This window comes from Acipenser ruthenus, chromosome 6 (assembly GCF_902713425.1).
Source record: "Acipenser ruthenus chromosome 6, fAciRut3.2 maternal haplotype, whole genome shotgun sequence".
Classification (NCBI taxonomy): domain Eukaryota; kingdom Metazoa; phylum Chordata; class Actinopteri; order Acipenseriformes; family Acipenseridae; genus Acipenser; species Acipenser ruthenus.
Window position 1 is genome coordinate 35,782,330 of NC_081194.1, and position 72,089 is coordinate 35,854,418.

At 41.7% G+C, this 72,089-nt stretch overlaps 1 protein-coding gene across 2 annotated transcripts; it reads left to right on the top strand.

The window, feature by feature from the left end:
• Nucleotides 1-5,026: 5,026 nt before the first annotated feature.
• On the top strand, nt 5,027-51,278 carry cenpo (centromere protein O). 2 transcript variants are annotated; one of them, XM_034019133.3, is made up of 8 exons: nt 5,027-5,179; nt 5,476-5,531; nt 16,839-16,939; nt 18,074-18,237; nt 41,883-42,024; nt 45,506-45,768; nt 49,169-49,331; nt 50,088-51,275. In XM_034019133.3, exons 3-8 carry the CDS (start codon nt 16,909-16,911, stop codon nt 50,216-50,218), a joined length of 894 nt encoding a protein of 297 aa, XP_033875024.2. In that variant the 5' UTR covers nt 5,027-5,179; nt 5,476-5,531; nt 16,839-16,908; the 3' UTR covers nt 50,219-51,275. The 2 variants fall into 2 exon arrangements, with proteins under 2 accessions (XP_033875024.2, XP_058881336.1); XM_059025353.1 differs by lacking the exon at nt 49,169-49,331 and having other exon boundaries at nt 50,088-51,278.
• Nucleotides 51,279-72,089: the final 20,811 nt, after the last annotated feature.

The window sequence follows — 72,089 nt, forward strand, 5'->3', positions numbered from 1 at the left end:
TATTTTACACAGCTGGATGTACAAGCACGTGTAAAACAGAACGATCAGCCGTTGTGGAAGTGCCACTACCCTTCCTGTCATGTATTTGTAGTTTTTACAGAAGTTTTACCTCGTTTAAGGGCCATGTGTGTAGTTTTAAAGATTGCAGTTTCAAGTCAATTTTGATCTTAAGAAAACAAATTGTTACTGTTAACCGGTAAATAAAACTAAAGTATAAAGTTGTTGTTGTATTTATTAATTTATAGAAATAAAATAAGACATATGTTGACCCAGCCATGCAGAAAGACCGGTTTGGGTCTCTCTTGGCAATGCTGGAGCGACCTGTAAGCTTATGCAAAAGTAAACAAACACAAACACAGTTTTCAGAAGTACAGACTGAAGGATTATTAACTGAAGAAAACAGTCTTTAGGCACATATATAAACACTTTGAAATCAGGCATTTATGCTGAAATGCACAAATCATGAATGTCTATTTAAGTTAATTTAGTTTAAAGCTTAAACACATCAACAAAAAAATGCTACAAACATTGACTATCAGCGGTCGTATTTTAGACAATTTCCAACTTTGTTACAACGTATTTACTTAAAACGAAAAACAGTTTTAAAATAAAATGTGACAAACTTAGGCTGGGTCTATTCTTGTGTGAGCATGGCAAACTAAGAGACAATTGTACAAGTGACAGGCCCCCCTCATGGGCAAGGGGCAGGGGATTACAATGGCCTGTGGTGATAGGCTATAGGCAGTAAGTGACTGGTGTGTTTTAGTTTGAGACGCTGTTCAAGAGTTTGTTGTAATTCATTTAGGTAGAATGAGAACAGTTTCAAAGAAGGGAATGGTAAACAATTTATAAATTAATTAAAACAAGAATTGGTTGTGTTGGGGTTAAATAAATAAATAAATAAATAATTGTATAGATAGCCCCTCTCAATAAATACATAGAACACTTCTCGTTACACAGTATGTCACTCCCGTTTTAGAGTTTTTTATACATAGGACTGTTATGTATTTACAAAAAACTGCACGAAAAACTATTCCGGATAGCCTGTTAAAAAGTGCTCAGAATAGCGGGGTGTCTGTATAAAGAAAATAAATGTCAAATTGGTTCAAAGAATTGGTTAACAGACCAGTACGCTTACGAAATGACATTCGAAATGCGTGTAGAAAAGGAGAAGCCATACTAATGGGGGATTTCTACTTCCCCCGTATAAAATGGGAGAACCTGGTGGGGAGCACAAAGGACAAAATTGAAATGGTGGAAATGACAAATGACTGCTTCCTAACGCAATTTGTCAAGGCACTGACTAGAGGGGAGGCATGCCTTGATTTAGTCTTTTCAAATAATGAAGACAGAATAACTAAAACAGAGGTCAGAGAGCCATTGGCAAACTCAGACCACAACATGGTCTCATTTGAAGTATTTTTTAAAACCCCAAAAGTAATAACTAAAGCTAAGGTTTACAATTTTAGAAAAGCAAACTATGAAGGTATGAAACAGAAACTAACAGAAGTAGATTGGCGTAAAATAGAGAAAACATCTACAGAAAAAGCATGGCTGTTTTTTAAAAATGTAGTACTAGATGCCCAAAACAATTACATCCCAAAAGTAGACAAATCTAAATCTATAACAAAATGGCCAAAATGGTTTAATAGATCAATTAAAAAAAATATTCAGCAAAAAAAGGCACTTTACAGAGTGTTTAAAAGGGACCAAAAACAAAGTACTTGGAACTGCAAACACAAGTCAAAAAGGAAGTTAGAAAGGCCAAGAGAGAGATAGAAATCAATATTGCTAAGGGGGCTAAAACCAATTCCAAAATGTTTTTCCAATATTATAACAGCAAGAGAACATTCAAAGAGGAGGTTAAATGTCTAAGAGACACAAATGGCAAAATCATAGATGAAGAAAAAAAAAATAGCAAATATATTAAATGATTACTTTTCACAGGTTTTTACAAAGGAGGACACGGACAACATGCCCCACATGTTGACCTGTTCCTATCCAATTTTAAATAACTTTAGCATAACAGAGGCAGAAGTGTTAAAGGGACTAGGAGCTCTTAAAATAAACAAATCCCCTGGGCCGGATGAGATCCTCCCAATAGTACTCAAAGAAATGAAAGAAGTTATTTACAAACCGCTAACCAAAATCATACAACAGTCTCTTGACACAGGGGTTGGACCGACAGACTGGAAAATAGCAAACGTAATACCGATCCACAAAAAGGGAGACAAAACCAAACCAGGTAACTACAGACCAATAAGCCTGACTTCTATTATATGTAAACTTATGGAAACTATAATAAGATCCAAAATGGAAAATTACCTATATGGTAACAATATCCTGGGAGACAGTCAGCATGGTTTTAGGACAGGGAGATCGTGTCTAACTAACCTACTTGACTTTTTTGAGGATGCAACATTAAAAATGGATAATTGCAAAGCATACGACATGGTTTATTTAGATTTCCAGAAAGCTTTTGACAAAGTCCCGCATGAAAGATTAATTCTCAAACTGAACGCAGTAGGGATTCAAGGAAATGCATGCACATGGATTAGGGAGTGGTTAACATGTAGAAAACAGAAAGTACTGATTAGAGGAGAAACCTCAAAATGGAGCGAGGTAACCAGTCGTGTACCACAGGGATCAGTATTAGGTCCTCTGCTATTCCGAATCTACATTAATAATTTAGATTCTGGTATAGTAAGCAAACTTGTTAAATTTGCAGATGACACAAAAATAGGAGGAGTGGCAAACACTGTTGCAACAGCAAAGGTCATTCAAAAGACACAGACACATGGCAAATGACATTTAATAGAGAAGAGTGTAAGGTACTGCACGCAGGCAATAAAAATGTGCATTATAAATACCATATGGGAGATACTGAAATTGAAGAAGGGAACTCTGAAAAAGACCTAGGAGTTTATGTTGACCCAGAAATGTCTTCATCTAGACAATGTGGGGAAGCTATAAAAAGGCCAACAAGATGCTCGGATATATTGTGAGAAGTGTTGAATTTAAATCAAGGGAAGTAATGTTAAAACTTTACAATGCATTAGTAAGATCTCACCTAGAATATTGTGTTCAGTTCTGGTCACCTTGTTACAAAAAGGATATTGCTGCTCTAGAAAGAGTGCAAAGAAGAGCAACCAGAATTATCCCGGGTTTAAAAGGCATGTCGTATGCAGACAGGCTAAAAGAATTGAATCTATTCAGTCTTGAACAAAGAAGACTACACGGCGATCTGATTCAAGCATTCAAAATCCTAAAAGGTATAGACAATGTTGACCTAGGGGACTTTTTTGACCTGAAAAAAGAAACAAGGACCAGGGGTCACAAATGGAGATTAGATAAAGGGGCATTCAGAACAGAAAATAGGAGGCACTTTTTTACACAGAGAATTGTGAGGGTCTGGAACCAACTCCCCAGTAATGTTGTTGAAGCTGACACCCTGGGATCCTTCAAGAAGCTGCTTGATGAGATTCTGGGATCAATACGCTACTAACAACCAAACAAGCAAGATGGACTGAATGGCCTCCTCTCGTTTGTAAACTTTCTTATGTTCTTATGTTCTTATATGCATTTATCCTGGCCCAAAACTGATTTTGATAGAAAAACAGCAGGCAAACATGGCACAGATAGCGCATTCCAGCTTCTTATTCACATAGAAATGTAACACAAATTGAACAAGTAACTGAGGTATGTCAAGGGTGAAATGTCTTTGGGCCACTTATTTTAATACACTTATTTAATACTGTTGATTTTCACAGAAGGGGAACGTCTGTATGTCATCCATGGGTATTTATCCGGCCCAAAACAGATTTTAATACAAAAACAGCGGGCAAACATGGCACATTTCAGCTTCTTATTCGCATACAGCAAATGTAACACAAATTGAATAAGTAACTGGGGTATTTTGGGTGCTAAATCGCTCTGGGCCACTGATTGCAATGTTGATTCTCACAGAGGGGGAACCCCTCTATGTTACCAAACAAATGGATATTGTTTAGGAGCTGCCCCTCCATAAATATCCACAGAGTAATTTTCAGCCCAACGTGATTTTAACCCCTTAAATACACTGTTACTTATTCAAGCATGTGTGCCAGCCGTTATGACCCTGAAATCAGTGTTGGGCTGAGCAAAACAGAAATGAATATTGTTGAGGAGCTGCCCCTCTATAAATATCCACGGAGGAATTAGCAGCCCAACGTGAGTTAACCCCTTAAATACAAAGCAACGGCGAATAAGAAACAAGCGAAAAAGAAACAGGTGAATAAGAAGCCAACTTCAGCCTCATGGTTACACTAAGCTGTCTGTCACTGACAACTGCGATGGACAGCGTGAGCACAGCACTTTTGCTGCAAGCCAAAGTTTCTTCTTCTTCTTCAAAAAAACATATCCCTGTTACCTGTTCTGGGGAATTTAAAGCTTTGCTCTCTGCTAGTTCAGTTACCTATGCAAATGCAAGTTGATATATGGCATGAAACATTTCGCCAAGGCAAGTACAAATATGTCAAACGCACTGAGAGTGCACTGTCAAAATGCTCTTCTGGGCTCCAGGCAAGAGCGCCACTGTTAGCCCCGTTCATTTGTGACATCATTGTCCTATCCTTTTTTTTCCTTGCACCTTTCTGGGATAAATACAGTATGTAAGCCAGTTTCACATCGTCCACTCTAGTAGGTGGCACTACAGTCCAACTGAACAGCATCATTCTACAAGAAGGCAGACAAGCCCTCTAGGACTATGTCACAAGTGGGCGGAGTTAGTAAACAGTGGAGCATTTCTGGAGCCCGTAGAGCACTTTACAGTGCACTCGCAATGCTCTTAATGTATTTGCGCTTGCGCTGGTAAAATGTTTCTTGACATAATCAAGCATTAATTCGCATAAATAATAATCAGTCACTTTATAGTAACGATATTTTGTATTGTTATTAAAAAAAATACCGGTATATCCTGGCGCTGCAACACAGCATCGCCGCAATGTATTCAGTACTGAGTGGGCTCCAAAAATGGCGCCTGTAATGGAGTACCGAACTGAATCACGGGATTGACTGTCCTATCCTTCTTTATATAGTCCTAGCAAGCCCCCCGGAAGCGGAAATTACAATTTTATTGCTAAACTTAAAAGTACCGTTTATTTTTGCAGTAGCACAATGTAAATATTTGTAAATTAACGTGGTAAGTTGTGTTGAGTGTTTGCCGTAGTTTGTAGCCTCTTCTCGCTATGCATAGTTATCCTTTTTTTGTATGCCATACTAAGAAATGGCGCCTATGTCGTCTTTCTGTATAACAATGAGTCACTCAAAGTGTATTTATATCTTTAGAAAATATTTTTATTTAAATTATTTTTTCCAGTTACTTTAAAATAACTTGCTTGTTTTGTGTGTGTGTGTGTGTTTTTTTAATCGATTTATGTATTTATTTATTTTTTTATGGGTGTAGTCTGTTCATGCGCGCTGTTTTTAAATTTTCAGGAAGGAATACACTATAACTTACGTTGAGTCGGACTACTGTACCAACAAAAGCAACGGTAAGGCACTTCATTTTGATATTACTGTTTTATTACCAGGCAGAAGTTGTTTTGATATTGGACATTCGCAGTGATTCTGAACTGCAGGCAGTAGGGAATAATACATACATTAGCATACATCATGTATTACATGCCAAAGTCCCACATGGCCGGGACCGTCCCGATGCATTGAAGCAGCGTTCCCTCTAAGCTTTTAAGAAAGCTTGCCGTTTTGACTGAGAAAGGGTAAATTATCAGTGAGAAACCTTCGGCTAATATATATATATATATATATATATATATATATATATATATATATATATATATATAAGACTGAGAAAAAGGAAAACTGCTGTGTACCAAAATGATCAATAAGAAAAAAAAGCATATTTCAGGTACTTAAAAAGGTAGAATAATTGATTACAAATCAATTATCAGGACGTTTTGGACTACAAGTCCTTCATCGGCTGAATACAAAAAAACATTCTTATACAATTCTGAAACAATATTCCAACACAAGTATCTCAACAATTTTACAATTTACTTTAAATTTAAATAAGACATTTATTGTGGCTCTGATTTTGAATCATCCTTTGATCTTTTGCAGCCCTGTCGGTTGTTGTCGTAGATGTAGACTGCATGCTTAACTGGTGGCCTGCATAACATTGCTTTATACGGCTGTATAAAACACTGGCGTCTGCACTTCAATTGTAACCATTTTTAGGGCTACTAATTGTTCCATTCGTTCCAACCAAATTCCGTTTTTCAAAAATGGCCAATTCCATTTGTTCCCATTTTGTTTATCAACGTGTTAATAATTAAATATGGCATTTGAACATAAATATAATGTTGGTAGTTAAAATAAGTACATTTAATAAATATTACCACAATTCTTTATTTATTTATTTATTTTCTTTATTTATTTATTTTCAATCAGACTCTTGTAATAGTAAGTAAAGCACCTGAAGACACTTCAAATCTGTCATAATGTTTATATACATCACTTGGCTCATTGCTGGCATTAAAAATTTTAGGAAAACCTAAGAATTATATTACAACAGTTCAGAAAACCAAATGTCCAGCACAGTTGTGAGAATCACATACAGTCTTCCACTAACACAGTAGTTCAGTCTACAAATAAAGGTGAAAAGACCTGTTTAGACCTTATTTACAATAACAGTAACAAATATGAACCAGTTTAATAGCAGTTCAGCAATGTCATGTGAGAGTAGGGCTGGGACGATAGTGTTTTCTTTACTATCGGTGCTTCGTTTTTTCACAACGCAAAAGAAACAGTGTGAATAATAAGTACATATTTTCATCAGATTTTATCATGAAAAGTAAACGTTTCTTCAGATTAACTTAACACTACACATTTCTAATTCTTTATGTCTAGTCACACTGTCGGCGAGGTTCCCCACAAAAAGTTAATAAAACATTAAAAATATTAAGCTTGCCTTAAAATGACAGCAACCGGATTAGAGGAAAAAAAACTCCAACAGGGAGCACAAGAATAACTATTTACAAGTCCAACGTAACAAAGTCTGTGCTCTCTCCAGAGCTTATTTTCTGTTTTTATTCAGAAATATACAGCATCCACATTCTCTGGTTTCAAAGAAGAACAGAGTTTGTTCACAAGCATCCCTGCTTTGCTGAACACACACTCGCTCGGGATCGATGTTGCAGGGATACTTAACATGCTCTTTGCCAAGGCTGCTAGTTTGGGAAAGCGTGTCTGGTTATTTTTCTACCAAATCAGGGGATCTTCGCTGATGTTTAATGGAGTTTCAGAAGCATAAATCGTCATCTCCTTGTTGGATTAAGGTTTCCTTGGAAGTAGTGTGTGTTTGTTGCTGTCCACGTAGTAACAATTCCATTGCTTGTTCGGTCTTCGTTTTCTTTTTAACAGATAAGTCCTCTGTGCTGCACTCAGTTGTACAGGCGTGATTTCCTTCATTTTCGAGGTTGTCCTCCACCAGCCTCACTAGTTTGGAAGACAGTGCTTCAGACACGCAGGCTTTGGCCTGTTCGGATAGGAAATCCAGATGGCGAGATCGTGGGGTCAAGAAATGATACAAAAAGAAACGGCATAACCTCATTACTTGGGTCATTAAGCTGATGTAAACACAATCGCTGAGACAAATTATGCACTGGCTTATCTCTCAAACTGTGTAACTGGAATTAGCAAATCAGTTGAGTTTGAAGAAGACGGTGTCTCCTCTTCATCAGGAACTTTAGTCAGTCTATGTTTTATCACTGTTGCAAGTGGGTACAAAGAACTAGCTGTAATGTTTTTCTCTGCACTCATAAGTACTGTAGCCAGTTCGAATGGCTGTAGTAGATGTAATACCTCAGCCATTAGCTACCACTGCTCAGTCTTGAAATCTAAAGTAGCTGCGTCAGACTTTTTGGTCAAATCTGGGTTTGATAAAACTGCAATAACTGGCCATTTTAATTCAAGGCAGTGATCAAACACATAATAAACCGTGTTCCACCTTGTTTGTACGTCCTGTATTAACTTGAGTGGTGCTTTTTCTGTTCAGCATTTCTGTTTGTTTCCTATTTAAAGTGCTTGTTGCCATCTCACTCTTTTTAAAATGTGCAACCAGTATCCTTGCTGCTGCCACGAACATATGGACTTGTTGTACGTCGTCCAAGCTTTTCTGAATGCAGAGATTTATATTGTGCCCTGCACTGCTCACACTTGCCACGCTACCAAAAAGTAACACAGCACGCTCGCTTGCAGAAAGCAAAGATATTGCTCTGCACACGTTGGCTGCGTTGTCATGAACACAAGCTATTACTTTTGTAGCCACTTCAGACACTGTGTTTATGATTGATCGCTTCTGCTAAATTCACAGCTGTGTGCTTCTCATGTAATTTTCGTGTCGCTAATACTTTTGACTCGAGTTCCCAGTTTTGCTTAAGTAATGGCAGGTGACTGTTAAAAACGCTTTTTGTGTCATGCTTGACCATACATCGGTAGTGATGGACATTGAATTACACTCCTAACTTCAATCCTGTCTAAGCTTTTCCTTTGCACGTTCGTGATCCAGAGTAATGATTTTGGAGATTGTCTTTCGACGGAGCGTTTTCATAGCCCGGAGCAAGATTCACCATCAGATTTTTAAACGCAGCTCCCTCTACTATATTAACAGGTCTGATATCTTGTGTGACAACATCCACTATCAGGCCTGTTATTTATTTTGCTCTAATGCTTTTTGGATCAACTTTATTTCCAAAATAAGCCGTCACTGAAGGTGTTGCTTCCTTTTGTTTTTTACTTGTGTTCCTGATGTCATATTTTGTCGGGTGCTGTCTGTAGTAGGGAAAGCCCCTACCAAGTGCGAAATGACTGATGACTCCACTCGATAGCAGTTCAAGAAGTTTATTACAATGTGCGCAAGGGAAGAGCAGAAATGACAACAGTTCACTCACTCTCTCTCTTAATAATTGACAAGGTAGCTCAATATTTATACACTACTAGCGTAGCAACAATAGGCAGATTAACACGTCAGCATGGTTATAGAACTTTCTCGAAGATGAAGATTCCTTTATAAGGGTTTGTTTTTAGGCAGTTTTGCCACAAAGTAGACATAACGGCGCCCTAGCCATATCCCTTTTTATCTCTTGAGAAACACATTTCAAGCAATTTCACTAGAACATACTGGAACATTTCATGGTCACATTTCATAGTTAAACATCATGTAGCCCTTCTTAACCTGTTAAATGTTAAACCACATATTAGTTACCTCTTCAGTCCCTCCTTTGGACCTTCAAGCAATCCTGGCCGAGATGGTCCAAGTGTCAAGGCAGAGGTTACTAGCACATGCCTCTACACTGCATCGTTCTGGGAAAGTGGCTCATATTGGGTCACTGGTACCATTGACCAGATGCGTGAGCAAATAGATTCGGTCATCAGCCCATGGAGGAGGCGTTTCTGCTTTTTCAATAGGCATTTAAAATAACATAGCAGCAGTACAGAAATCAATAAAGCAAGCATGGATAATACTGAGGACAAATGTCCTACCATATTCACTTGAAATGTATTTGCTTGGGATTGTAAGTCGCCCTGGATAAGGGCGTCTGCTAAGAAATAAATAATAATAATAATAATAATAATAATAATAATAATAATAATTCCACCAATCAGCCCCATCTACACCAGCTACCTCTCCTGTTAACCCGCATAGAATACCCCAACCGCAAGAGCGGGCGTTTGATAGTATGAGGTGACCGGTATTGCCAGCCAATGACGCTTGCACTCGATCCACAACTATCGGGTACTAATACCTGCCAACTGTGTCTCAACATGCTCTAATGCCAGCAGCACGCCTGTATGATTGATCGTCTTCATCCAGACCTCTGCCTCCTGAGATGTTTATTGGCGGGGTCAGATGCAAGCTCACGTGTCCCACAGTCACCATCCCACGTGGTTCAAAACACGCGGTGGGAGACATCGGGCACACCTTACAGTCACCACCCACTATCATGCTTGCCACAGGTCGTGATGCACCATGTCCCATTCTGCATCTGAGCGCCGTGCTCGTACCCTATCTTCGGGTGCACAGTGGCATCCATTATTTGTGCTGACAGGTTTCTGCTACCGGCATGGTCACATAATATGGCATTTCCTAATTCAATACACTCAGCTGACCTTAGGTACATAGTGGCATTAGTACCCAGCTAATTTGCGGGACAATGACCCGTGCTCCAATCACTACCCCAATACTATTTTCTCTCATCCCTGTGCTGTGTTGATCCTGACTGGTGGTTCTATGGAGCAACCAAAATGAAACATACACCATTAATATAACGCTCTGTCTGAACGACAATATTGTCTTGGAATTGGCGACTCACAGGGTACCCTGTTCGTGCCAATCTCTGCATCACCTCTCTTTTCAATGCCCTCCCTAGCATTCCCTCGTGTAAATCTCTAATAGCTACTATAACATCTCTGGTTAGTGCGGCTTGCATTCTATAACACCACTCTTCCCTTGTTGTTAAATTCAAATCTTCAGATATAGCGTGTGATATAACACGTAGCACATTTACAGCGATATCAACAGTTTTCCCTGTCATTTGTTCTGCCGTGGCCAGCTTTTGAATAGCATCTCCCGTTCTCAAAAACGGTCCATGGCTTTCTTGTTGCTGTTCGATACTACTTACAGAATTCAGGCCAGAATTTACAGCTCCAAACCACCCTGCCATGTCATCAAAGAATCCCTCTTCTGTCTACCACTGGCATTATGCTGATAATTCTTTATCTCTTGCACTATGGTTTTATTTAATATTTCAACCAGCAGGTTGAACTCCCCACATCTTTTAGCATATTGAGTTACTACACTAGAATATCTACTCTAACTAATGTTTGAAGCCAGTTAATCCCAGTATACAGGGGTTTCACCCTCCCCACCGGCACCAACCTGCCTGGAGGAGAGGGTGACAAAGGGGGACACTGGGCGGTTGGAAAGCGCAACTTCATGCCCCCTATATATCCGTAGGTTTCCCACGTATAATCACAGACAGTCATCACCCTTGCGCTTGTAATATTTACACATTCCCACCCACTGGTGTTCCCGAAATTGCAGCCCCATCGCCCACAATTAAGTTATATACAGACTGTATCGGCTGATCCGTTAGTATGCTCCAGTTCTCCCCATACCAATTGGTGCATCCGACCCCATAGCAGCCATCGCGGGACCGGTTGCATATAGCGTGGTATGTGACATTGTCTGCCTCTCCCTTACATTTGGGGCATTGCTCGTCTCGGGCTGCCTTCATAGTGATGTTACCCCGTAGCAGGCACACAGGCTGCCATGCTTCTTCTATGTCACACTCAAGAGGTAGTGGCCTTTGTTGCCACCCATCGCTGTCACTCTCCCTAAGGACCCACGCACAGTTGCTCCATGGAACTCCAACGAGCCCCTTCCTAGGGCACGGCTGTTCCCAGATCCAGGCATGCTGGAATGGATCAGGTTCTGGAATGATATGATACCTGCAACACATATCATGTTAGTTATCACCTTCCTCTCCACCTGTAAGAGAAGGCGTTAGTCTCAGGGTATTGCGTTTCAGCAAACTCAAAGTTTGATGTGTCTACTCGGATGTAATGTTTAGTTTGTGACCAGTGAACCCATTTTACCTCGTGAGGGAGTTTCACTGCCACACTGGTATGTGTTGCCATCAGCACGACGTAGGGGCCATGCCATTGCGCTTGCATACCACCAGCTTTAGGTCATTATCATTATTTCGTCCCCTGGCTCTGGTCTGGGGGTGTCATTTCCCTTTTGTTGATTTTGCACATCGGTGATTGCTGGTTTTGCGCTTGCGCATATAATGTTTTCAAATGTTTGGACATGCCAATAATGTAATCCTGTAATTTGGAGTTTGCCAGTAGCAAGTTTGAGTCCTGCCCAGTCTAAATGTCAGTGGGGAGTCTCATACGTCTCCCAGTCATTAACTCATATGGTGTCAGTCCTGTTGCTCGAGAGGGGGTTGCTCTAATGCGTAACAACACTACGGCGAAATGCGCTGCCCACTCAGAACCCTTTCAGTCATCATTTTACCTAGTGCTTGCTTAATTGTTCGGTTCAATTCTTTCCACCATCCCTGATGACTGCGGGTGGTAAGGGATGTGGAACCTCTGTTTTACTCCCATCAGTTTACACACCTCCTTCATGATCTTTCCTATAAAATGTGTACCCTGGTCGGAGTCAAATTCCAATGGGGTTCCCCACAACGGAATCAACTTCTCCACCAACAATCGTGCTACGACCGTGGCTGCAGTGGTTTTACACGGGTATGCCTCTACCCATTTGCTGAACTTGTCAATAATCACCAAGCAGTACTTATACCCTCTAGAGGGCGGTAATGGCCCTATAAAGACAATCTGCACTTTCTGCCATGGCTCCATAGCCGGGATATCATGGCCCATTCTAGTCTTAATTGGTTTTCTCATGTTGTGCTGTGCACATATTAAGCACTGCTGGCTGTGCTTAGCCACATCCCTGCCCACCCCTTTCCACCACCAGTCCTTCTGTACCAGGGCCAAAGTTGCATCTTGCCCCGGATGGCTCAGGGAGTGGGCAGCGGTCATTATTGGTCGTCTTAGACCCTCAGGGGCCACTATGGCTCCCTTGTGCTGCCATATACCGTCTCCTTCTAGGACACATTTTTGTTTTATCAAACAATCCACACCTTTCTGGGTATTAAACACGGCTTGAGCTGCTCTCACATCAATATCTGGTATAACCTCATTCACGGCCACCTTCCTAATGCTGCTCACGGGGAGTAATGCAGCTGCTTTTGCTAATCTGTCCTCCTCCTGCATTATCTATGGACAGCTGGTCTGTTCCTCCTGTATGTGCCTTCACCTTTGCTACTGCTAAGGGATACTTACGACCGACTGCCAGTTCCCAAATAGCCTTAATCAATTGTACATGCTTTACATTCTCTCCAGTAGAGGTTAAAAATCCTCTGCGGGCCCAGGACCCCATGTAATCATGCACTATTCCAAAAGCATACCGACTATCCGTATATACAGTCAGTGGTTGCTCTGTCTCCCTGTGAATGTGTGGGTTGCAGTGCATAGTGAAAGGGTGATGCAGGTGCTCCAGACAAGGATAAACACAAAGTTCACGGTTCAAGTTCTTTATTTTCCTTGACCAGAGTTTAAATAATAAAGCTGGCTCTACCCAGCAATGGGTATTGCCAGAGGCAGATTAAGATTTATTGGGTCCCTGCGCACAAATAACATTTAGGCCCCCAACACCCCCCAGAAAACACGAATATATCAAAACACATGAATACATAGACTTAATGTTTACACTGCATTAATAATAAAGCAATTGCATAGTAATACACTATGCCTAAATTAACTGCTCAAATATATGCCTTCAGAAACTGATTTAGATTAATGGGATCGCGGAAAAAACAAACAAACATGAAAACGAAATGACGTTAGAGTTTTAGCAACCTTGTAGACTCCTATTTACTGAGAATTATTATATATTATATTATTTTTGACTTCAGGTTCTCCCGATTCATCGGCAAACTGTTTTCGTTTTCGTGTACGAGTCAGATCACATTGATATTTTTGTGAAACACTCTTGCATGTGTTTTTAGCAGCATTTTCAAAATTTTGGAATGGATCTCGTAGGGAAGCCACAAATGATTCAAGTGATTGCATTAACTGAACTGTCTTCAGGTCGATGTCACTTTTCTGTAATTGCAAGCTGGTCATTTTAAACCGCTGAAGAACAGTGTCCCAAAATTGTGCCACAAAGGCTGTTTTGCTCTTGAGGGAAGCAGCTTCCAGTTGTGTGTCATGTGATTGGTTCGTATCTTTTGACTGGTTTTCCAGGGCTTGCCGAATTGTGCCATAGTTCTGACAGAGCTATTGTAGAATCTGCGCGGCTGCTCCATCATGTGTTTGAGAGACTTGAGTGCCAATGAGCTTCCATCATTATGCAAAACCTGTTTCCAGTGATATGTAGACGCTGAGCAGAAGGCATACAGCGACTGCACAAACCAGAAAAAATGTATTGCATTTGGACAGCTCTTATTAATACTGTTAACTCCCACTAAATTTAAAGAATGGGCAGCACAAGGAACGTAGTGAATCAGTGGGTTTAGTCGATTTAGATGGGCCTGCAGACCGTAGTATCTTCTTGACATATTGCTGGCATTGTCATAGGATTGTCCACGGCAATTAGATATGTCCAAATCCAAGTTGTTTATCATTGCAAGTACACATTCAGCAAGGCTTGCTCCTCTGTTGGCTCAAATCCAATAAATCGCTCTACAATTTGCCCCTCTGAATTGACAAATTTGAATATGAAAGTCAGCTGATCAACATGCGATAAATCTGGTGTTGAATCCACAATAACTGAAAAATATTTGGCTTGTTGAATTTCTACAGCTCTTGTTTTTTTATTTTCTGCCCCATGAATTCTTCATAAGTAGTTGATGACAGATAAAAAGTATTGCCTTTTACCCTTCTGTCCAAATTTTGCTATGTGATCTGCCAAAAAGGGATCAAACTGAGCAATTAGCTCCAAAATCCCCAAATAGTTGCCATTATGTGGTGAACCTAGCAGCTCATCGTGGCCACGGAAAGCCAGTCCACGCTCACTTAAGAACTTAATAACTGCTACAACACGCTTAAGGACATCTCTCCAGTACTGACACTCTGCCTGAAACTGCCGAGATAAAGCTGCATCAACTGTACCTGTTGTCTTTGCATGCAAGCATACAATTTCAGTGTTCCAAGCTTTTCTCGTGTTCAGAAATGCCTTCAGGGTGTTTCCAATCACTGAATCCTTTGATAGAGGTGTGTGTTTTGGATGAAAGAAGTTTGCAGGCAAAGCAATAAACATTTCCAGAGGATGGTGAGTAAATAAGCCAGTCCCGCGTAACAGATTCACCATTGTGCAGCCGACAAGAGAACACATCTTCAGACAGTATACGCGTCCTTTAAGGTTTTTATTTTAACAAGCAGCTGAACCCTTAGCAATCCAAAAACTCTTGAAACTTTCCTTAATGTAATCCCACAATGCAGGATCGCTGCTAAATTTGTCTGCTTGTATTGCGTTTACCTCATCATCATCATCACCAGCATCACTCGGTCCCGACTCCGACTCTGGCTCCAGCTCGCATGCTTCCCGCAGGTCTCGATCTGTAGCTTCCTATAGTTGAAGCAGGCCAGGGCCTATATTTCCAGCAGCCGTGTCTGCCGAACTCGAAACCGCGTCCTCTTCGTCTGTTGTTTCTTGTTTCTCTCTCTCTCTCTCTCCTTGAAGAATTGGTCAATTGTTGGTATATTGTGTAATAAAGCAACTCCTTTAACCTCCTTTGCTTGCTTCAGCTTTCTCTAGCGCTCCCGCTTAAGTATCGCCTATCCATGATAACGTGTATTTTACTAAGTCAGTGAATTCTAATGGAAACTGTGCATCTATGACGAGTCACGCAACGTCATTTGCATATTGGAACGCAAGTCACAGCCGCAAATGCAGGCTTGATCTGACTGTCAGTGGAAGTTACACTTACCCGTTCTGTTTTGCTTGAATATGGAGTCCATGGATCTGGTATAGAAAATTTTCACCGCAAAGAGATTTTTCCCGGGGGCCCCTGGGCCTGTGCGTTAATCTGCCCCTGGGTATTGCCAGCGCCAAAACAAGGGGTTGCAGTCCCGAAATAATAATTACAAAACCACAGACACAACACAAACACAGACACGTCTCCGGATAGTGCATGCTCTTAGTGCAGGTGCGGTGCTGGAAACAGTGATGCTAGTTAAGTGCAGGTGCGGTGAAGTCCGGGGGAATCACTGGCCCCAGGCTGCAGCTCCCAGATCCATGCTGAATCAGTCTGATGAAGACAAAACACACACATTTGCAAATAAAACAAAACACTTAACTCAGGTTCCTAACAGTCCTCGTTTCCTCCCATCAACCACAACAAAGGAACCGATTACGACGTCACGTCCCCCTGAAGTACCCTCAGCCCCGTCCCCTCCAATAGCTAGTTCAGTCACGTCTCCTCCAATTCATGAATGAAACTTTGCTTACCGTACTAAGGCGGTGACTCCTGGTACCGTGACGCCATCCCTTTCCTGAATGGCCGGCTTCCGACTGCCCCTGGAATGAACTGCCCAACCATTCAGTACGGGGTACGCAATTCCTGCTGTACAGTGCTCTCACAGGTCAAGAGGGAGATTGTTTGTTGATTCAGGTAAATGTCAAACCACATGTTAGTTGTAATGTTTTATTAACTTTTTGTGGGGAACCTCGCTGACAGTGTGACTAGACATAAATAATTAGAAATGTGTAATAAATAAATGAAATATGTATCAAATTTATGTGTTATTTGTTCACGGTCCCTTTTATCTAATATTAGGTTTTGGTTGAAGATCTGATAACATTCAGTGTCAAAAATATGCAAAAATGCAGTAAATCAGACAGGGGGCAAATACTTTTTCACGGCACTGTATATGTACTTCTTATTTTACACGTTTCTTTTGCGTTATGAAAAAACGATGCATCGATAGTAAAAAATCACCATTGTCCCAGCCCTACAACACAGTGTACGAAAACTTTGGTAGGATCTACAGTCTCTGAACTAATCTTCGAGGGGAGCTTGTTTTTCAAACATATTTAATACAATCCGCTAGTAGTAAGGAAATTTTAAATTACAGAATTGAATTATTATTCTCTGTATATCTAGCTATAGTAATATGGAAAAAAAAAAAACTACCTGTACCATGTGCAGTATCAATGCTTGTGATGCAATTTAAAACTCACTTGGTCACTTCTCCATGTTTCCTAGGTTTTCTATCTTGGACTTCTCATCCCAGTCCCAGGAAGGATTGGTATCCCAGCCCTAGAGCCACTGCAGAATGGAGGAAGCAAAAGCCTTCCTGAAAGAAGGTTGCATTTCCATGTTTTCTTGCATACAGGTTAATCTTGTGTTGAAGTCCACCTGCCTTGGAACAGATTAATTCAACTTCATATCTAAAGTGAATGTAGAATGAGATCATATTCATTCCCCTGTTGTGTGTTCCCATAGCAGTTTTATGGGAAAAAAGTCAGGATTTTCTGGCATTGAACCAATACGATTTTAACCAACAACATACCTGCATATGTATTTGTCACTTTAACATTATTATGCTGTATACAATTGTAAAATAACTAGAAGTGGACATTCATTAGCTGAAACTATTGTTGGTATTAGAATTTAGGTGGTGGCCTACTTGAGTTCCGGTTAGCGATTGATTTGACCTAAAGAAGGTTAACCCTTAGCGGTCCATTTATTCAGCGCGTCAGGTCCAATTTATTTTCACACGCACAGTTTATTTTAGACGCGCTGTTTACATTTTTTTTCAGAGTAAAACAGGTTTAAAAGGCACTGCATATCAACAGGACACTCAGTACTGCATCTCCAGCCCCGCCCCACCCCTTGTTCGCTGTATTTTTTACATACCTCTACATAGTAGTGCATACCGATAAATCATCTCCTGATTTTATCACCAAACTCCTCAATAATGTGATCCAAGTCATTATTTTATTACTATAACGTCTAAAAAAAAAAAAAAAAAAGCTCTGCAAATGTCTGATATTCTTTGAGCTCTGGATGCAGAAGCAGCTATCTTGTTTGTTTATGTCCATGTTATCTATGTGGTGTCGGGGCTATGTGTATTCATGAGATACGGTCCTTGTTGTGTGTTTTTTTTTTTTTTTGGCTTCTACTATACACTCTTTCTATACCACACATAATTGGAGTCTAGTTCATGTTTACATATTTATGAATAATATTTGGCTCATAATTAATTGCACTAATGAATGCTATATCTTGGGAACAGTTTGCAAGGACAAATCCAAGTAGATCACAAGTTTTCACAACAGTTATTAAGGGCCAGCTTTGTTATGTCTGATTTATATTGTATAGGGGCAATATATTTTGTCTTGTAATGTATTCTCAAATCTAGAAATTAATTCAAGCAGTGTTAGGGAAGGGACTAGTTGGTAATGTCTTTACCTAAAGTGTATCTGTGCTCTCCCCAGATGTGCTATCTCACTTGGAGATGCTGGAGGCACGGTCTCGCAGTTTGGCTCTCCAACAGCAGGAGGGGCTGCTGCAACAGGAAAGGCTGGCTGAGCTGAGAGAGACAGTGGAGGTGCTGCAAGTGAGCCGAGACCAGCTCAGAGCCAAGATTGCCACTGGCAGGGTAAGGGGACCCCATCAACATTGCATATTATTTTTAACTTGTATTTGTATCACACATATCACACAGTTATTAATGATGTGACTGTAGTTTGTAACAGTTGGGTAAGATAATTTGGGACTTTCATGTAGAAGTTAGTGTCAGAAAGTTGTTTAGATGCTTCTTCTATATATAGATCCTTTTTCCAAACTACTACAGCTCCTCCTTTGTCAGCAGGTTTTATTTTGATGTCATTACGTTTCTGTATATTCTGTAAGGCGTGATATTCATCTGTTGTCAAGTTTAAACGATTAGTGTGTTGTTGAAAATTAATTTGACTTATTTCTTGTTCACATTTATCAATGAAAAAATCTAAGGCTTGAAAAGCTCCGGAGGCTGGTGTCCAAGTAGAGTGCTTTTGTTTGTATATATGGAAAATATATAAGGAATCAGAAGCTGTGTTGGAGGATTGTGAAGCACCTAATTCATTTGTATCTGTGTCTGCATGAAAATGGGCATGTAAACGCATGCGGCGAAAGAAATGCTGTGTGTCATTGGTGACTGCAAATGTGTCAGTGGATTTCTTTATAGGTACAAATGTGAGACCTTTGGATAAAACAGAGTGTTCAGCAGTAGTAAGTGTCAAATGTTCTGGGATTGTAACAACAGTTTTATGTGGTCTTTGCTGTATTATATTTTGATAATTAATGGTAGTCTTTGATGTATTATAGTCTTCCTTGAGCTAAATCCATTTTTTTGCTTTATTTATTTTCATGAAATCATAGATATCTGCATTTAAATTGTAAATAAGGCAACAAGCTTGGTAGTATAACACTATGTAACACCATTTTTGTTCCTGGGTAGTAAGTGTTATTTCCTAATTGCTTATGCCTCAAAACTATAGAAAATGTCTATTATTCCCCACAAACTTTGCTTTTGTGACCAGGACAGTGATATTTTGAAATTTACCTATTTCCAATGAGAAAACGGGCGAATTTGTGTCTTTTCGTTCACATAAAGTCCGAAAAAAACAACATATGAATCCAAATTAACATGTATTTATACTAAAGTAATACAAAAATGACTACAAAAGATTTAGAAGTGAGTAGTTTTTCGAGATTTACGATTATACTGTAAATCACTTTCACGAATCAGCCCCCAAATGTAGTCTCCCATCATGTTCTCGTTATACTGTCCTTCATTGACAGCTCATCCAGGAGCCTCAAAGCCGTGCAAGTACCCGTCTCTTCCCCTGGCTCACTCGGTGCACCTCAAAGAGGATTACAACAGCATCAAGACCTTGCTGGACGCCTTGAAGTATGATGAGTACGGCTGGAACCCCCGGAAGGTGCTGATGCCACCACTGCACATCAAATTGGGCCTTATGAAACAATTTGTCAGAGCTCTAGATAAGGAGTCGGCAGCCTTCAAGTACCTTCAAGACTTCTTCCCTAAGCTGTCTGAGGCAATGGTCAAAGCCGGTGTCTTCGTCGGACCACAGATAAAGAAGATCCTGGGGTGCAATGAATTCCCCAAGAAGCTCACTAGTAAGGAGAAAGCGGCTTGGAACAGCTTCGTTGCAGTGGTTCGGGGCTTCCTGGGCAATCACAAGGCCGAAAACTATGTGGAGCTGGTTGAGACTCTGGTGAAGAACTACGGCACAATGGGCTGTAGGCTGTCCCTCAAAGTCCATATCCTTGCTGCTCATCTTGATAAATTCAAGGAGAACATGGGAGCGTACTCGGAGGAGCAAGGCGAGCGCTTCCACCAGGATATACTGGACTTTGAACGCCGCTACCAAGGACAGTATAACAAGAACATGATGGGAGACTACATTTGGGGGCTGATTCGTGAAAGTGATTTACAGTATAATCGTAAATCTCGAAAAACTACTCACTTCTAAATCTTTTGTAGTCATTTTTGTATTACTTTAGTATAAATACATGTTAATTTGGATTCATATGTTGTTTTTTTCTGACTTTATGTGAACGAAAAGACACAAATTCGCCCGTTTTCTCATTGGAAATAGGTAAATTTCAAAATATCACTGTCCTGGTCACAAAAGCAAAGTTTGTGGGGAATAATAGACATTTTCTATACTTTTGAGGCATAAGCAATAAGGAAATAACACTTACTACCCAGGAACCAAAAAAAAAAAAAAAAATGTTACACAGTGTTATTATTTAACACATCTTTTAAGCATGTCTTGGAAGTTATCATATCATGGTCAAGTTTTTGTATTTTATATTGATCATTTTTTAAATGACCACACTATAGAAGACATCACAATTTGTGGGATGGTTCAATGCTATGGAACTAATGCTGTCAGGAAACAAAAGGAATGTGAACTTATTTTCAAAGTAGGCACTTTGGAGCCATTTGGAATGAACATTCTATTCTGAGGTCGTCGTCGTCATCATCATCATCATCATCATCATCAACATCAACATTCTGGAATTTTGTTTAAAAGACTAGTTGTTTGTTTTTTATCAACTTCTTAAAGCACAGTTTTTTTGTATTCAGCTGATGAATACAGTCCTGATAATTGATTTGTAATCAATTATTCTACCTTTTAAGTACCTGAAATATCCTTTTCTTTTTTCTTATTGATCATTTTGGTACACAGCAGTTTTCCTTTTTCTTATACTATATATATATATATATATATATATATATATATATATATATATATATATATATATATAAAAACACGGATTAGCCAAAATTGAGTTTACCGTATGGGAAATCCCTGCGCTATTAGTTGAACTCGAAAAAAAGCAATAATTCAAATACAATATAATGCCCTGTGGCAAAGTGGATGGTAAGGGGAACAGGTGTAGCGGTGATGCGATGCAGGAGTGACAGACAGACAACGATAATTCGGTGAACAAGTGTTTATTGTGCTGTTTCCAGGTCTGGCGACCGTCAAATAATAAATCCCCGGCAGTACACAACAATGTGTAAAGCACGGGGAGCGTGAATAATCCCACACAGTCCTGAACAGAAAAACAAATGCACGGTCACCAGTCCTGGGTGAACTCAGTCGTGCAGGTGCTCTGTGCAGTGGTGCTCCGGATAGTGCTTTTGTGGCGACAGCTCCGGAGGTGTGCTTTAACTGTCTAGTAGTGCGACAAAAGACAGACAATTATAGACAGACAGAAATAACACACAACACGTAACACTTATTCCTTCTTTTATATTTCTGAGAGCTCCCCTCTCAGTCCTTCTCTCCTCCTGTTTAACCCAAACGAAGGAAAAGAAAAGCGTTACCCTGGCCCCTATATGTAATCCCGCATGATATCTAGGTAAACGGTTGCAGCTGCCTTATTACTTGCAGCTGCCCCTTGTTTACCTGTCGGATCAATACGGTCTTACAACAGAGTCTCGCTTCCTTCCAGGCTGACCCACTTTCCGGTCCCGGAAACGAACTGTCAGGCCAGCCCTTCCAGATACTTCTCCTCCCGTTCTTTAGCGCCCTCACAGGTCGGGAGGAAGATTTATCACCAGAACTCATTGTATTTCTGTCACATGCCCCAACAAAGGTCAAAATATATACTGTACATAATTAACGTTATTCAGAGGCAAAGAGGGCTGGTTTAAAAAAGTCACTGATCTTGCTCTGAGTCTTTTAGTTGTCATAACTGCTTTTCAGACTGCCAGGCTAAGAGTCTTAAGTCTGCTTTCTGCTCGCTTGTCACTGGTAACTACAATGCAGTACTCTCTGTTGGCTTGCACTATACTTTTAACTGCTATTTGGCATCCTTTGTTTTGTAGTTGTTTTTTTTTTTCACTTTAACATGTTACATAGTGTAACGTCTTGCTGTAAGTCACATGCAGGGACCATGCCCCTCTGCCCCTGCTGCTATGCTGTTTGTACCTGCATTCTGAGTAATATAATGGCCTTTAATACATTTTGAAAACTAACGAATATCCGATCCAATATTTAAACTGAGTGAATATCCGAACATGAAAGTCCTGTGTTTATCCCAGCACTAGTTATATTTATGTAATTCCCAAATATTTGGATTTTAAATTGGAGTGAAAAAAATTCAAATGCATTAGCCATACATTAATTAAAACTAATTGGTGGGGGTGTCGGAATTGATTGTTCGCAAATGCACTTTATCTATATCTATGAAAAGTTAACTGCTTTGATGTCATTTGGCTCTATTATGAATATATTGTGTTATGTTTTAAACAACATTCTACGATAATGTTCATTATGGTAATTGTTTGTTTATTAGTTTTAATCTCCACATTTTTGTAAAATTACACTTTAAAAGATGCAACGTGTTTCAGTAAATTCAAACTCTGCATCCCGCGCAGAGGGAGAACACAAACGTGAAAAAGTAATTTAGTGGGGTTGGCATTGTAGGGGAGATGAAGGAAGGTTAAATTATTTCATTTTTGGAAGACCTAGGGATGACACTGACCTTTTGCTTTATTTATTTAAATGAAAGGACTTTCTTGCTTTGTGTCCTATGAAAAATGAAGAAATCTTTGGGTACATTGAGAAGTGTCTTACATGGAACTGCCCGTGATTGGCAGGAGATAGCCAGAACATTCCAGTTGGGAAGAGTTTGAGACATGCTTTATGGCTGCTTTCTTGTCTGAAGATTACGAAGATGAATTAGAAGAAAGAATCCGAACAAGGGTGCAACATGAAATTCTTTTACTTATCAAGCTCTTTGTAAGAGATGGAAACCAACTATTTCTGAAAGTGTAGTAGTCAAATTGCTTTTGAAAAACATGAATCCCTATCTCACTAATCCGTTGCGTGGACAGATGAGAACAGTGGAATAGTTAGTCAGATCAGGTCACCAGCTTGAAAAAGATCAAGAACATCAACAAGCATTTGAACAAAAGATACTAGGTAAAATCCAAAACAATGTCGGAAAAGCTCCAATAAATGAAAAAAAAGCTTCAATGGACTGCAGAATGACAACAAGCCTTTCAAACACTGAAGGACCAACTAACATCTTCTCCCATACTGGGACAACCGAACCCTCTGTTTCCGTTTGTGGTGTATTCTTCTGGATTGGGGGCCATATTGGCACAATGGTCTCCATCTTTAGCATCTGAAGAAGTTCTAGCTTACGCTAGTCGAACTTTAACTGGATTCAAAAACTATTCCACCACTGAACGCGAGTGCCTAGCTGTGGTTTGGGCTCTTGAATAATGGCGACATTACTTAGAAGGAAAGCCATTTGCTGTTGTGACTGATCATTTTGCATTGTTGTGGGTATTTAACACCACTAAGGCTGACTCTCGACTTATTTGCTTTCACTATAAAATACCAAAAGGGTAAATTTTAATTTGTGCTCCAGATGCTTTGCCAAGAGCTGCTTCAATTTTTTCTGACAGTGCTTCTGTAGTATATACTTGTTGGCAGCAGGCCCAAGAAGAAGTTTGTGCCTTTCCCCATCTGGCAATCGCAGAAAGAGGATCCAGAAATACAACAGGTGTGTCACAGTCTTTTAAATATGGAAGAGAAATTGATTCTGAACATGGCTTTGAGACTATTGTAGATAAAGTATACCACAAAGTAGAACATCCAATCCAATGTTCTCATTACAAAAAACTGAGTAACTAAAACTGCCATTTTACATTGGATGGAGGGAAGAGTTTTTTCTTTTTTATTTTTTGTATCCTTTCTTAGTATGCCTAGTGTAAATAATATATTGATAACCCTATGCACAATCTGAAAGTGTGCTACCGGTTTTGTGTCTGCCTTAACACTAGAATCGCCGTGGTTATACTCCTAAGTAAAACCGCCATTGGCACTTAAGACGGTTACATTTTAAACAACATCAATATTAAAATGAAAGACAAACTATCGGATACAACTCAAGTTTTATTCAAGCACATCATATTAAACATCTGCACAGCTGAAAATGCTGTATTTAAATGAACAATTAAACATTAAAAGGGTTTATTTTCTAACTTCCCACATATAAAGAACTACTTCAAAAAATGAAAAACTATAATAAAATACACATTTCAAAAGAAACTAGTGTCTAAACAGGTATATGTACATACAAAACTGTAAAAATGAAATAATGTTAATTTTAAAACAAAAGTATTGTATGTTTTGTCTCTTGTCGGTGTAATAATTGATCTTTTCCCAAAATCATTCTGCTGTGGTCTGGTCTGCCCCATTTTTGTTTTTATGAATTTTATTCTTACAAATAGCAAAGTGTTTTAATACTGTACGTTTAAACAAATGCATATAGTTTACTACAGGACAAATACGTTTTGTATCATTAAGTGGAACGAAACAGTTTGCGTCTATCAAAATAAAGGCACAAATTGTTGACTGATGAGAGCTATCCAGGGATCGTATGCCAGTCTGGAAGTCTGGAAAAAGTATGGAAAAATGCCAAACTGATTTCCAGGGCTTGAAAATGCTTGAAAAACCATGTCTCCGTTATGAAAGTCTTGAAAAAGTCTGGAATTTTACTAGTGTCACGGGAGAATGAAAATAATTACGCAATTATTTTTTATTATTAATAATAATTGATCTTGAAAGCGGGTCAGCAGCTCTAGCGGCAACTGTCTAGGCAATTTACTAGTAGCAACTATATTGCTTGCAACCAAGTCCCACGAGGATTGCCGCGTGTAACACCCCTGACAACATCCTGACAACTCAAGGAATCCTATCCAGTCAGTTCACTGGTATTTGTCAAATGACTCTGTCTGCTCCAGTGAAACGAAGGGTAAAATGGACACTGACAGCCAAAATATATACATTTATGTTGAAGGCTATGATTTTTCAAATAAAGTTACAGACTGGAATTACAAGCTACTGTACTCTGCTCACCAAGATTCACATTTTGTTATCTTGTTACCTTTATTAAATCGTTATTGTTATTTCTCAACCCAGGAAAAAAAACCGAATACGATAGTTCTTAAAAAAGAAAGCACGCTTTCTGTAGCCCCTATGGTGTGTATAAACTTAGCATGTTAACATCACTTTTTCATTTCTTTAATGTGATTAATAAAATGTACCTGTCATAACTGTATGGTGCTTGCTTGTAACTTAGTGTAGATATACTATTTACATCCTTGCTATATGGCCTTCATTATACGATTTAAATACTGATTTAAAAATATATATATATATATATATATATATATATATATATATATATATATATATATATATATATATATATCAAACTGCTGCTGATGTTGGCTCGTACAGCTCTGTGCAGCCGACACGACAAAGCAACATTGATGTTTTTTTTTTTTTTTTTTTTTTTTTTTTTTTTTTAAAGGAACTAAGAGAACCACGATTAAATTAACATTTGCAATTGAAACAAAACAAACTTTTGATGCACTTTTTTTTTGGTGGGGGGGTGTACTATGTTCTTCAACTAATAGGATATAGCCTGAATACTGGCTGCAGCACGCCACAAATAGGTACTGTACTTGCAATTCTACTTTTATTCACAATTTCATTGCTATTATTATTATTATTATTAGTGGTATTAGTGATAAATACTGTAATAATAAAGAAAATTAAAGAATAAAAACAGTACTAATCTTAATAATTTAGCTAATGCCTTTATCCAAGGTGACTTCCTTAACTTTCTCAAGCAGCTTACATTGTTAGTTTTGGATTGTCCTTTTACTATAGCAAACAAAAGGCTCTGGACCCAAACAGGGTTGTTATAGCGAGGGTGTGCTGTATTTAGTATTTGACTTGTATGTTTAATATACAACACTTGCACATTTTAATATATAATGCGTGCACATTTGATATTTCATTTTTCACCTCCCATAGTGTTCAACATTTAACAGATGGTGTAAAGAAGTTTGGTTCAGAATCCAATATCATCCCTTACAAAAAAAGTAATATACTGCAAGTATATTTCTGCCAAAATGTTCTGGTTTTCGTATAGTATTTGTACCATTATAGTATCCTATTTTGGCACAAGTATACTTGCAGTATACAACTTTTTATATTCTCTTTGTAAATAATGCAACGTAGTTCTCAAATATTGGACATTTCTTAGATTGTATCTTACTTCTCTTTTGCATACCTGCATTGTCTCTTGTTAGATATGCACCTCCAGATTCTGACAAATACTTTTAGAAAACCAGGTGCTATAATGCCCTACGGCTGCCTGCCTATGTGGATGACTATCGAAAAACTAGTAGAAACTAACTAAAACACAAGTCTGGGGAAAAACAAATGGAAGTCTGGAAAAAGTATGGAAAGTATGGAATTTTGATGTTGAAAAAGTGTGTGAACCCTGGCTATCAGTTAGGTGTTACAACTGGTGTTTTTTTTTTGTTTTGTTTTTGTGTACAGTTGTATAAGACTGAATGTTAAAGAAGAAAAAATTGGCAACATTGGTGTTTTTTGTAACTGAACTGTATCCCATTAAGACCGCCCACACAGCATTTCACAGGCTGCACAAAATGTCAGTTTATGCTCTATGCTCTGAAGAAGACCTATGGATCAAACTTGTTAGCTATGTTTGCTGTGAAGTTTTAAAGAAATGAAATAAAGATTATTGCTTTTATTGAGAATTGTGGGTATGGACTTGATTTTAACGGGAGTTGCTGTCTTTTCTGGAGGAGATTTTTGTATGCAATTGTCTCGACCAAGCACCCCGTGCTTGAAAGATTTTTCAAACACTTTTGTAGCGCCGACATTCACACTGTTATGTATATGTGTAATATATATATATATATATATATATATATATATATATATATATATATATATATAAAATGTACTGTTCCCATGGTGTTATATTGTAAAAAAGGGTAGTTGCATAATAGAAGAGTGTTAACTTTTAATGGAAGGAAAGGTGGTTTCTTTAAACTGTCTTTTATTATCACAGCACGATAGTGCTGTTATAGTAAGAGTGACAGACAGTTTCCTGTTTAAACACGATTTTGTCTGTTTTCTCGGCCGTTTCAAAACTGATCGGGATGCCTTTTGCAACACTCGGTGTCCGTTTATTGGTATAGATTGAAAATCCGTTCGGTACTTTTTAAAGTTACAGTGGCATAAAAATGAGTTTTTACAAGTTATTCAGACAATTTTTTGCGCTCAAATAACTAAAAAACGGCTGTGAGTTTAAATACCTCCTTTGGTAGGCTGATAACTCGTGCCTTTGTGGAACCAACAAAAGCACATGCGTGGTTAGTTTTTTCATAACTATGAAAATACGTATGCGCACTTCGGTCAAATGTTAGAACATTCGCCCATTGATTCTCTTGTTAACTTATGTCTGAGCCGAGCTAGGAGTGATCCAGAGTGTATAACGATAGGTTGCGGATGCAACCCCGGTTCCCTGAAAGAGAAAAGAACCATCAAGGTATGGGATATTGCGGTCAGGCAGTAGGGATTGGCTGAGCTTTATAGCAAAGCTGCCGATAGGCCTCTGCCCGAGCTGCCGTGTAAGCCCGCCCCCCTGGGAGCCCACTACACGCAGCGCGCAGAGACTCTCTTCCTCTTTTGCTCTTGAGGCCGTGAAGGGTTCCGGAGTGACCTCGTGGCTTGATGGTTATTTTCTCTTTCAGGGAACCGGGGTTGCATCCGCAACCTATCGTTCCCTTTCAAGTCGAAAATAACCATCAAGGTATGGGAACAGTGTACCCAAGCCGTCGCGAGGGAGGATTCTCGGCAGTAGGACAGACTTACGTCATAACGCAATTGCGTAGGCAATACATCTACGCATATGCGGAGCTGCGCCTCAGCATCTATGCTCGCAATGACACCTGTCCTAAGGTAGAATAGTCAACACCGTGTTGTCAACCACTCTATTTGTCCGCAACCTGAGGCATCACAGAGTGTAACACAAATGCTCCAAATGACGGAGCAGAGGATTCCAGTACATTCAACCGGTAGAACCTCGTAAAAGTACGCGGTGTAACCCAACTGGCTGCAGCGCAAATGTCAGACACCGGCACCCCTCTAAAGAGGGCCCAGAATGTTGCCATACCCCTAGTGGAATGTGCCTTCAACTGCCCTGGTGGTGGAAGGCCCATAGAATCATATGCTAACTTAATAGCATCCACTATCCAATGGGAAAGGCGTTGCTTAGACAATGGCTGACCCAAAGTCTTAGAACCATGGCATATGAACAGCTGTTCTGTTTGCCTCACAGTCCTTGTGCGGTCAATATAACACCTCAATGCCCGCACAGGGCAGAGCATGTGTAACCGCTCTTCCTCTGGGGAAGAAAAAGGAGGAGAATGGAACGCCATCAACTCGACTGGTTGGTTCATATGAAACGGGGATATGACCTTGGGTAAAAAGGCCGGATTTGGACGCATGGAGACCTTAGAACCGTCTCCTGCAAAACGAGTACATGATGAATGCACCGAAAGTGCATGTAACTCGCCCACGCGTTTTGCTGATACCACTGATAGCAAAAACGCAGTCTTCATAGACACGAGTTTCATATCCACGCTGTGGAGAGGCTCGAACAGTGCCTTGGTAACGGCTTCTAAAACCACATCAAGGCTCCATGACGGTAAACTGGTCGTCCTTGGAGGCCGCAAGCGTCTTGCGCCTTTCAGGAACTGAGATGCCAGAAAATGGCAACCTGGTGATAACCCGTCAATGCGTACATGGCAAGCCGATATAGCGGCTAAATACACTTTAAGTGTAGAGGGAGATTTCCCCTCATCTAACAGCTTCTGCAGAAACTGTAATATCACTGCCATAAGGCAGGAGACCGGGTCATGGCCCTCAGCCAGACACCAACTTTGAAACAATTGCCGTTTATACGCATACTGCGACCTAGTAGAGGGCGCTCTCGCACTCTGAATGGTCGATATAACCGCCGTCAAAAGCCCTAAGGCTGACAGGCGCTCCCGCTCAGGGGCCAAGCCCATAACTGCATGAGTTTGGGGTTTGGGTGCCATAGCCCTCCTTGGGCTTGGGACAACAGGTCCTCTCGCAGAGGGAGCTCCCTCAGGCGACGGTGCAACAACTACACCAGACTCGGGAACCATATTCTCTGAGGCCACCGAGGAGCTATCAGAATCACTGTCGCTTGCTCTACCCTTACCTTCTCCAAGAAGGCGGGGAGCATCGGAATCGGTGGAAATGTATACAGGAGCCCTAGCGGCCATTCGTGAGCCAGTGCATCGACTCAACTGTCGGGGGCTGTCGAGGTCCTTCACCGAGAACCATAGGGTCAGTGCATGGTCTCTCGTGAAGCGAAGAGATCGACTTGCACTATGCCGAACCATTCCCAAATGCGCTCTACCACCCAAGGGTGAAGACGCCATTCGCCTGCAAGAGGACCTCCTCTGGACAGGAGATCTGCTGCGTAATTGACTCTGCCCGGTAGGTGAACCGCACGCAGACAGGCTAAACGCGGTTGTGCCCAAAGCAACAGCCGTGTTACCATCCGGTGAAGACCGGGGGACCGCAAGCCGCCCTGGCGGTTGATGTATGCCACAACTGTGGTGTTGTCTGACCGCACTAACACATGCTTGCCTAGAAGCACTGGCAAGAAGTGCCGAAGCGCGAGTTCCAGAGCATTGATGTGGGCTGACCTCCAGGGTCCTGACCACACTCCACGGGTCCCTGTCCCGTTCCAGACTGTTCCCCAACCTTGGTTGGAAGTGTCGGTCGTGATGACTTCCCTCCGGAAAATGGGACCCAAGCGTACACCCTGGCGGATGTTCGACGGAACTTTCCACCAGCGCAGTGCTTCCCAGCAGGTTCGGGATACCCTCAACCTGCGGTGTTTGTCTATCCGCGGATGCAGCGCGAAGGCATTGAACCAGGCCTGCAGAGGTCTCTGGTGTAGAAGGGCTTTCGAGGCGGCAGCCATCAACCCCAGCATGCGCTGACACAGCTCCATGCTGACTGTTTCTCTCAACCTGAATAGGGAGAGACACCGCTCCAGCGAGGCAACTCTTTGTGTCGACAGGGTCGCTTCCATGGACACTGAGTCCAGATGCAGACCCAAGAATTCGGTCTGTTGGCTCGGCACGAGGCGGCTCTTTTCTGAATTGACCTTCAGACCTAGCTGCTGAAGATGGTCCGTAATCATCACTGTGTGCTGTGCCAACCTCTCCTTCGACTGCACGCAGACGAGCCAGTCGTCCAGATAATTCAGCAGTCGGACGCCTTGAGCCCGCAAGGGAGCTAGAATGGCATCCATACATTTCGAAAAGGTTCGAGGAGCTAGTGACAGGCCGAATGGCAGGACACAAAACTCGTATACCCTGCTGTGAAATGCGAAACGCAGATACTTCCTGTGACCCGGGCAGATGGGAACGTGAAAGTACGCATCTGTCAGGTCCACAGTGGTGAACCAGTCTCCGTGTCGGACTGACTGGATGATGTGCCTGTGCGTAAGCATCGTGAACGATAACACCCGCAGGTATTTGATCAGTACTCGCAGATCTAAAATAGGGCGGAGCCCGTCGCTCTTTTTGGGCACTAGGAAGTATTTGGAAGAACCCCTGGTCGATCAGAGCAGGGTCTACTTGTTGAATGGCACGCTTCTTGAGCAATGCCTGTATTTCCACATTCAGAGCTGAGGACTGAACCGAGTCCTTCACTGCAGTTACGACCACTCCCCGGAAGGGGGAGGCTTTAGCCGGAACTGAAGGGTGTACCCGGTGGATATAGTCTTGCACACCCAGATGTCGTTGGTGCATTGTTGCCAGAACTGGAGCTGTAGGACAGTGTAGGGGTGGGTTAACAGCTGCCTGAAGATTTCAGGGCTGTTTCGGTTGCGCTCGTTCGCGAGGGGCCTGGCCAGAGCCACGAGGGCGTGGCCTGCCACCTCCTCTAGGGCGCCACCCTCCGCGCTGCGGTCTTGCAAATGGAGGTTGACCGCGCGCTTAGGCTGGAAGGGCTTATGCGGCCACATCTTCGCCATCTGCTGAGATGCCTCCCGGGCTTTAGCAGAGCGTTGTAGCATCTCCTCAACCGCTGGGCCAAACGTGTGCACCGGTCAGGGTTTCCCCTGGGTTCTAAATTTTTGTAGTCACTAGTGACTAATACTTTTTAAAAACATTAGTCACTCCAGATATTCAGTAGTCACTACTCGCGCACAGCTCAAGTCTTCAAGGGTGTTATGAATCTTCAAGGGTGTTTTTTTTATGTTATACCTTAAATCACTGTATTGACCAAAACAATTATTTAATTAAACCATTTTAATAATGCTCTATAGTTTAAATAAATTGGTAATTTACAGCTGTAAAGTTTTAGGACATTAAATCTCAAGAACCAGATTTTTTTGCCCTGAAAAGCTACATACAGACACATAATGCATTATGAATTACTTATACCATGTATGTCTTTTTACAATAAAAAGAAAAAAAACCTTGTTAGAATATTATATACAACCCATGGAAACAGAGTTTTGCAATAAGGCTGAAATTTTGCTGCTTGTTTTCTTTTTCTTTTATCTGATGCATGTGAGCTCAGTTTTTTTTTTTCTGCTGTTCCGAATCCAAGTCTTCATTTTCTACAACTTGTTGTTCTGTTTGTTCTATTTCATTCTTGCTGAAAAAACGAGTGGATTTTCTTCTGCGACATTTTACAGTATTGGCTAACAGTTTTGTTTTTTAATTCGCGCGCACAAGTTTACCGCAGTCATGTATTTATATTGATGATAAAGTTATAGAAAAGAAGGCAAAGAAAAGTTCACTATCCACGCATCTCTACAGCTGACCTCAATACGAAAACATATTACTGGCATTTTTAAATTATTGGTGACTAAAACGTACAGTACTGATGCTAATTAAAAAATAATAATAAAACGCTTACCTAGTATCAGTGTGATGGATGTCCCTGCTTGTTACCACACAAATCACTGATGATGGCAGGGAAACTGGAGAGAGCTTCAGTCGCAAGACATTTTTGGCGTTTTTAATCTTGATGGTATTTTGTCTTAATCGCCCTTTGCTAGTAATGTACTGGTATTGAGCAAACAATCCACATTTTTTCACTGGATTGAAAGCTAAAAACTCTTACTACGCTCACACCAGACGTAACGGCATGTCAAACTAGACCGCATAACAATACTGCGGTTTCTGACTGGCCATACATTCTGTATTTTGAAATGAACCAATAATACTTAAGTTACAATAAACTTTAAATCGAGTCACTGAAACAAATAAATATCGACTTGCAGGCATGAACGCACACAGGAAATAAAATGAGTTAAAGACTAGGCTTTTAGTTTTTTAAATCCCAGACAGACTGCAGTATCCGCCCAACTGTTTATATTACATTTAAACAACAGGGCTTATTTAAAATGTACACATTTACTATGTAAATTAGTCGTGTGTGCACTGAACGCTCTGTCACAGCACATCAGTCTGGTGTTAGCGACTAAACGTTGATTGACATTTTTCATTCTTGGCCACCAAGTAAATATTTTGGACAGTTTTCAAAACAATTGTTGCTTTATTTTTTACAACACACGTTGGTGTTGTTGATAATATGATAAACGCGTATATCTGCTTCAGGTTAAACAATAGGCGTGTGACACAGAACACTACAAATAAAATGTCAAATATACACTATGTATTTCTTTGGTTTTGTGGATTTGTTAGGTTTTTAACTTATTTTAATATTGCACATAATGATATGGTTTTGAAAATGCTACTTACCAAAACCATGCTGCACGTGAACTGTATATTACATAATAATTTCCTTTATTCCGATTCCAGTGGTGTTTTCTCAATGCAAGATGTATTGTAGGCATATATACAGTGCCGTTTTATCATGCTCGATAGGCCTACTGGCGAAATGGTCAAGAGACAGTTGGTGCTTAACACATACGGAATAATTTTGGCCCTGAATTTTAGCATTTTTGGTCGTAGGAAAGATACATTTCACATATTTTATAACTTTACCGTCGGCTTTTCTTCCAGAGGTAATGGTCTGGTGTAACAGGGATACAAGGTTATATTTGCGCCGGGCTATGTTGTCAACAAGCCTGATGTTGTCGTCCAGGCTTTACTGTGAAACTGACTGTAACCAGGGAGGGTGTGTGAGCGCATTGTACTGGACTGGAGAATAAAAACACTGGAGTTTAATTATGAAAACGCAAGTGTAAACAAACAAGTAAAAAGATTAGCCTGTCGTCAGACATGTCATGGTAATATAAAATGCATTAATTTACTGCGTATCGGTATTGATTGCGTCTGGTCAGGGAAGGGGGACACACGAGCACGTTAAGAGAATTTCAGCGGGACATTTTTTATTTCAGCGGGGCATTGGCACAATGGCGCGAACACTGCGGACGCAAAGGTTTGAGCAGAACTCTCTGTAGTTGTGAAAGCGCAGCAGCAGAAGCTGTCAGGTTGCAAAGAATAATGTGAGGCTGAAAGCTACAGCAGCACCGAGCACAGCCTCATAACGTGGTCTGGGTTACCATGGTAACTGACACGCGACATTAAACTGAGGCGCTGATTGGCTGACTGCATTTACATCATCTACCACGGGATGAGAACGTTGCAGAGTCAATGAATCGAGAGGCTGAGGTGCTGATGGTTTAGCTATCCCTTCTTTTGAAGAAAGAGACGTCGTGTGTGATTTTAACAAAAGGGATTTTTTTTTTATAGTGCAAACAAACGATAGTCACTAGTGACGATTCCACAATTTGTTTTGTCGTCACTTTCAAAAAACATTTGCAAATTACGAGAGTGACGAGCGACAGCAAAACCCCTGGCACCGGTGTAATAGCAGCATCTAATAATGGGGCCTTGTCAGGCTCTTGAACTCTCGCCTGCGAGAGCCAGAGCTGCCTTCTGGCGACTACCAGGGATGCAATACTCCTGCCTTGAGCCCGTGCATTTAGCTGGGCTATCTTGACTAGTTGAGCGACCAACGCCAATTCCGCCCTCAGAGACACCGATAGGTGCTCCGGGAGTTCTTTCACCAGTGACGCCTGGTAAACTGAAAGGCTGGCCACGTTGGACAACCGAACTGCCTCTGTAGCCGCTGAATAGCCTTTCTTTAAATGAACCTCCGTGGTCCTGCACTGTCTGTTAGGACATGCAGGGTCTTCAGCTAGACCCGAGAGTGTCAGTGTTCTAACCAGGGCTGCAAAGGCAGCAACAACTGGTGGGAAGGACGCCAGTCCAGCCTCACTCCCTCCCTGCATGGCGAACGCAGAAGCCTTCCGAGAAGTTGCCGGTGAAGAAGCTGGGCGCCCCCCAGGTGGACTGTACCTCCTTAATAAAATCAGGGAAGGCTGGGAGCGTCCTGGGCTGTGGAGACCATACAGACGGCGACTCAAACAGTGACCGCCGAGGTAATTAGACGGCTGGCCACTCAATCCCCAGGTGGCGAGTTGCTCGCTCCACCAGTGACCACAAGGGATCATTGGTGTCCAGCACCTCCAACTCAGTGTCTTGCTCCGAGTGCTGGGAGGTTAGTTCAGCTTCCACACTGTCCTCCTCAAGGAGAGGCTCCCCTTCTGAAGCATCCCTTGAGATGGCATCTACGTCCCACACCCCTTGGTGTTGTTGGACGACCGGGGTGGCCAGAGGCTGTGGCGGAAACGCCGGCTGATTGGCAGTCGGCCCGACCTGTGCGTCAGTGGCTCGTGGTGCCATGTTTGTCAAAAACATGAGCAGCGATTGCTGGCCCATCTTCACGTCCATAAACTGGGACATCTTTGACGTGAGCTCTGCCACGCCTGGCTTGTCCCTATAACGCCTGTCCCGACGAGGGGAACGCGAGCGTCCCCTATGGCGGACAGACAGGGTGTAAGACGACCCCGAGGAGGGGGAGTGGCTCCCAACTGCTTTCCTCGCCCTCTGGTGAAGAGTGCGCGGCTGAAAATTAGCACACAATGTGCAAAACGATCTGTCTGCCAAGGCAGACGCGGTGTGCTCTGGTCCCAGGCACGCCACACAGTCCTCATGCGGGTCGTTCGCCGGTAATTTTGCCTCGCAGGTGACGCAACGGTGGAACCCAGACATTCTTAGACACCCCGATCGCCGAAACGTCGCTTGTCGATGGGTTGCGTCAAGCATCGAAGCTACAAGTGAGCGTCAAGGTGCGTGCACCGAGCGTCGAGGCGTCGATGTGCGTGCGTCGAGCGCTGAAGCGCCGAGCGTTGAGGTGCGTGCACTGAGCCCAAGTGCTGAGGCACAAAGCGCCGAAGCGCTACACCAAAGTGCCAAGGCGCTGACACCGAAAAGCGCCGGAGTACGTGTACTGAACGTGAAGACCCTATGCACTAGACGCCGAAATGTCAGCTGGCCCGCAAAGCGGAGACGGTAAGTGCTAGTACAGTGTCTCAGTCTAAAAGACAATGGTGTTGTGCTATACTTACCTGTTGTTAAAAGGGGCAACTGAAAAATGTGCAGTTGGCGGTAGTCTTCCTAGTATATTGTATGGAAAAAAAATCTTTTTTAAAAAAAAAATTATTTTTAACTTTTATTTTAGAGGAACTGCAGCCGCACTAAAGTGCAGATTATGTTTGTAGCGTAGCTACAGTCGTACAGCAGCCACGCGGTGATATGTTACAATCCACGGGTGGTATTATTGGAGTGGCTGCTAGCAGCAGGCTGCACTCCGGGTTTAGCAGTTGCGAGACCAAGGCTGCAAAAAATTCCGTGGCCTAGCCAGGCGCGCAATGTGTCCTCTAAACTCTATTCTATACCTACGGGGAGAATAGACAATACCAAAAACCCAATAACAAAAAATATTAAACAATATTAATAAAATATTAATATGTGAGAAAGACGGAGAGCCAACGCAGAAAGAACGCAATGCCGAAGCTGTATAGTTTTATTTTTAGTGTTTTTTACATTCTTGTACCGTCGTCTGTGCACTACCATTGCTGGTAGTGTCACATGACATTATTGTTGGCGTGTTCCACTGCACTTCTGTGTCTCCGTGGCTCCATTCCGGCTCTGATTTGTCTGTCTGCCTTCTTCAGTGCAGGAACAACACGTAAGAATGCTACAGGGATCCATTACCATTTCAATCTAAAACCATCTGTAGGGGGTATAATTTAGCAAAATGTATTTACTACTTGTTAAGGAATTTAACAATTATAATTCCAACAACCCAATTTTGAGCTGTTACTTTCTTAATTGTTTACATACTGTATTTCCACCAAATTGAGAACAAATTGATTATAAACTTGATATCAAACCATATATTATTTTACTACAAAGTATATAACAATCTCACATATTTGCATAATATGTAATAAATACAGTGCTTAACTAACATGATGTAGGATCTTAATTTTCAATGCTGAAAGTGTCTCGCCTGGAAGCTGATCGCTGGAGGAATTGATTTGCCACTGCTTTGAGATCAGTCTCCTAAGAAAGGTGTTTGACCATGTAGCAAAGTTACATGGTTCAGTCTGGCTTGTCCTATGGTTGATCGAAGGTAGGGCTTAATCCTATGAAGGGTTGAGAATGACCTTTCCGATGTACAAGAGGACACCGGGATCGTAAGTGCAATCTTTCAGTTTGACTAGCTCCGGTAGTAGTGGTCACAAATGTTCACCTTGCTCACAGCTCAGGAGTTTTACTGCATCATCAAATGTTGACAGGTTAACGCCACATTCTTTTGCAAAGTCAATCAGTGCCAGTCAGCCTTGTAGAACTCTGCAATGTGACTGTTGTTGCATCTCCCAGTGACACCTTTTCAATGTTTTTCATGTGTTCCCACACAGCAGACTTGAACCTGTTGCACAGTGCAGTTGTAACACAGTCTATAACACTGTGGTAACTATGTTGGTAGAGTTCCTCAGGAGACTGAAATGAAGGCGAGACAGATCCGTCATCAAACAGGCGAGGAACCTTTTGAGGTCTTGCAAGAGTGGGGCTTTCCAAATCCAACAAATCTGCCTCGAATTGTTTTTGCCCAGAACTGATTAAATCCGTTGTGGAGTTGACTTATACTACCTTTGAGCGAATTTAATAGTTAATTCTGCTTGATGAAACTGCATGTTACTCCTCTGCAAGGCAGTATTTACCGTTTCCACACATAAAAATGAGTAACATCAACTAAAGCCAGAGAAAAGCTCCTCCACTTCAATATTCTCCTTAACTATTCAAAAGCAAAATGACACCTGCTCCCTGACAGAAATATCTGCAATCTCGTCCACAACAACAGCATAAAATCCAGGTTCATGTATCTCCTTTGTTAATTTGGGAAGGATATTGTGTGCCATAGTTGAAAGCATTTCATTTGTAACGTCATGAGAAAGCCATTTGTATCCTGAGTGAATCAACCAGGATTTTAATGCCGGGATGTCTTCTGCATGTAGATTTAAAAGTTGTGTCAAATTTGACTGTTCGTCCACTTTTCCTTGTATTGCAAGACCCTGACAAGCCAGATACCTTAGTGATGACAGAATTTTCATTAGAGCACATGTGTCTGCTTTCATTTGTTCTAGTTTGCCTTGCGAACAGGCTGCAGCTACATTAACACCTCCTTTAATGGCTGCCATTGCACCAATGGAGACTCGATGCAAACTTGATTTCTTGTGACTAGTAAATCTTCCAATTTCTGTACCCTTCCCGCACAAAAGTTGTGTATGAATCTTTTTCTCTAGAGGTGGTTGGAAGTAGGACTTTCATTTTATCAGCAGAACAGCAAAATTCGCAAAAAACTCTTCTGGTCGTAAGAAAGCCAATCAAAACTACTCCTCCAACTGGACTGTCCCCTTTTTTTTAAATTCCAGCTGAGGCTGGGGCCCTGTAGTCAGCGCCTCTGCCCCGCGTGCCATATGTTTGACACCCCTGCTTTAGGGTCAGTACACTTTGCTGGTTATTTTTATTGCAATAAAATGGCAACCGTTTGTGACATATGGATATCTGCCAGTGATTTCCCCTATTTGAAAAGAAGTACTGACCCATGGTGATATGCTGTAACACCCCCATGTCACCCATTTTGACCAACCGATCCAGGCTGTTTTTTTTTTATTATTAATTAATTTATTTTTTATATAAAAGAATGTACACACACTTGTTTTAAAGTCATAAGTCATTCAAATTCTATCAAATCACCATAAAACCATATATTATTTAAAAGCTTAGAATATTATTTTCAAACTGTTTACAGAATTCAGAACATGGTAAAATATATAAAGAATTGGCAGAAAAAAGCTAAAAACATTTCTTAAAAGTTTCCCAATAACAATTTATCCTCCTACTATCCCATTTTAGTGTTTCAGGTCCCAAGGCATGGTGCTACAGAAAGGAATGTCCCCACAAGAGACACAGTAGTAATCAATGAAGACCCTTTTTTTCCAAAAACAATTTATGTATTCACTTCACCATGAACTGTATACCTATAACTTTAAATAACTATTGACCTCAACCAACATGTAATGCCACCAAGGGGTGGTATTAATGTAAAAGTCAAAATTTGCTGAGAAATAAAAACAGTTCTCCAATGATTCATTACATAAGAGTAGTTGTTAAAACTTCATGCTGGTGTTGGACTAAGACATAGCTTCTTTTACTGTAAAAGCTCTTGGCCATTTAAAGCCAGGCTTGTGCCCTCTGAGGTTCTTTTCTCTCTTACACTGGTTCATCTGACTGGGTTCACCAGGATCATTAAGTTCATCACTAGTTGTGTTTATTCAAGCCCTCCTCTCATCTATGGCAGGGAAGCTGATATCCTGCTAACTGTGGTTTGCTTCCTGCCGCTGGATTTCATTCGACTGACTTAGTAAAAAGTACCGATCAGTGCAAGGCCCTTGTCCCTTCTCCCTCAAGCATTTAATTCTCCCTTGATAAATCTTCAAACCCCTAACTGTTGTCACTTTGCTCCAGCCACAGACACAAACCTGGAGCTTCATGTCTTTGCTAACTGCAGATAAGGCCATAAACAGAATGAGCTTTGACCTCTTGAGGTCAAATAAGTAAATAACAAAATAAATAAATACATAAATACTTAAATACATACAAAATTATAAATAAAAACAAAAAATAGTGAATAAAATAGTAAAAAAACAAGACCAATAAATACATAAATAAATCACTTGGGTCACAATTTAGTTTTATTTTATGTCGTGTGTGTCAGAATTAAAAACATGGTGCAGCGTAAAGTGGAATGTTCCCACAAGGTATGTAGTGGTACTTTGTCTATGCTCGCCCTGGTGATGTCGTTGACCAGAACCCTCATCTGCACTGCTGAAACACTGCCTTATTCTCTGTGGAGAGGATGAGGCTTGAGAATTGGCGAGCTGTCAGTCTCACCGGCTGTTCTGTGGTGCTTGGCCTGCCTTCCTGATCACAAGCACTGGGGTCTGCACTGTCATGCATGGTAAATCAGAAAGTATGGTAAAGCCACATTCTCGACTGGAAAATAAAGTAAAGCACAGTAAATGCGTAGTATAAGCATGGGAGAAGGATGGTAAACTGAAAAATTACTGTGTGAATTTATGAACATTTTCATATCAGTAACATTATTTGCTTCTTAGTAAAACAAAATGCCAACATGCTGCAAATAAAATGTCTACTGCTAAAACATTATAACTCGACTAATAAATAGAAACCTTGTACCAGAAATGTCTGTTGTAGAAGCAGTACTACTTGAACTCAGGTTACAAAATGCACCCTTCAGATGGTAAATTACAAATAAAAATACAAACCCATGTAGACATAAAATGGCTGACAAAAAAAAAAACACTGACTTGTTAGAATGTCGCTTTATAAAGTAAATGATCTACCTAAATATCTATCGATAAGCAATCAGTCTGACAGGTAATAAACACCGGCAAACATGATAATGCATCCTAAATCTATTATTAATGTAATATATCATGGCATATTATTATTCATTATTATTATTCATTTCTTAGCAGACGCCCTTATCCAGGGCGACTTACAATTGTTACAAGATATCACATTATACATTATTTCACATTATACAGTTATCACATTATTTTTACATACAATTGCCCATTTATACAGTTGGGTTTTTACTGGAGCAATCTAGGTAAAGTACCTTGCTCAAGGGTACAACAGCAGTGTCCTCCACTGGGGATTGAACCCACAACCCTCCGGTCAAGAGTCCAGTGCCCTAACCACTACTCCACACTGCTGCCCTAACCACTACTCCACACTGCTGCTACATATTAGTAAGGGATATGTGAGCAAGAACATAAATAAGATACAAAATCAAGTCATGAATTGTCTTACCTTCAGTATCTACTGCGAAAATAGGAATCACAATCACTTTTTCACCAAAACTAACAGGGTTGCAGCCTGCGCATCTACCTTACAAGATCACTTGCCGGATTCCATTTTAATAACTTGCTCCACTGCTCACAAAATTACCACTCTCCTGTTTTCACTCCTAACTACAAACTCATCCGGGTTCAAAGTTTATCGAGCTTTATTTTCAGTCCACGTGACTTTGTTTGTTTGTTTTAAGCCTATCAGTACACAAAGATCACATTTCAGCGCCGTTATAAATGATGCAAAAAACAAAACAGGCAGTGCTGTGAAAGGGTGGGGCCTGAAATGTTTGGGCCCAGCCTTCTGTTTTTTATTAATTTCATTTTTCGGTGCTTATGTAAATCCTTTTTTTTTTCATTTCTTTTGCTTTTTATATACTGAATGAAATGATGGTTTTCAGTTACTAATTCTGGTTATTAATGCTTTTATAAACCATATTATTGCAGTATTTTAGGAAAGTTCACCCCCATCACACCAGTTTAATAAAATATTATTTTGCAGTTTAAAATAGAACATCTGAAACGTGATTTAAGTTAGTTGATTGAAGAAATCATTGCTGATACTTAGAATTTAGTAAAAAAAAAAAAAGAAAATACTATATTAATTAAAAATGAATTAATGTTTGGATGTTTGGTGATAATTCAAAAGCATTTTATTTAACCTATAAAGAAATTATTACATGTCATTCAAGGAACTGCACTTTTTTCATTTCTGACAGTACTAGTTTGTGGACATGTTTTGTACCTGCTGCACCAAGTAATCCTGACAACTATCTATCTATTTATTTATTTATTTATTTATTTATTTATTTATTTTAAAACAAGACCCTGTGTCCAGTTGCTTTGTATTGATGATTAATTTTTATGTTCCATACAGCCGTGACCTGGCAATTTACTAGCCCAGCACTGGAGAGCATTTGTACTGCAGTTGTGCAGATTTAATGATTTGTAAATGCTGCTTTCATATTTATTTTGGCCATCATCTTCCCAAAGGTATTGGTCCAACAATAATATGTTGTTTTTGAAGATGTGGTGCAGTGGTACAACTAAACAGCTTGGAAGCCTTTCATATCATAATTGACATGTCCTGGATAAAGGTATTAAGCACTGTTTCCTTTGTCTGTATGAATTTAAGAATGAAGTCTGGATCGTTATGTTTGCAAAGAGGTCTTCCTTTGAAGTAAAGGTGTTAGAGCTTACTGCTATGTGGTGTTCTCGTTTAGTTCTTGATGAATTTATTCAGGGAAACCTTTTGTCAGAGTGTCTCTGAATGTGTAGTTTTGATCTAATTACTTAGATTACTTATCTGCCTGTATTGTTAAGGAAGGCACTATGACCTACAGATCTCTACTCCTAATCAAACTGTTGATTTGTCATCTTTCGTTCAAAACCGGAAGCTTCTGTGCTGCTGCAGTGCATTCCCTGACACAGTGGGATGAGTTCTGTAGGTGTAGCAGTCCTGTACGTCTTCATTCATTACTGTAAATTGTGTTTGCGTTTCAGGTTGCCCGCCAGCTGGAAGAGGAGAGCGATACAGACGATGAGGATGAGGAGTCACTCTCCCCTGATGAAGAGACATTGATGGCCATTATGAACGCCAGAGTTATAAACCTGCAAAACATGCTGCAGGTCCACCGACTCGCAGGTACACATGAATGCTAACTAAATAAAATGAAATATAAGGATTAGATTGAAAAACTAGCAGTGTTGTAATTTAGGCGTACAGAAAACAGAGATATACAATACATAAAGAAAAGTGATGTCACTTTTGTCTTTCAAAAAAAAACAAACCCACAGCTCCAATTAGTTATTAACCCCATGTTTGCCTTTACATTCTAGACATCAGTACACACATTAATAGCAGTACTGGGATGCTATTTCGTAATAGTATGAGATTGCTACCTACAGTATACACTTGGGCTAATTTAGGCCAAAGAAAACCTTTGCAAGGATTGAACTACTATGTTTTGGGAGTTTCTTTCACAATCTTCTATACAGTAAAATGGGTGTAGTTTTTGCAGATGTCATCTATGGATTGGTTTCCATTGCATGATATTTCCTTTGTGCTATTTTATCATCTGTGATAAGAACAAAACAAACATGGTCATTTTTGCCTCTGAATACAAGCAGTGTTTGTGTGAAACGAGTGTAAACGCATACAGCCCCCTCCCCCCAGTTACATAAATAGTAAAAAGGTGCAGGGATAGAAAAAACATTCCCACCATCTGATGCATTCAGGGCTTTCTTTTCATTGTGTGCTATGGCACATGTGTAGAGAGAGCAGCTGCTGTGTCAGTGCTGCGCAGGACCAAGAGGCTGCTTTGGTTGTGTTTGCTTGCAGCATCTACCGCAGCATCTTGATGCCGTTTTGGTGACCGCTTTTGCATCACCATTACGAAGGCTGTTGGTTCAGTCTAACAAGCAGGCTTCCCTCAGTCTCGTGTGAGTGGTTTTCCCTCAATAACTTGCACTGATACCAACCCGCTACTGACCAGGGCTTACATCCCCGGTACGGTACCAAGCCGGTTTGTGTCTTGAACAGCCCCGTTGCTGTCTTTAAGCAGACTGAGGCAGCACCTGTACAGTGTTGCTGTACACTGCATTACTACTTGCATAATGCCTGAGTTTTATCCCTGCGAGACACGCAAGGCCAGTCTGCCTGTTGAAGACAAGCATGGCAGGAATAGCTTCCTGCCGCCAGAGCACGCAAAGGAGGCACTGGTGAACTGCAGTTTCTGTGTTTTGTGTACATTTCTCCAAGTGCATGCTTTAGAAATGTGTCTCCTGCAGCTCTACAGAGCGCTCTGAGTTCCTCACTCCTGCTCAGCGCTCTTCATCCTCTGTTAGAGAGGTGGCTGCGCCCTCCCCCCATGGCTCTGTGCCAAGGGAGAGTGGACGACGCATCCGGGAAAGTAACGGAAGAGTAATAAGAGTCACCATCCAAGTGATCGGCAGACTTGGAGCAGATGGGGAAGCTCTGGGCAGATGTTTCACAGCACGGAGTTGCTGCGTGAATGTTCGGTACCCCCTGCCCCGCCTGTCTCCTTGAGGAGCTGGCGTTCCCATCGCCTGTCTCCTTGAGGAGCTGGCGTTCCCATCGCCTGTCTCCTTGAGGAGCTGGCGTTCCCATCTGAGGACGTGGAGTCAGACAGCACATCCCCTGCGGTTAAGCTCTCCTGTCGGCAGAGCTTCTACCGCTGATCAAGAGGGCCACTGGCCTACAGAAGGTGAAGCAAGGCAGTCCATCTTTAACCCTTAGCGGTCCATTTATTCAGCGCGTGTCAGGCGCGTCAGGTCCAATTTATTTTCACACGCGCAGTTTATTTTAGACGTGCTGTTTAAAAGTATTTTTTTTCACAGTATAGCAGGTTTAAAAGGCACTGCATATCAACAGGACACTCAGTACTGCATCTCCAGCCTGGCCCCACCCCTTGTTCGCTATATTTTTCAAATGCCTCTTAATAATAGTACATACCGATAAATCATCTCTTGATCACTCGTTTTATCACCAAACTCCTCAATAATGCGATCCAAGTTGTTATTTATTACTATAACATCTAAAAAAGCTCTGCAAATGTCTGTGATGTTCTTTGAGTGCTGGATGCAGAAGTAGCTATCTTGTTTGTTTATGTCAGTGTTATTTATGTGGTGTCAGGTCTATCAGTATTCATGAGATACGCCTTTATTTATTTATTTTTTTCCTGCTCCTATCGGTCTCACTCGGCCATTGAATGGTTTTCTCTGCTTTTTCCGGAGAAAAAACGACTAGAGACCTGTTTTTTGCGTCTTTTTGATGATGTCGGACAGGGTCCGACATTGGACCAGAAAGGGAAAATTGCGATCTCGGGCCAGGTCCGACATAGGACTGCAAAGGGTTAATCCTTTTGCAGTCCATTTATTCAGTGCGTCTCAGGCACGTCAGGTCCAATTTATTTTCACACGCGCAGTTTATTTAACGCGCTGTACTAAAAGTGTTTTTTTTTTTTTTTCCCACAGTAAAACAGGTTTAAAAGGCACTGCATATCAACAGGACACTCAGTACTGCATCTCTAGCCCCGCCCCACCGCTTTTTCGCTGTATTTTTCACATACCTCTTAATAATAGTATATACCGATAAATCATCTCCTGATCACTTGTTTTATCACCAAACTCCTCAATAATGCGATCCAAGACATTATTTTATTACTATAACATCTAAAAAAAGCTCTGCAAATGTCTGTGATATTCTTTGAGCTCTGGATGCAGAAGCAGCTATCTTGTTTGTTTATGTCCGTGTTATCTATGTGGTGTCGGGGCTATCCTGTATTCATGAGATACGCCCCCTTTTTTTTTTTTTTTTTCCCCGGCTTCTCTCGGCTCCTATCGGTTTCACTTGGCCATTGAATGGTTTTCTTGGCTTTTTATGGAGAAAAAGAGAGACCTGTTTTTTACGTCTTTTTGATGATGAAAATTGCAATGTGTTGAGCCTCTACCGTGTACCTGGATATTCTTTTTGAGATCCAGTCGTCCTGTGGTCACACGGCTTCAGCTCCTGCTGTTTCCCGGTCTATGGACACCCTACATAGGGTGCACGATGCGGAGAATCTGGGTAGTCTATTAGTCCTATTTGCTGAGCTCCCTCTGACAACCACAGGCCCTCACCACAACAGCTGGATGAGCTGCTCCTAGTTAATAAGAACCTGCTCCATCTGTCAAAACTGACCGGGAAGGCTGTAGGTAGAAACCTGGTTGCGCTGGTAGACAAAACATCTGCTGTATTACACCAGGGCATACAGTGGACGAGATGTTGCAGCGCACTCGCAGCGTGCGGGAATCCCCGAAGGAGCTGGTGCACTTGCTTCCCAATCGACCACTTCCAGTACGCAAGCCAGCGGCAAACTGGCTCCCTAGGCCCCAGCAGCCTCAAAGACCAGCACAACCGGCTGTACCTGCTGCCAGAGGCGGTGTTCAAAACCGGCCCGCAGCTGCTCGTCGCGGAGGCTACAATAGGTTCCGTCGCAGAAGCCTCAGAGGTGGTTCTTATTAACTAAGCGCAGTTAAACCTGGACTGACTCAATGCAGTAGGAGTATTGGTTCCATCCCTGTCACTGTAGTTTTGCTGCATTTTACCTGTCTGTGCCCTGTAGGATTTGATATAAAGGTGGCCCGTCCGGGCAGAGCGGTGTGTTTTACAGTCTACACAGCCTTTGAGGGCATCTACTTGGATACCTACTGCCTAGATGTGGACATCAAACAGATACAAATCAGCCGCCACAACATCCCGCCGCACATCCCTGTGGCGGAGCTGGCAGAGCAGTACCTGCGGCAAGACATCCCTACCTTCCTCAGCATGCTCAGCAGGCACCTCAATGCCTATGTTGGCAGGAAGTACCAGATTGACCAGATAAAGGTAACTCCAAATATACTTTATTTAAGGTCTGACCTGGTCTCCTGTTTCATTCATTACCCAAATTTAGCAGCTCCTTGGAAAGTTGTATGAACTTTCATCCACTTACTGGTAATCCCTTTCATTCTAGGTGAACAGCTGTTGTACTGTACTTTCCTCTGCGCATTTTGAAGGGCATATTTACACAGTTTGGGTATTTTTATACATGCATGCATTTTGTTTTATAAAAATCACCTAACTTTTGGTAAGAAAATCAAGGTACTTACTCAATACAGGCAAGGCACTGATGAATGCATTTGCCTAAATGTTTGTCTACTTTATTATTATTATTTTTATTTTTATTTGATATTTCTTATATTCTAATAGTCTTGTAACAATGTGCCACAGTGCCTGTGTTCTTTTCATAATTAAAATTTCTAAATGATTTCCAGTACACGAGAGTAGATGTTAAAACTTCATGTTGATTTGAACTCGGCTCTCGCCAAGATAAGCACCAACTAAGACGTAGCTTTACAGTAAACTAATATGATCCATATGTATCTCCATCCATTACGTTTCCTTCCATATGATGATGTAGATCAGTTTATTTTGCCTCCCTGGCGCATCAACACACATAACGGCTGCGATGCTGGCTCCGGGGATCAACCACAGTGCGGTCTCCCCAGCGCATCAGCATGACAGCCGTCTGGATTGAGCTAAGTAGGGTACATCTCTGGGGTCTTCAAGTGGGCACCTTCCATCCTCAGTGTTTCGTCGACTAGCCCACGACACCTCAAGAGGGCTTGACGGTGATTCTGGCGTCCCAGCAACACCCCCCTCCGTCCCCCACTCAACTCAGCCCAGCATACTTACCCGTACATCAGCGTTTCTTTCTTTCTATTGTGCTTGAGATCCTCAGCCAGAATCTTTCCATCTCAACCACAGCTAGTTGCTGCTGTGGTTGAGATGGAAGGTTCAGTTCAGCATGGAAGAGGGGGTCTTGGTCTCAGTTCAGCTCCTCCTACATGGCACAAGGCAGCCCCAGCTCAAAGGAGGAAGATGGTAGTCAACGAGGTGCAAAAGCAGGAGGAGAGGATGAGGTGTATAAAGGCCATTTTCCAGGCCAAGCAGGGAGAATGGATGAGATGGGAGAGTGTGGAACAACGCAAGATTGGCTGGCAAAACCTATGGTCAATGGAACAGAGCAGGATCAGTTTCCTCATCAGGTCAACATATGATGTTCTCCCATCACCACAGAACCTAAACCTCTGGGTAGGAGAGGATCCCTCATGTCCTTTGTGTTCATCACCTGCAACATTAAGGCACATTTTGACAGGATGTAAGGTGGCTCTTAGCCAAGGACGGTTTACTTGGCGCCATGACCAGGTGCTGCGATGTTTGGCCTTAGCATTGGAAGACAAGCGTAACATGACCAATAAGTTGCCACCTGTTCCATCAAAACATTACACACAAAAGACAACATTCCTCCGCCCTGGAGAGCAACCACCAAAAAAAGGTGTTAAAACCAGTCCTCGCCCAGGACAACTGGAAGCTGCTAGAGACTGGAAAATGCTGGCAGATGTTGGTCAACGGCTTATTTTTCCACCTGAGATTGCCACCACTAACCTTCGACCAGATATTGTCTTGTGGTCTGGATCAGCACGCCTTGGTAGAGTTAACAGTGCCATGGGAGGATGCTGTAGATGAGGCGTATGAGAGGAAGAAACTGCGGTATGCTCAACTAGCCACTGAAGCGGAACAGCGAGGATGGAGAGTCCGGGTTTACTCATGGCACACTCTACAACCCGGTTTCTCAGAGACGTCGGATTCAGTGGCCAAGAGTTGCGTCGCACAGTGAAGAACTTATCTGAAGCAGCAGAGAGGAGCAGCAACTGGCTGTGGTTGAGACGGAAAGATTCTGGCTGGGGATCTCAAGCACAATAGAAAGAAAGAAACGCTGATGTACAGGTAAGTAAGCTGGGCTGAGTTGAGTGAGGGACGGAGGGGGGTGATGCTGGGATGCCAGAATCACCGTCGAGCCCTCTTGAGGTGTCGTGGGTTAGTCGACGAAACACTGAGGATGGAAGGTGCCCACTTGAAGACCCCAGAGATGTACCCTACTTAGCTCAATCCAGACGGTTGTCATGCTGATGCGCTGGGGAGACCGCACTGTGGTTGATCCCCGGAGCCAGCATCGCAGCCGTTATGTGTGTTGATGCGCCAGGGAGGCAAAATAAACTGATCTACATCATCATATGGAAGGAAACGTAATGGACGGAGACACATATAGATCACATTAGTTTACTGTAAAGCTACATCTTAGTTGGTGCTTATCTTGGCGAGAGCTGAGTTCAAATCAACATGAAGTTTTAACATCTACTCGCGTGTACTGGAAATCATTTAGAAATTTTAATTATGAAAAGAACACAGGCACTGTGGCACATTGTTACAAGACTATTAGAATATAAGAAATATCATATTAAAATAAAAATAATAATAATAAAGTAGACAAACATTTAGGCAAATGCATTCATCAGTGCCTTGCCTGTATTGAGTAAGTACCTTGATGTTAATGTTGCAGGTGATGAACACAAAGGACATGAGGGATCCTCTCCTACCCAGAGGTTTAGGTTCTGTGGTGATGGGAGAACATCATATGTTGACCTGATGAGGAAACTGATCCTGCTCTGTTCCATTGACCATAGGTCTTGCCAGCCAATCTTGCATTGTTCCACACTCTCCCATCTCATCCATTCTCCCTGCTTGGCCTGGAAAATGGCCTTTATACACCTCATCCTCTCCTCCTGCTTTTGCACCTCGTTGACTACCAGCTTCCTCCTTTGAGCTGGAGCTGCCTTGTGCCATGTAGGAGGAGCTGAACTGAGACCAAGACCCCCTCTTCCATGCTGAAATTGCCCCATGATATCACCAATTCGAAGGGCAGCCTTTGCATCTTCCACAGCTTTCTTTGCCGCCCACTTTCTTCCAGTTTTCAACACAGGTGCTGCCTCCCTTACGCATTTGTCGTGTGACTCTACTAATGTCATTTCCAGTCTGACTTTGGCGCACTTAAACTCCTCGGTTAGAGCGGAGACTAGTAGCTGCAGTATTCCTTTACCATAAAGTCCCACTCTGCTGAGGCAGCGTGGAACTCCCAACCATTTCCTGATGTATGAACTGATTAAAGTTTCCAGCTTCTCTACTGTTTTCAAAGAAACCTCGTACACAGTCAGTGGCCACAGCAACCTCGGCAGTGACCAAACTGAAAGCACCAGAGTTTTAGTTTGCCTGGTAGAGCGCTGCTGTCTGCTCTTCAACCCTTCCACTGTTTGTTGTCTAACATCTATAGTTTTGATTGTTGTCACTATCAATAAATGTCTAAATATAAACAGCATAATCTATTGTACATTCATGTTTTTGGCAGGAACACTTTGGGGGCTCTGTATTGATTGAGAACACTTTGTGTGGTATGCTGATCCTGGAGTACAGCACTTGCTGTAAGGGAGTGGAGCACAAGTTTATTGTTGCACTGGAATACAGAGATGTCACACGCTGCATGCCCACAAAGGTCACTGTCACCTTCACAGGTACTGGGGTCACGAACAGTCACGTAATAAACCAGTCAGCTGTGTAGTTCAGAGTTTTAAAACAAATAGTCAAAGCAGGTGTGTAAGCAGCCCAGATTCTAGTAATAGCGTCTGTTATTGTGCTGCTGTATTTACATGAAAACAAATTTAGATGGACTTCAAACATGACAAATATTTTAAACAAATATTGGGAGGGGGTGGTTTTAAGTTTTTTTATTATTATTTTATTTATTTTTTTCTCTCCTTGTTTCCTTGTTTGTCCATAACTTCAAAACACTAAAACAAAATATAAGATAAAACCTAAATTACCGGGTTTATTTAATACCCCGAGGGGATAAGTCACTGCTGATTTTTTAAAAACCATTTACTTTTCATGGTATTCCCAGGATAACCTCATTTAGGTGGTTTATACAAATCAGGGCAATTCCACAGTACTGTAAAATGTTCAGTTTGGTAAATGGTGAAACCCTAAATCAAGTGGATAAACATTTCAGCTAGTGTCTTCATTAGTTTACTGATTAAAATGTCTATTGGGTGTATAAATATATAAATTTGGATGTCATTCCCCTTTGATGGGTGATGTTTACACCTTTCTCTTAGGAAGGTGGCGGCATCCCTTCCTAGTTAATATATTAATAACACCACATACTGTTTTAAAAAAGAACACTCAACTAAACACTAACTTTAATACATAACTAATAAATGTGCACACTGCTTTTGCCGATTGTGTTTATTTTGTGTGTCCCCTAAATACAGGTGAAGGGTCGATCACTGTGGAGAAGAGGCAGGCACAGCACTGCTCCCTCTTCCAGCAGACACCAGCTCACACAGTCCTGCAGATGCTGAAGAAAAAAGGGCATATCATAGGGAAGCACACAGAGCAGTGAGAGCGGGGCTGAGTGGCGCTGGAGAGGATCTTTATTCTTGCCAGGAAAGCATCTCTGAGGCTGCTACCTTACGTAGTTTGAAGACATAATAAAACATGAAATGTTGTAATTTTGGTTTCCTATTTCTGTATGCTCAATATCCCTCCCTAGAAAATACAGCTCGTTAAAAAGGCAATTTAAACTTGCCAACAGTTTTGAGGTAATTGCTGGATGTTCTGCCAATCATTTTAATTATAGCATAATTGTTAAAGGAGCCGTTCTACAGATGGTTGCCTAGATATGCCACCATCCCTGCACCTGTTGTGTCTGTATACAAAGGATACATATGGTCAGAGCTTTTATTATTGCTTTTTACAACATGAGGCCCCACAAGGGGCTGTGACCCAGTGCTCTGACCGATAAAGAAGCACGTGCCTTGTTATACATGTGACTTGTTATACAAAAGTTTGTTTATTGTGTAGATTCATTTGAACACTTTTTTGTTTGTGTTTTATTTTGAATGTATTATTTTGTTTATTGCAGATCACTATTTCCAGGTATTTAAATAAATAATAAAAAAAAAACTAGAAATGCTTGACTAACAGTGAAATAATCCCTTAATTTTAAACAGTTTGATTAATTTTAAACATTGACACACACTTATGTTGAGATTTAATTTACCATTAACGATTTAGCTCCCACTGTTATTCTGAGGATAGCTTATTTGGAGTTATATGTTTACAATAGGGCTGTGTTAGAAGGTTTGTTCGCTAGCCAAGAATTTGAAGGTAGTTCTAAACCTTCGAAGGTTCGTCAGGCAGCATTCACGCAGTGTCAGTTTTTTTTCTCTCTTGTTCATAGAAACCGTTTGACAGTCTGAATACTAAATCACACATTAAATGTAACTCGCATGGAAAATTTGATATTTTGATTTGTGTAATGCCCATTACCTAAACAAAAGTTGTATGAAAAATAAAAAAATAAACACTACCAAATCAATATACATGCACCTCTTTTGGCGCTGCTGCTGTGCATTGGAGCAGACCATTGTGGTAAAGTACTGGGGGTATGTATAGTGACTGCATTGCTTCAATAAAATATGCACTGAATGCCTAGTGTACAAGATGTTGTAAGAGAGGTGTTATGGTAAAATAAGTATGAAACATAAAATATACACATAATGCAAACTGCAAGCAACTCTTGGTGTATCATGGAGGCACAACCAATCTCCAGGATCACATGACAAGTGTAAGTTAACATTTATTATTATTATTATTATTAGTAGTAGTAGTAGTAGTAGTAGTAGTAGTAGTAGAGATTATATACTGATTGCTGAATTTGCTATTTTGATTTATGTAGTCCTTGCAAATGTTTTCCAAAAAAGTTTTTTTTTTTTATTTTTTTTTTAACAAATCCACCCATTGCAGTTTAAACACGATGAAAACATGATATTTATTTCTTAGCAGACTTACAATTGTTACAAGATATCACATTATTTTTTACATACAATTACATTATTTATTTACATATTATTACCCATTTACACAGTTGGGTTTTTACTGGCATAATCTAGGTCAAGCAGCTCAAGGGTACAGCAGCAGTGTCCCTCACCTGGGATTGAACCCACGACCCTCCGGTCCAGAGCCCTAACCACTACTTCACACTGGATGACATCGTAGCCTTCATGATCAATGAATAACAACTAGAGCTGTGTGACAGAAATAGAATGATTCTTGGTGGGAAATCTCCCTCCTGACCTGTGAGGGCATGAAGTAACGGGAACAGAGTACCCTGGATTGGTTGGCCTGACAATTCATTCCCAGGGTTAAAAGGAAGTCGGTCATCTAGAAAGGTGGCGGAACTCCGGTGCACTAACTCATCAACCTGGAAGGGAAATGATGTGGCAGCCGTGGATTGGAGGAGCGGTGGCACTCGTTTACCAACGGGTTATGTGTAACGGTACAAATGGACAGAGAGACATGATCTGTTCCTTCATTTATGGTTAAGGAAACAACCCCAAAGGACCACTGTTGTGATATCGTACGTGAGTGTTTTGTTTGTTTTGTCACGTCTCTAATTGTTATTAGTAGACGGCTAACAAGTTCCGGAGCTGTGGCCAGAGGCCAGCACAACACCGGACATCACTACACCTGTGTCATGATAATTATTGTATTAGCACCGCAAGCACTGCAGCATGCACCAAGGGCAAGTGACTGTTTGTCTCTTGTGTTTGTAACTGGACTATTTATTATTTGGGACTGCAAACCCTTTGTTTTGAACAGTGCAATACACCTTGCTGTATATTGCCTGGAATTATTGTTCTGGTCATCAGACCTGGATTATAATTAAACCTCCTTGCACTTAGATTCTTGTTGTCTGCCTTTTCGTTGATCACCGTATCACTCCTGCACCTGCACACTGCAGGCCACAAGCTGTCATTGAGAGGACATCATCATCATCATCATCATCATCATCATCATCTTCCATTCCTTACTTGTGGCGGGGAAAAAAAAAACCCTGCGGGGTTCAAAGCTGCAGCATGAGACTTCTACGCTGATACAGACACGCTTTAGCCTGCTGCGCCGCCGGTCAGCTGTTGGAATGCCCCCAGTTTTGGCTTACATCCGTACTTGACGGGTTTGCACTGAGCAGGATCTGCTCGACTCAAAATCTCCAGCTTCCGGTTTTAAAACCAGCAGCATCCGGTTACATTGAGAAAACGACCTGACGATTTCACTTGTTGCTATACATCAAAATAAACCAGGGAACACAAGCACTTTGGTAACCATACCAGTTACACTAAGCTATTTATTATGTTTTGAAACAGCACATATTGCACAAAAAAATAAAATCTGAAGGTTCGAACTTGCAACCCGCTGCACCTCTGGGTAGCTGTTGTAATGTATTTAATTTTTAAACTGACATAAATTAATAAATGGCAAGCCAGGAAAATACTTGTCAATTGATTGATTAGGTTGATGTTTTTTTATCCAGCTCAATTGATATTTGTATAAGCCTACCCATATATTATATTAAAATAATATATATATATATATATATATATATATATATATATATATATATATATATATATATATATATATATAAGTATACCGATAGCCTATTAGTCATACAATATGACGCTTGTGAGTCAACACTTAGTGTTTGTATTTGGCAGTATATGTCAGTGGTGTAATGGGTTAGGGACTTCACTACAAACTGGAGGGTCAGAGGTTCAATCCCAGGTGGGGGACACGCTGTTCTTTTACCTATTGCTCAAAAAAAAAATATTGATTCCACTTTAAACATAAAGTTTTAAGCTTTCTTTAGATTGAATGTGAAAAAAACCCATAAATTCCTCTTATACACATTTATTGAGACATACTGAAATATAAGTTGTCAAACTAAGGTAAAATGTGTCATTCTCCTTCTTATCGTCATCATCATCATAATTTTCCGTTCCTTACTTTTTGTATGTAGTGATCTTGGAAAACAATAAGTAAAGAACAGGATATGTACCAGTCATGGCATTTCACTTGTTGGTCAACATCTTAATAAACCAGAGAAATCAAGCACTTTGACATACATACCAGTTATATTACGGAATTTATTTAGGTTTTAAAACAGCACATACCGCAGGAAAAAAACCCTGCGGGGTTCGAAGCTGCAGCATGAGAATTCTACGCTGCTACAGACACGCTTTAGCTGCTGCGCCGCCGGTCAGCTGATGGAATGCCAACCAGTTTTGATGCTTACATCCGAGCTTGACGAGTTTGCGCACAGCAGGATCTGATCGACCGAATATCTCCAGCTTCCGGTTTTAAAATCAACAGTTATCCAGTTACAATGAGAAAAACGACCTGACTCGATTTCACATGTTGGTCTACATCAGCATAAATCAGCGAACGTAAGCACTTTGATATCCATACCAGTTGCAGTAAGGTATTTATTTATGTTTTGAAACAGCACATATCGCACAACAAAAAAAAAAATCAAAAAAAATCCTGAGGTTCGAACTTGCAAGCCGTTAAAATGTATTTAATTTTTAAACTTACATAAATTCATGAATGGCAAGCCAGGAAAATAATGTCATTAATTGATTTGGCTGAGGCTTTTATCCAGAGCAATTGATATTTTTATAGGCCCATATAAAAGTAAAAAAAAAAAAAAAAAAACATGTTAAAAAATGTATATAGTGGCGTCATGGTTAGGGCACTTCACTACATACTGTACAGGTAGTGGACACACTGTACAGGTAGTGGACACACTGCTCTTTTACCTATTGCTCCAGAAAACAATACATTGGTAATTGTATGTAAAATAAATGACATAATTGCCCTGGATATTGTCTGCTGAGAAATATAATAATAATCTCCAGGCCTGGTTAGTACTTGGTTTTAAATAGGTGTTTAATTCCTAAACACATTTAGAATCATAAATTCAGTAACGTGTTTGAAAAGTGTGACAAATAGCCTCCGTGTTTTAAAGTTAAACACCCGGTTTATAGGCTATGTCTTAGTGATAATATTTATTTCAATTCATCATATAGCCCCAAAGGAATCAGTATAGCATTTGGCTCTGAGAAACATATTCTTGAAAACACCTATCATGCCTGCTGCCATGTTTTGTTGGATTTGTTATGAAAACAATGTTGTTTCTCACACCACATTGTGGGAAAGTTTGCAAGAAAGTGGACACTTCTATGACTTCTTCACTGCAAGCTGCATATTACACATTTCTTCGTTGGATTGATGAAGTAATTGTATGAACTGTATTGACACTGGGGATTTTCTGCATTCTACCAATTGCATGTCGACCAGCAACATACCGTACGGTAAGTTGTTAAATATATTCATCACTATTTAAGTCTACAGGTAACCAGTGTCTGAGGCAGATAAGTAAGTGATCCTGCTTCAAATAATTTCAAATTAACTACATTAAGTAACATTATAAAGGTGATGTTTCAATTGGGTGAGGTAGTGTGTGATTAGTACCAGGGAGTGTGGTTAATTTGAATAGAGGTTGATTTGCTATTTGATTGGTTTCCACACTGCTTTTTTCCCACCAAGTTGTTATATTGTCAGTTAGGCTATTTGTGTGCCAGCCAACTGAAGAGACTCACAACAAAAGAGCCGTGAGTCTAGCTGTGGGAGTCCAGCAAGGGGAGGCCTGCGCCGAGACGCTGTAGGAATAGATCCGAACCTGGCAGCGCTAAGGAAGACGCCATCTACTAGTCAGGACCCCCTCCCCACTCACCTCTTTCAAGCTGCTGCTCCTGCTCTACTTCCCTTCATCTCCTCCCTTCTCAACACCTCTCTCCTTTTTGGTCTCTTTGCCTTCAAACAATCCACTTTCACTCCCCTCCTCAAAAAACCTCAACCCCACCTCCCTCCAGAGCTACCGTCCTGTCTCCCTCTTCTCCAAAACCCTCAAGCGGGCTGTACACCGCCAGCTCTCTGCTTTCCTGTCCAACCACTCTCTGCTCGACCCTCTCCAATCTGGCTTCCGCTCTGCTCACTCCACTGAAACCGCCCTGTCTGTCACTAACTCATCAAACTCTGCCCAAGCTGCCTCTCTCTCCTCTGTCCTAATTCTCCTCGACCTCTCTGCTGCCTTTGACACTGTCGATCACTCTATTCTACTATCCTCTCTCACTGATCTGGGAATCTCTGGCACTGCTCTGGCCTGGTTCTCCTCCTACCTCTCCACCTCCACACCTCGCCCTCTCTCAACAGGAATACCACAAGGGTCAGTCTTGGGTCCTCTCCTGTTCTCTCTCTACACCCACTCCCTGGGCACCCTCATCGCATCCTATGGTTTCTCATACCATTTCTATGCTGATGATGCTCAGATTTTCCTCTCCTTCCCCACCTCTGACTGCACCATCCTACCTGTCTGTCTTCTATCTCCTCCTGGATGCACTCGCATCACCTCAAACTCATCCTCTCTAAATCTGACCTCCTTCCCTTCCTCCTCCTCCCCCTCCTCCCCCTCCTCCCCCTCCTCTGATCTACCACACTCTCTCCCTCCTCCTCAGCTAAGAACCTCGGAGTCACCCTGGACCCCTGCCTCTCTTATTCCCAGCACATCTCCACTCTGGCACGCACTTGCTGATTTCTTCCTGAGCAACATACGAAGAATCCGACCCTTTCTCACCAACTATGCCACCCAGCTCCTGATCCAGGCCCTGGTACTCTCCTGCCTAGACTACTGCAGCTCCCTCCTGGCTGGCCTCTCCTGCCTAGACTACTGCAACTCCCTCCTGGCTGGCCTCCCTGCGTCCAGGCTGCTCGCCTGGTGTTCTCTCTGCCTCACTTCTCCCACGCAACTCCACTGCTCCGCTCACTCCACTGGCTCCCGATCACCGCTCACATCCAGTTCAAGACTTGTACTCACCAACAGATGCCTTGACCAGACTGCACCCAGCTACCTCCAGACCCCCATCTCTCCCTACACCCCCACTCAACCTCTCTGCTCCTCCTGCACTAGAAGACTGGCTGTACCTCCTTTACGCTCCCCTGCCTCCAAAGCACGCTCCTTCTCCACCCTCGCCCCGCAGTGGTGGAACGACCTTCCTACAGATGTCAGGACTGCCCAGTCCCTGACCACCTTCCGGCACCTCCTCAAGACTCACCTCTTCAGACAGCACCTGTAGAACTCCTCTTTTTTCCCTCTGGACACTTATCACTCTTCCTTAATGTGCTTTACGTGCTCTTATCTGCCCCTTATTTTAATGCATTTAATCCTGTACTTTACAGAGTACTGTAATCTGTCACAAGTGTCATTTAATCTGTAGTATTTTGTATTTAATTATATCCTAATGTAACTATCACTGACACTATTATCTGCTCCGTTATTGAATCGTATATTGTCATACTTTTACTTGCTAGAACCGAAGTCATTGTATTTTATCTTGTTCTTAATAATATTAATACTTGTACTGTGATTCTTGAAATGTATTTTTGTTATGACTATAAGTTGCCCTTGATAAGGGTGTCTGCTAAGAAATAATAATAATAGTAATAATAATAATAATAATAATAATATTTACTGTTTCATTTTATTGTGCTATTGCTAGGTTATGTTTCTATAAAACAAGACAATTTTACCAGCAAGACATTTTGCTCATTTTGCATTCATTACAAACCTGCAAACTATGTATTGTAAATGCATTATGCTGCTTGTGTAATTAGAAGACCCCAGACAGCTTTTCTGCATTGATCACATTTTAAAATAAAATAAACAAAGTTTCTGTCAGCCTATTTACAAACAGCATGCATTATATTCAGACATTTCAATTATAATAAGCAGGGAGTGACATTAAGTTTAATTGTATTATGGATAAATCTGTCTCCTTTTCATACATTTAGTCTGTAAAACCAAAGAATGTGCGACACATTTAATATCTAGGTACGTGTATATAATAAAATAATTATGAAAATTTCTATTCCTAAACAGCAGTGTTGATACGTCATTAGGCAGAACACTGGTGTTTAGGCATTTTGGGAATTCTAAATAATTGTTAAACGTTATGTTTTTAATTTGTGCCATATTTGTTATAGTTTATTTGCTATAGTTTATAGTTTAATGTTGTTTGTTTCTATCTATTTCAGTTCTATTATTTCACATACACAACATTTTACCCAAATGCATGAAGGCCACACACCTGCTTTTACTGATTGCTTGCTTACACTCCTATCCACTGTACTTTCTGTGTTTCAACAATATTTCTGTTTTCTTGGATTCTTTTGGAGTTGTTTTTTCTCTGGATTTTGTGACAAATTTGGACATTTTTCAAAAGCCTTCCTGTCAAAAACGGCTAAAGGTAGAGATCTGAAACTTGCTGTGCAGAGTGCCCTTATTGCCTATAATAAGATTTGTTCAGGAGAGGCCAATTGGTCAACTGGTTTGGTGGCCATATTGGATTGGTCAAAAATATTCGAAGATCTTCTCCAAAACTGTTAGGCCAATCGGCACGTAAATAAACACACATATTCATTGCAAGGTCTTGTTTTAAATTTGTTCAAGGCAAGTCACTGCATTAAAAAACATGGCCGCCACAAGCCAATCAAATTTCAGCTATGACCGGTCCAATAGGTCAAATGCAAAATGTGCTTATAACTCCTTAGAGAGTGCAGATAGGTTACTACAGTGCCTTGCGAAAGTATTCGGCCCCCTTGAACTTTGCGACCTTTTGCCACATTTCAGGCTTCAAACATAAAGATATGAAACTGTAATTTTTTGTGAAGAATCAACAACAAGTGGGACACAATCATGAAGTGGAACGAAATTTATTGGATATTTCAAACTTTTTTAACAAATAAAAAACTGAAAAATTGGGCGTGCAAAATTATTCAGCCCCCTTAAGTTAATACTTTGTAGCGCCACCTTTTGCTGCAATTACAGCTGTAAGTCGCTTGGGGTATGTCTCTATCAGTTTTGCACATCGAGAGACTGAAATTTTTGCCCATTCCTCCTTGCAAAACAGCTCGAGCTCAGTGAGGTTGGGTGGAGAGCATTTGTGAACAGCAGTTTTCAGTTCTTTCCACAGATTCTCGATTGGATTCAGGTCTGGACTTTGACTTGGCCATTCTAACACCTGGATATGTTTATTTGTGAACCATTCCATTGTAGATTTTGCTTTATGTTTTGGATCATTGTCTTGTTGGAAGACAAATCTCCGTCCCAGTCTCAGGTCTTTTGCAGACTCCATCAGGTTTTCTTCCAGAATGGTCCTGTATTTGGCTCCATCCATCTTCCCATCAATTTTAACCATCTTCCCTGTCCCTGCTGAAGAAAAGCAGGCCCAAACCATGATGCTGCCACCACCATGTTTGACAGTGAGGATGGTGTGTTCAGGGTGATGAGCTGTGTTGCTTTTACGCCAAACATAAAGTTTTGCATTGTTGCCAAAAAGTTTGATTTTGGTTTCATCTGACCAGAGCACCTTCTTCCACATGTTTGGTGTGTCTCCCAGGTGGCTTGTGGCAAACTGTAAACGACACTTTTTATGGATATCTTTAAGAAATGGCTTTCTTCTTGCCACTCTTCCATAAAGGCCAGATTTGTGCAGTATACGACTGATTGTTGTCCTATGGACAGAGTCTCCCACCTCAGCTGTAGATCTCTGCAGTTCAACCAGAGTGATCATGGGCCTCTTGGCTGCATCTCTGATCAGTCTTCTCCTTGTATGAGCTGAAAGTTTAGAGGGACGGCCAGGTCTTGGTAGATTTGCAGTAGTCTGATACTCCTTCCATTTCAATATTATCGCTTGCACAGTGCTCCTTGGGATGTTTAAAGCTTGGGAAATCTTTTTGTATCCAAATCCGGCTTTAAACTTCTCCACAACAGTATCTCGGACCTGCCTGGTGTGTTCCTTGTTCTTCATGATGCTCTCTGCGCTTTAAACGGACCTCTGAGACTATCACAGTGCAGGTGCATTTATATGGAGACTTGATTACACACAGGTGGATTCTATTTATCATCATTAGTCATTTAGGTCAACATTGGATCATTCAGAGATCCTCACTGAACTTCTGGAGAGAGTTTGCTGCACTGAAAGTAAAGGGGCTGAATAATTTTGCACGCCCAATTTTTCAGTTTTTTATTTGTTAAAAAAGTTTGAAATATCCAATAAATTTCGTTCCACTTCATGATTGTGTCCCACTTGTTGTTGATTCTTCACAAAGAATTACAGTTTCATATCTTTATGTTTGAAGCCTGAAATGTGGCAAAAGGTCGCAAAGTTCAAGGGGGCCGAATACTTTCGCAAGGCACTGTATATAACACATATAGGAACTCATACATGCTGTATCAAAACATGTCCTTGCCAGTGACCTCTGACCTGTCCTAAAGGTCAAATGTAAAACTGCATATACATGCACTATTAAAGTTAGTTTGTAATATTTATCTGTGGTACAATGTTGTACACTTATGAATCTTTGCAGACTGGCAGACGCCATATCCATACAGCCATATGCCACATCCATACAGCCATACTTGGCCCTCTACATTGCTGGTTGCAGCTATATTTTGTATTTAAAATCATGGAAAAGCGTCATTTAATATCTAGGTACGTGTATATAATAAAATAATTATGAAAATTTCTATTCTATTCAATCATGGAAAAGCTTCAAACAATTTCAATTTCAAATGCATTTAAATACTTTTCTATAATATTGTGCATAATAAAGTGAGAAAAATAATCAGTATTGCTTGTGAAGTTTATCAGCTTGAAAGATGCACACTAAAGGATTCCACTTTACACAGCTTCATGTTTATTAAACATTACAAGCAAAACAAGTAAAAATAAAACTGTAATGCATACACACACACACACACACACACACACACACACACATATATATATATATATATATATATATATATATATATATATATATATATATATATATAATGTCACTTTTTCCAAACTGAGTTCTCAATTATTACATTCCTCCCCCAGTTGAACTAACAATTAGTTATTTCATGCAATGTTAGACATAGCTTAAAATATCCAACTCGTTTTGTTGTTTCACAGACCCTGATCAGCACTAATCTTGGACTACCTTACCTGAGTTAACATTAGGTAGTCCTAGATTAGTGCTAATTGAGGCCTGTGCAACTAGCCATTTAAGAGCTAAAAAATCATTCAAAAGCTCTGATTAGACAATTAGTTCAATTGAGGATTCAATGAAGTAATTCAGAGCTCAGTTGGATCAAAAACAAGCAGACAGTGGGGCTCCTGGACCAAGATTGATAAACACTGTTTTATGTAACATGCTTCTGATATTGGTACATACCTGGAAATTAGTATTAACTACGTGACTACTGTGTTTATGTTGCCATTATATAAAATGTACTCCTTCTATGTCACCTTGGTAAAGGCATGTGCCAAATTCATGATAATAAAATTGCTCAGTTAACAAATGTTGTATGCCAAATTATTTGAAATGCATTTAGCATTTGTGACATATTTGCATTTGTATTTAGTTTGGTTGTACATACATGACATTTGTATTTGCATTGAGCAAATTCCAGTTTTCAAATACATGCAGTCATTTACATTTAAAGACATTTTGCTCATTTTGCATTCATTACAAACCTGCAAACTATGTATTGTAAATGCATTATGCTGCTTGTGTAATTAGAAGACCCCAGACAGCTTTTCTGCATTGATCACATTTTAAAATAAAATAAACAAAGTTTCTGTCAGCCTATTTACAAACAGCATGCATTATATTCAGACATTTCAATTATAATAAGCAGGGAGTGACATTAAGTTTAATTGTATTATGGATAAATCTGTCTCCTTTTCATACATTTAGTCTGTAAAACCAAAGAATGTGCGACACATTTAATATCTAGGTACGTGTATATAATAAAATAATTATGAAAATTTCTATTCTATTCAATCATGGAAAAGCTTCAAACAATTTCAATTTCAAATGCATTTAAATACTTTTCTATAATATTGTGCATAATAAAATGAGAAAAATAATCAGTATTGCTTGTGAAGTTTATCAGCTTGAAAGATGCACACTAAAGGATTCCACTTTACACAGCTTCATGTTTATTAAACATTACAAGCAAAACAAGTAAAAATAAAACTGTAATGCATACACACACACACACACACACACACACACACACACATATATATATAATGTCACTTTTTCCACAAACCTGGTCATGTGTACTCCTTCTATGTCACCTTGGTAAAGGCCTGTGCCAAATTCATGATAATAAAATTGCTCAGTTAACAAATGTTGTATGCCAAATTATTTGAAATGCATTTAGCATTTGTGACATATTTGCATTTGTATTTAGTTTGGTTGTACATACATGACATTTGTATTTGCATTGAGGAATTTCCAGTTTTCAAATACATGCAGTCATTTACATTTAAATGTAAATGCATTTGACCCCATGTCTGTTTGTATCACATTATGCTTATGAATACAATAATATTAAGAATTATAATTTCTTTCCTACAGGGGTGTGACAGAAATATAATAAGTTCTGGTTGTAAATCTCCCTCCCGACCTGTGAGGGTGCTAAGCAGCAAGGACAGAGTTCTTTTGACGGGCTGGACTGACAGTTCTTTCCCTGGTCGGGGAGTTGGCCAGTCTGGAAGAAGGCGAGTCTCTGTTGCAAGAACGTATTGACCCGGAAGGTAAACAATGTAGCAGCCGCTGATTGTAAGGCAGCTGCATTAGTTTACCAAGGGGTCATGCGTGACAGCATTAAAAGGGGACGGAGACTTGTAATCGGTTCCTTCACTTGGGTTCAGAGACGCACGGAACTGGAAGGACCAAGAGAGTTCCCAAAAAGTAAAAAGTATTCGTGAGTGTTTTGTTTGTTTGTAGCACTGTTAGTAATTGTCTTCTGTTTGTAAATTAACTTGACGGCTAACACCCGGACTGGTGATTTGTGTTAGTAGTATTGTGGGAGTGGATAACGTGTTATTATTTGTTTTGTTTACAAATCATTGTTATTATTTTCCTGCCGAGCGTTACACCAGGGGTGTATTGCCGGAGGATTATTGTTTGGTCGCCAGACCAGGATTTGTGTAAAAATAAAAATAAAATTTTCCAAATTGGATTACAGTTTTCACGTGTGATTGTTACTGCACTGCATCACCTCTGCATCTGGTCTTAATCAGCAGCCACTTTGCCACACGGGGCTTATAGCCAGCCTGAAATACTAGAACCATCATGTCTTTTACCACAAAACAACAAAGACAATGACGTGAATACCACTTGAACCACCAAAAGGATATGGATCATAAACCACAGACCGAGACACAACCACAATTTCAGCAATCTCCAGACCGATCACAGCACATTGAGTTACTATCGCGCAACTGTCCATGTAGCATCTCCTGGCCAATCACAGCCTGTTGAGAGTTATAATCATGCAACTGTCAATGTAACATATTCAGAACGGAATCCGCCCATTCAGGAATACCATCGAACAACTATCCAAGTAAGATCTCCAGAGTGAACACAGCACATTCAGGAATATCATCGCACAACTGTCTGTAACACATTCCAGCAGGATCAGCATCGCAATGAACCACAGGCCAGAGCCCAATAGCAGCAGAAACAACATAATTGGGACCAACAACTAAACAGACAAACTCAACAACGGAACAGTTATGTCTCATTTATTCACAAACAGCCAGATTAGTATTACTTGGAGACACAGCACAAAACACAACAGCAGAAAGCACGACTTTATCAAGAACCTGAGCCGCAGAAATTTCTATTCCAGCACAACACCAATCATGCTCCAATACAACACCACACCAATCATGCCCCAATGTTTAAAACAGAACAGCAAGGAATTTACAAACCACAGCCAGACCGAAAACAACAGCTGCAGGAACATTGGCGAAAGACCTAGAACCAAAACAACGAAAACAATTACAACCCAACCATCAGGACCCACATATCCAAACACAAAGGCAACAAGAACAGCTTCAATCAGAGGCAAAGAGACTTCGGGAGCGCGAAAGATACCATAAAAACTTAGAGGCAAAGCGACTTCAACAGCAGGAACGTTACTAACAAAACTTAGAGCCAAAGTGACTTCAACAGCGGGAACGTTACCAACAAAACGCAGCGGCAAAGCGACTTCAGGAGCGCAAAACCTACAAACACCACCCAAAGCCGAAGCGACTTAGAGAGTGAGAAACCTACAAACACCACGCAGAACCAAAAAGAAACAGTGAAAAGACAAAGCATGCTGCAAATCCTGCTTACAAACAACTGCAAAGAAAAGACAATGCCATCAGAACCCAAACAAAAAAAACTTTGTAGAGCATAGTATGCTGCCAAATATATCCTTGTAAGAGCTAAAAGAAGACACACCTACAACATTTGCTACAAAGTGAAACAATTAGTAAACACATACAAAAGGAAAAACATTTTAAGACTCCATCACCAAAAACAATACTACATCACACAACTTGTGAAAAACTTAAAGGCAGGAGTCATGCTTCAAAACTCATGACAGCAACATATCTTGTTGACCTGTGTGTGACAGGCTAGCTGCAGGGGTTACGTCACGCCAGAAAGAAACACACAGACAGGCAGTACTTGCAGTGAAACTGAGATGCTGCGGTGCTCAGTGTTTTATTGTAAAATAAAAGGTTTAAACAGAAAACAGGACACGGCGCTTGAGGCGAAAATAAATAGACAAACAAAACAGATTAACACTAAACAAACAGTGCTAGTTAGGGCTCCCGAGTGGCGCATCCAGTAAAGGCGCTCCTCGCAGGATGTGCCCTATAGCCTGAAGATCGCTGGTTCGAATCCAGGCTATGTCACAGCTGACCGTGACCGAGAGTTCCTAGGGGGCGGCGCACAATTGGCTGAGCGCTGCCCGGGTAGGGAGGGCTTAGGTCGGCAGGGGAATCCACGGCTCACCGCGCATCAGCGACCCCTGTGGCCGATAGGGCGCCTGTGGCTCTGCAGCGGAGCCGCCAGATCTGTGTTGTCCTCCGGCACTATAGGTCTGGTAGCATTGCTGTGGATCTGCAGTGCGAAAAATGACGGCTTGGAAGGAGCACATTTCGGAGGACGCGTGTTTCAGCCTCCGTTTCCTGAGTCGGCGGGGGGGTTGCGAGCGGTGAGCCGGGGATACAGATAATAATTGGGCATGCTAAATTGGGGTGAAAACCGGGGTAAAAATAATTTGCGACGACTAAATTTAAAAAAAAAAACAAAAAAAAAACAAAAAAAAACAAACAGTGGATGAACAGACAAACAAACACGGTGAGTCTAAACAACTTAAATTTACTTTATTTTACTTTTTATTTTCTCCTTCTACACACCCGTTCTCCACTCACCGAACATACAACCCCGAGTGAGTAAAACGTGCATCTATATATACTGTTGTGCCGGGATTCAATTACTAATGAATTATTCACTTGAATCCCAGCACGTGAACTAATTCTGTGCAACCCCGTGCTCACATATTACATACTTTAAATGCACGTGAAGTGCAATCCCCGTGCCTAAATACAATTATACATTTTAAATAACTTGTGCTGCACACACCCATTTATATCCCATGCAGCAATATCTATACACCAACATTAACACACTACATGCAACATATAACACACAAATATACACAGGGGTGGGGCACATTGCCACACTGGCATCATGAATGACATCAACTCAAACAAGTCTCTGGCCAGCAGACTGTGGAATGTTGTACTCTGCAGTTTGTCCAACAGAGAATGCGGTGCACTTGAAGCAGCAGACAACCTCCTAGGTTTACCCCTCTACGGTACAGATCCGCAGACAACCATTAAGTGGGTTGATGTATCAAAGGTTTCTAGCTGCCGGCTCAAATCCAAAGAATACATTGACATGCTAGCACAAGAAAATCCTGACTCAACTGACATTTACTTCCCTTCCTGAATTGGCTCATACTACCCAAAACGTCCAGAGGCTCTGCAAGACATAAGCCTCTATTTCAAGACATAAGCTGATTTCATTGCATGGCATGATGTCGTGACAGAGAAGCCCAAAAATGAAAACATCCCTTGTTACATATTTCCCTTTGGGTACATCAAAAAAAGAAGCATCCCCTACCTAATCAATCATTACCATTACAGTGTACAAGACTGCCCAGAGAACTACTTCTATGCTCTCCTCCTACTTTTCAAGCCATGGAAAGACAGAACAGACCTTCTTCCTGAAGGGTGTCATTCCTATGTGGAAGTCTTCCGTGCATGTAAGGATAGCCTGCAAAAAGCTGTGGCCTATCATGACCAACTGCAACAAATAGCTGCAGCTGATGAGGAGGTAACTCGACTAGTAGAGAAAAAACAAAAGGAAATAGAGGCTGAAGAGGACAATGACCTACAAACAAAAGGACCTGAAAATCCAGTTCGCTTTGCTTCACTGCAGGCTGCAGAGGCAATGGCTAAATTCAGGGATGTGGCGGCACAACCTCTTCTACAAAATGTACAAGACATGCTCAAGCGCCTAAATAAAGATCAGCACAGAGTGTTTGACCACATTGCCAAAACTTTGCAACAACAACTAAAAGAAACGCCCCCATCCTCTGCATGTTTGTGAGTGGCACTGGAGGCACAGGGAAGAGTTTTCTCTTTCAAACTGTCACAGCATGGGTGAGACAGAGCCTGGGAAAAGAAGTGGCAATCACAGCACCCACTGGAGTTGCAGCTCACAATATCAGTGGGAAGACCATTCACAGACTTTCCAGTCGAGCATGGGAAAACACCACTGTATCGGAACCTCTCTGAGGTTCTGGGATACCTTCATACAGACATGTGAGATGTGACCCTCCTCATTATTGATGAGGTGTCCATGATTTCCAACGTCACTTTATTGTACATCCATCTTCGTCTGTGTGAGATTTTCCAGACTGCTAACACAGATGATGTCTGGTTTGGAAAAATCAACATCTTACTTCTGGGGGATTTGTTACAGCTTCCACCTGTGCACGAGAATCCACCTTATGTGCCAGTAATTCAAGAGGAATTGCACAAATTGACTGGCTCCATGGGATCTGTGGATCTGTGGAATTTATTTGCATATGATGAACTCAGGACAGGACTTTTGGAAACCTCCTTAACCGTGCCTGACACGGAGCCATCAACCAATCTGATCACAGATTGTTGACTTCACACTTGATACCTATGAAAAGAGGTGATCTTTCCAGCTACAAAAAACAAATTATCAAACACATGAAAGACTTAGATGATAAAGATCCAAGCTCAACCTGCATCATGCCTACTGTCGATGCCTGTAACCAGATCCAGACTGCCATGCTTGATAGTATGCCTGGAGAGGACATTCATCTTATGGCAATTGACACTGTGGACTGCCCTCATAACTTCCAGAGAAATGTGCTGAAAAAAATGAACACCTACAAGGTTGACTGCAGTCGGACAGCTGGACTGGAAACTACCATACGAGTCAAAATAGCCTGCAAACTAATGCCTTGTAACAACATTGACATTGCCACTGGTCTCATCAATGGGGCAATAGGGAAGCTTCAAGCTGTTTCCTACTATCTGGAAAACACAAGTATGGTCAAAACCATAACCATCAAATTTAACAATGGAGTCACCCATACCTTTCAACGTTTACGCTCAAAGTTTGAAATCATGGATAGAGTCTACATTGTTCAAGAGCAGTTCCTAGTCATTGGTGCTCATGCAATCACCATTCACAAATGCAAAGGGATGACTCTAAAAACAGTTATGATGGATCTTGGTAACTTCATTTTTTCCTGTGGACAAAGTTTTGTTGCACTTTCCAGAGTTACATCCTTAAGTGTTGACAATCTTATCAACTTTGACCCCACCTGCATTTACATATGTCAAACTGCAGTTGAAGAGTACCATCGGCTCAGAGGGATTTATTGTCCGAAGTTGATAAGGTTGAAGGAGACTAACACGCACAAGGGACTCAAGGTAAAAGATCATGTGCATTTCATTCACTGAGCCATCATTAACGTTCAGGAGCAGCAAAAGCCTCAATCCTCTAAGAGAACACTTGCACTTACACATCCATTCAGAGGCTTGAGCAACCCCAATTATTTTTCTTTTAGCAGACGCCCTTATCCAGGGCAACTTACAATTGTTACAAGATATCACATTATACATTATTTCACATTATACAGATATGACATTATTTTTTTTAAATACAATTTCCCATTTATACAGTTGGGTTTTTACTGGAGCAATCTAGGTAAAATACCTTGCTCAAGGGTACAGTAGCAGTGTCTCCCACCTGGAATTGAACCCACAACCCTCCGGTCAAGAGTCCAGAGCCCTAACCACTAATCCACACTTTTCACCTCATGCTATGCAAATGCAACATTGCAGTGCCTTCTTCACTTGCAACCTCTGAAGGATTCATTAAAACACAGTCAACAAGAGGCTATCAGGAGCTTTGTTCACAAATATGATCACTTTCCATCCACTGTGTCTCTACTGTGGATAGTTGTCATTTCTTAGGAGAACCTTTCAATAGAGGTATGCAGCAAGATGTTGCAGAGTTTCTCACCAAATTGTCTGAACAATGATTACTTATTACTCTCGTGGCTTGCCTGTCTGTCTGTCTGTCTGTCTACCATACACATTCTTGAATATCTTTCCCTCGCTTTATTAATTATTTGTTGAAGTAAAAAAACAAGTTAGAAAAACTCAACAGCCATTTAAAGGGATGATATCAAACACAAAAGTCCAAGTTTGGAGAAGCAATTAGGCCAATGAAATAGTCAAGCATCAAGCATCAAGCATCTTCCAAGTCAAGCATCAAGTAAATAGGCACAATTGGAAAGGTGCTGGGGCCCAACATTCACACAATTGTTGCTTCTAACTTGGCTTCTTTTTTTCATCACTCCACTTTACAGTGACTCTGAAAAGTATTCACCCACCTTGGACTTTTCCACATTTTATTGTGTTACAACATGGAATCAAAATGGATTTAATTAGAGTTTTTGCCACTGATCAACACAAAAAAGTCCATAATGTCAAAGTGAAAAATAAAATATACAAATTGTTCTAAATGAATTACAAATATAAAACAGAAAATAATTGATTGCATAAGTATTCACCCCCTTTGCTATGACACACCTAAAAAAGCTCTGGTGCAACCAATTGTCTTTAGAAGTCACATAATTAGTTGAATGGAGTCCACCTGTGTGCAGTTAAGGTGTTTCACATGATTTCAGGTTAAATACACCTGTCTCTGGGAGGTCCCACAGTTGGTTAGTACGTATTGACTAACCAAGCAGGTGCCAAGCAGGTGTAACATTTAATCAAGCAGCTTATTTCGGTGCCAGCAAGAAGCGCCAGCAAACTGAAGAGCCTCAACAAAAGAGCCGGGAGTCTAGCTGTAGGAGTCCAGCGAGGGGAGGTCTGCGCTGAGACGCTGTTCGACTAGATCCGAACCTAACGGGGCTCTAGAAGAATCTATCTACTAGTCAAGTCTGTACCCTCCACCCACTGCTCCTACTGTGCCTTTGTTTTGCTTGTCCTGCTATGACTGTCTCTCACATCCCTGTTCTGTCCTCCCGTCCTCGTCCTCTGCCCTCCCTCTGCTGCTGCTCCTCCAACCCCTCTAACCTCATTTCTCTGCCTCTCCCCCCCTCCCGCACACTCTCTGGTGCACTCTGGAACTGTCACTCTTCTGCTAACAAAGCTGATTTCATCTCTGCCTTTGCCTCCCACCTCTCGCTCGATTTCCTTGCTCTCACTGAAACCTGGCTGTCCCCTGATAACACTGTTACTCCTGCTGCCCTGTCCTCTCTCTACGTCCTGTCCCATACCCCGCGTCTCACTGGACAGGGAGGTGAGACGGGTCTTCTTCTCTCTCCCTCCTTACTCTTTTCTGTCCCCTCCGATCTCACCTCCCTCTCTGTCAGTACCTTTGAATTTCATGCAGTCCAACTAACCTTTCCCTGTCAACTCCTGCTCATTGTTCTGTACCGCCCCCCTGGGCCTCTCACTCACTTTCTGGATGAACTCGACTATCTACTCTCCTCCCTCCCCTCTCTGTCTACCCCGACTGTCCTGATGGGTGACTTCAACATCCATCTCTCCAACCCCAGCCACTCTGCTGGATTCCTCCCTCTCCTTCACTCCTTCGACTTCTGTCTCTCTCCATCCCCTCCTACCCACAAAGCTGGCCGTCAACTGGACCTCACCTTCTCCAGGGCCTGCTGCCCCTCCACCCTCTCTGTCACTCCCCACTCTCCCTGCTCCTCCTACCCCCACTGTCACCTCTCGCCGTAACCTCCGCTCTCTCTCCCCCTCTGTCCTTGCCTCCACTGCTCTCTCTCACCTCCCTCCTATCGACTCCTTTTCACAACTCTCCGTAGACTCTGCTACCTCCACCCTCTTCTCCTCCCTCGACTCCTCCCTCGACTCCCTCTGTCCCCTCACCTCCCGACTTGCTCGCCCCTCCCCTCCCCATCCCTGGCTCTCCTCTGCGCTCCGCTCGGCAAGAATCACACTGCGATCTGCTGAAAAGAAATGGAAGAGAACCAAACTCCTTGCTGCCCTAGACCTTTACCGCACTCTCCTCTCCTCCTTCTCCTCTACTCTCTCCTCTGCTAAATGTGCTTATTTCCAATCTGTTATTGAAGCCTCCACTAACAACCCACGTAAACTATTCTCTACCTTCTCCTCCCTCCTAAACCCTCCCCCCCTCCTCCTCCCTCCTCTATCTCCCCTGACGACTTTGCCTCCTTCTTCTCTTCTAAAATCTCAGATATCCGCAAACTCTTTAACACCTCTCCCTCCCCCGCACCCCCTCCTGCTCCAACCCCTACACCTACTGCATCCCCTACTAACTCGTCCTCCTTCTCCACCTTCTCGCCCCTCTCAGACTCTGACCTCTCCTCCCTGCTCCAGGGTCACAAACCCACCACGTGTGCCTTGGACCCCCTCCCCACCCACCTCTTTCAAGCTGCTGCTCCTGCTCTACTCCCCTTCATCTCCTCCCTCCTCAACACCTCTCTCCTTTCTGGTATCTTTCCCTCTGCCTTCAAAAAAGCCTCTATCACCCCCCTCCTCAAAAAACCTACCCTCGACCCCACCTCCCTCCAGAGCTACCGTCCTGTCTCCCTCCTACCCTTCCTCTCCAAAACCCTCGAGCGGACTGTACACTGCCAGCTCTCTGCTTTCCTGTTCAACCACTCTCTGCTTGACCCTCTCCAATCTGGCTTCCGCTCTGCTCACTCCACTGAAACCGCCCTCCTGTCTGTCACCAACTCACTTAAGTGTGCCCGAGCTGCCTCTCTCTCCTCTGTCCTAATTCTCCTCGACCTCTCTGCTGCCTTTGACACTGTTGATCACTCTATTCTACTATCATCTCTTGCTAACCTGGGGATCTCTGGCACTGCTCTGGCCTGGTTCTCCTCCTACATCTCCAACCGCACTTACCAGGTAACCTGGCGTGGAGCAACCTCCACACCTCACCCACTCTCAACAGGAGTCCCCCAAGGGTCAGTCTTGGGTCCTCTCCTGTTCTCTCTCTACACCCACTCCCTGGGCCCCCTCATCGCATCCTATGGTTTCTCATACCATTTTTATGCTGATGATGCTCAGATCCTCTCCTTCCCCACCTCTGACTCCACCATCTCCTCCCGTATCTCTACCTGTCTGTCTGCTATTTCCTCCTGGATGCACTCGCATCACCTCAAACTCAACCTCTCTAAATCTGACCTCCTTTTCTTTCCCTCCTCCTCCCCCTCCTCTGATCTCTCTATCTCTGTTCCTCTGGAATCTACCACACTCTCTCCCTCTTCCTCAGCTAAGAACCTTGGAGTCACCCTGGACCCCTGCCTCTCTTATTCCCAGCACATCTCCACTCTGGCACGCACTTGCCGATTCTTCCTGAGCAACATCCGAAGAATCCGACCCTTCCTCACCAACTATGCTACCCAGCTCCTGGTCCAGGTCCTGGTACTCTCCCGCCTAGACTACTGCAACTCCCTCCTGGCTGGCCTCCCTGCGTCCGCCACCCGTCCGCTCCAGCTCATCCAGAACTCTGCTGCCTGCCTGGTATTCTCTCTGCCTCGCTTCGCCCACGCTACTCCACTACTCCGCTCGCTCCACTGGCTCCCGATCACTGCTTGCATCCAGTTCAAGATTTGTACTAGCCTACAGATGCCTTGACCAGACTGCACCCAGCTACCTCCAGAGCCTCATCTCTCCCTACACCCCCACTCGACCTCTCCGCTCCGCCTGCACTTTAAGACTAGCTCTACCTCCGCTACGCTCCCCTGCCTCCAGAGCCCGCTCCTTCTCCACCCTTGCTCCGCAGTGGTGGAACGACCTTCCTACAGATGTCAGGACTGCCCAGTCCCTGACCACATTCCGGCGCCTCCTTAA

What these genes read in the sequence shown, in the direction of transcription:
- cenpo (XM_034019133.3), top strand. Translation starts at nt 16,909, where the DNA reads ATGGAGGAAGCAAAAGCCTTCCTGAAAGAAG. An exon ending in AAAAGCCTTCCTGAAAGAAG is followed by an intron (nt 16,940 to 18,073) that starts GTTGCATTTCCA and finishes TGCTCTCCCCAG; the next exon opens with ATGTGCTATCTCACTTGGAG. An exon ending in ACCAGATTGACCAGATAAAG is followed by an intron (nt 45,769 to 49,168) that starts GTAACTCCAAAT and finishes TGTTTTTGGCAG; the next exon opens with GAACACTTTGGGGGCTCTGT.